At 35.7% G+C, this 61934-nt stretch overlaps 7 protein-coding genes across 9 annotated transcripts in view; 2 read left to right on the forward strand and 5 right to left on the reverse strand.

Moving 5' to 3' along the window:
* LOC110610660 (protein transport protein Sec24-like At3g07100) overlaps positions 1–12427 on the forward strand; it is a 15887-nt gene extending 3460 nt beyond the window's left edge. The window contains exons 2-14 of the mRNA XM_021750693.2: positions 2872–3971; positions 4078–4216; positions 5473–5663; positions 6402–6509; positions 6620–6823; positions 7658–7889; positions 8381–8530; positions 8701–8857; positions 9291–9418; positions 9504–9826; positions 9915–10103; positions 11014–11280; positions 12154–12427. Coding sequence (XP_021606385.2) covers positions 2922–3971; positions 4078–4216; positions 5473–5663; positions 6402–6509; positions 6620–6823; positions 7658–7889; positions 8381–8530; positions 8701–8857; positions 9291–9418; positions 9504–9826; positions 9915–10103; positions 11014–11247 — 3105 coding nt within the window. The 5' untranslated portion in view covers positions 2872–2921 and the 3' untranslated portion in view covers positions 11248–11280; positions 12154–12427. The remainder of the gene's footprint in view (positions 1–2871; positions 3972–4077; positions 4217–5472; positions 5664–6401; positions 6510–6619; positions 6824–7657; positions 7890–8380; positions 8531–8700; positions 8858–9290; positions 9419–9503; positions 9827–9914; positions 10104–11013; positions 11281–12153) is intronic.
* A 2476-nt stretch (positions 12428–14903) lies between these two features.
* On the forward strand, positions 14904–17024 carry LOC110612247 (vacuolar protein 8). The gene is made up of 2 exons (XM_021752978.2): positions 14904–15193; positions 15396–17024. Exons 1-2 carry the CDS (start codon positions 15190–15192, stop codon positions 16793–16795), a joined length of 1404 nt encoding a protein of 467 aa, XP_021608670.2. The 5' UTR covers positions 14904–15189; the 3' UTR covers positions 16796–17024.
* A 1366-nt stretch (positions 17025–18390) lies between these two features.
* LOC110612398 (heavy metal-associated isoprenylated plant protein 47) lies at positions 18391–19988 on the reverse strand. Of its 2 annotated transcripts, XM_021753171.2 has the most exons (3): positions 19123–19988; positions 18945–19023; positions 18391–18847 (listed from the first exon to the last, which is right to left on the reverse strand). In XM_021753171.2, the coding sequence occupies exons 1-3, from the start codon at positions 19126–19128 to the stop codon at positions 18549–18551; spliced, it is 384 nt and encodes a 127-aa protein (XP_021608863.1). In that variant the 5' UTR covers positions 19129–19988; the 3' UTR covers positions 18391–18548. The 2 variants fall into 2 exon arrangements, with proteins under 2 accessions (XP_021608863.1, XP_043810894.1); XM_043954959.1 differs by lacking the exon at positions 19123–19988 and having other exon boundaries at positions 18945–19116.
* Positions 19989–22599: 2611 nt separating this feature from the next.
* Positions 22600–33949, reverse strand: LOC110610976 (putative DUF21 domain-containing protein At3g13070, chloroplastic). Its single transcript, XM_021751059.2, has 14 exons — positions 32960–33949; positions 32059–32156; positions 31869–31962; positions 31218–31295; positions 30998–31101; positions 30418–30499; positions 28912–29051; positions 28756–28834; positions 28604–28667; positions 27733–27824; positions 26959–27024; positions 25083–25199; positions 23997–24176; positions 22600–23025 (listed from the first exon to the last, which is right to left on the reverse strand). The coding sequence occupies exons 1-14, from the start codon at positions 33539–33541 to the stop codon at positions 22777–22779; spliced, it is 2025 nt and encodes a 674-aa protein (XP_021606751.2). The 5' UTR covers positions 33542–33949; the 3' UTR covers positions 22600–22776.
* A 270-nt stretch (positions 33950–34219) lies between these two features.
* LOC110610978 (putative glycerol-3-phosphate transporter 5) lies at positions 34220–36667 on the reverse strand. Its single transcript, XM_021751062.2, has 2 exons — positions 35214–36667; positions 34220–34938 (listed from the first exon to the last, which is right to left on the reverse strand). Exons 1-2 carry the CDS (start codon positions 36178–36180, stop codon positions 34394–34396), a joined length of 1512 nt encoding a protein of 503 aa, XP_021606754.2. The 5' UTR covers positions 36181–36667; the 3' UTR covers positions 34220–34393.
* Positions 36668–37403: 736 nt separating this feature from the next.
* LOC110610975 (ABC transporter C family member 3) lies at positions 37404–43704 on the reverse strand. Of its 2 annotated transcripts, XM_021751058.2 has the most exons (10): positions 41120–43699; positions 40832–40918; positions 40091–40741; positions 39758–39922; positions 39170–39461; positions 38857–39071; positions 38472–38777; positions 38289–38352; positions 37842–38081; positions 37404–37759 (listed from the first exon to the last, which is right to left on the reverse strand). In XM_021751058.2, exons 1-10 carry the CDS (start codon positions 43508–43510, stop codon positions 37647–37649), a joined length of 4524 nt encoding a protein of 1507 aa, XP_021606750.2. In that variant the 5' UTR covers positions 43511–43699; the 3' UTR covers positions 37404–37646. The 2 variants fall into 2 exon arrangements, with proteins under 2 accessions (XP_021606750.2, XP_043810893.1); XM_043954958.1 differs by lacking the exon at positions 39758–39922 and having other exon boundaries at positions 41120–43704.
* Positions 43705–46929: 3225 nt separating this feature from the next.
* On the reverse strand, positions 46930–52881 carry LOC122723244 (ABC transporter C family member 3-like). Its single transcript, XM_043954960.1, has 10 exons — positions 50469–52881; positions 50187–50273; positions 49448–50098; positions 49127–49291; positions 48606–48897; positions 48289–48503; positions 47911–48216; positions 47755–47818; positions 47234–47473; positions 46930–47151 (listed from the first exon to the last, which is right to left on the reverse strand). The coding sequence occupies exons 1-10, from the start codon at positions 52842–52844 to the stop codon at positions 47012–47014; spliced, it is 4536 nt and encodes a 1511-aa protein (XP_043810895.1). The 5' UTR covers positions 52845–52881; the 3' UTR covers positions 46930–47011.
* Between the last annotated feature and the right edge of the window lie 9053 nt (positions 52882–61934).

Here is a 61934-nt window from a genome sequence, read left to right on the forward strand (position 1 = left end):
GTCTATTTTCGAGACCGGTCACCCACCTCATTGAGGTTTTCATTTCCTCAACCAATTTTGTAGTGCTGGCGGTCTATTTCCTAGACCAATCACCCACCTCACTGAGGTCTTATTTCTCAACCGGTTTTGTGACGCCGACAGTCTTATTTTTGAGACTGGTTACCTACCTCATTGAGGTCTTCATCTCCTCAACCAGTTTTGTAGTACCAGCGGTCTTATTTTCGAGACCGATCACCTACCTCCTTGAGATCTTTATCTCCTCAACCGGTTTTGTGGTGCCGACGGTCTTATTTTCGAGACCGATCACCTACCTTATTGAGCTTTTCGGGTTTTATGGCCGAGACTTCCAGGTTTATTAGCCTTGTTATTTCTTTTAAAATTTATCTGCAAATAAAAGCTTGCACAAAGTATATATAATAAGAATACTTATTGTTAACTTGAACAACAAGATATTTAGCTTCATATTTCAACTAAATTCAAAATATTAATTTTGTTCGATTATATCATCTCATATAATTCCAAAGAATCTAATAGATAATGTTTCTCATACATAAATCATTCTATAACTTTTAATTCTCATAGCAGCATACTTAAGCAAATAATAACCTTTTTAAAGAATTCATACCAATATTAATCACCGATGAAAGCTTTTTAAGCTGCTTTTAAAATACTATCATGCCCAAGCATATATTAAAAAAAAACTAATGTTTGAAGTTAGTCATGATGACAAAAATACTATGAACTAAAGAGATAATTGTGTAGTTTTTAGATGTTGTTAGCGATTCTTGGGTCTTTCACTATCTCTCTTTCCTTTGGTCCTTTTTTGCTGTTTGGCTATTAGCTTTTCTTGATTTGTTACGTGGATTTCAACGAGTTTTGTTTGGAAACTCTAGCGACAAGATAGTCTCTTTCATTCCCACAGACGGCGCCAACTTGATAATGCTGAGATTCGGCAGGACGCCAAAATAAGGACATCTAGGCAGATGTCTGATTCACTGGGTTGATAATCAATCTGTGATCGGTCCGTTGGATCTCTCCATGCTTTGCTTTAAGAAAGGGGTCCTGTAAGATGAAGACGATGGTCGGGGGTCCACCGGAGGAGTTTCCTGTGGAGATCCTCCGACGCTCCAAATCAGATTTGAAAACTTAGTGGAGTTAAGGGAAGTAAAACAGAGAAGAGAAGAGAATAGTGGTTCCGGGTTCTCTCTGTGTGATGGAGAGAGAGATAGGTTCCTTTTCAGAAAAAAGAGATATTTTTTTAGGGTTAGTTTGGTGTATAAATGCCTTTGAATAAAGTTGATACCCTTGGTGCCATGTCCCTTTCTGATAGGGCCAGGGATGCCTTTGTACAGCTGTGTCAAACACTACATTGATGATGGGCTATAGGATAATAAATGCGGAGTTGACCGGTTCGTACCCTCTACATGCACGCTTACGATCCCTGTACTGTATCATGGAGGCGACCAGCTCATAGGAGGTCGGCATCTTTACCCTGACTTCATTAGGTCGTGCCGGACTCATCCGATCTACATAGAAATGAGCTCCTTCTAGTTACAGAGGTCGGCTACGTTGATGTTTAAAGTCTTGTTGTAGTGCGGGTTTTTGAGGAGGTTGGTCTGTCCGTTCCGGATTTTGGTAAATTCAGGAGTATTGCTGGTCTGATTCTTTGTACTCAATAGGTTGGGCTTCTTACTGCCCAATCCGACCAGATGGAAAGGCTTTCAATTCACGTGTACATGTGCCACGATCTTGGAAGTTCTATTTTTTATACGTTATCAACCCTTAAAAATAAAGTTTCACTTATTCAGGAACCAGTAGGAAATAGGAATAAAAATTTGTTGGCGAGGGTATAGAATCTGGACTTAATGAAAGAGTTGAAAACTACATGCCCATGCTATTCATGAAAAACTGAGTTAATGAAAGAAAAAAAAATATTTATACTGGTAAAGTTATTTATATCTACTGATTATATCTTTAACACACGCTTTTATGCATTTATGCATTTCTTTTATGAGTACATTTGGAAATGTGTTCCCTTTAGAAGTGCTTATGCAATTTTTCACTTGAAGCGCACAAGACTGGCTCAGTAATGCCTCCTAGGCGACTAGTGTTGGAAGCATTTGAAATGCTTTGTCAATCTCAATAGTTTGAAAGGATGGAGTAGTATTTTATTTCTCGTCCTTCATTAATTAGAAGAAAAGATGTAATGGTCCATCTTTTTTTAGGTCCTTTAGAAACATTATGAAATAGAAGCAAATAACTCACATCAAACCACACATGACATGGGTTGGTTATTCTTATATAAGCTGCTGTAATGCGAGAACTCAAGGTTGCTGATAAAGCTTATATTGTAGCTAGTTCATGTGTGAAAAACATGAGTTAGGTCAAACTATGAAAATATGATTATTAGAATTACATCATCATATTGCTCAATGCATGTGGTGCAACTAGATGATTATAGCTTTGATAAAATTGGAACTGTAGTTTAGTTGGATTACCAATTAAAACTTCTGATTTAATGGGATAAAAAATATGATATAATTCTTTCCTTTTGATAGTGGAGAACTTCATCTTTGGAAATAATTATTTGTGAATCTTCCAGTTGAATTCTATCATGTGTGCTTGTATTGTAGCTGTTAGTCTCTGAAGGTAACTTTCTGAACTGTTTTGGGTTGTGCATGATATAGATGTTTGTCTTCTGGTTTAGTTAGATACTGTGAATAAATTAATTGCTTTACATTTTTATGTCTCTAAAGCATGTGGCTTATCCTTCATCTGTAATTTGTGAACAACTTGTTGGGCTGCATTTTTATGTTATTATTTTAATTTCCATTTTTGAATTGATGCAATTTTCCTTCCTTGCTTTGGCAGGTTATGGAAGCGTAGAGATACAACATTGACTAAGTTGTTTTGTTGAAGTCATGGGGACTGAAAACCCTGGTCGTCCAAATTTTCCTATGACACCTTCCTCTACACCATTTTCTGCTGTTCCTCCAACTACAACCCCTTTTTCGTCATCTGGTCCTGTTGGTTCTGAGACCCCTGGCTTTAGAGCTACTTCACCGATGGTTCCTCAACCTACGATACCTTCTATACTACCTGGACCTGCAAGTGGAACACAGACCTCTGGCTTTAGACCTGCTCCTCCAGCATCATATATGCCCTCCAATGTGGGACCTTTCCAGCGTTTCCCGACACCACAATTTCCTACTCCACCTCAAGCTTCCACTGCTGGAGCTCCACCTGTTGGGCAGCCACCATTGCAACCTCCTGCTGGTCAGGTATCATCTGCACTTTTATTTCGTCCGCAGGCACCACAAATGCCTTCAGTGCCAATGGGGTCGCCTCCCCCTTCAAATGTGAATGTTCCTCAATCTTCATCAGATTCATCATTTTTTCCTTCTAGGCCCAATTTTCAGCCATCTTTCCCCCCAGCAGATTCTTCTTTTCCTCCTGCTAGAGCCACTTTGCAGCCACCTTTACCTGGATATATAAAGCAGTCAACTGTAGTTACACAAGCCCCTCCTATACAATCCCCTTTTCAAGCTCAACAAGGAAGTTATGTACCTCCTGCATCGACACCTTCTCCCCCTTTTCCTTCTCACCAAGGAGGTTTTGGTCTACCTCCATCAGTAGCTGCCCCTTATGGCCTGCACTCAAGGGACCAAATCCAACAGTCAGGCTCCGTACCTCCTATAGGTAGCATCCAAGGCTTGTTGGAAGATTTCAGTTCATTGTCAGTTGGATCTATGCCAGGATCAATAGATCCAGGACTTGACCCAAAAGCATTGCCACGGCCGCTGGATGGTGATGTGGGTCCAACTCCATCACCTGAGGCATACTCTATGAATTGTAATCCTAGATATTTACGGCTTACCACTAGTGCTATACCAAATTCTCAGTCTTTGGTTTCAAGGTGGCATTTACCTCTTGGAGCAGTTGTTTGTCCTCTTGCAGAAGCTCCAGACGGGGTTAGTGTTTCAGCAATCAAAGTGAATTGACATTTCACATGCTGTAATTACCATTATTTGAGTAGTCTTTTCATTTTTATTGTTTCTGCTCTTCTTTTCTACTCAGGAGGAGGTGCCTGTGCTCAATTTTGTTTCAACTGGCATTATTCGTTGTAGAAGATGTCGTACATATGTGAATCCATATGTAACCTTTACAGATGCTGGAAGGAAGTGGCGTTGCAACATCTGCTCTTTACTTAATGATGGTAGATAAAAAATCTCTTTTGATAAATGTAGATGTAGGGTCCACAAAGAAAATCTGTTTGCAATTAGGAGCCTTCCATGTGAGGAACATCTTTATGAGGAACTTAATGATTTACTTGGCTGCATATTCATTGTAATTGATGAACTGTTCTGTTTACAATCAGGAAATTCATTGTAGAAGATGTCATACATATGTGAGTCCATATGTAACCTTTACAGATGCTGGAAGGAAGCGGCATCGCAACATCTTGTTTTTTCCTTAATGATGGTAGATAAAAAGTGTCCTTTGATAAATATGGGTGTAGGGTCCACAAATAAAATCTGTTTACCGTCAGGAGCCTTAAGTGTCTTCTGAGATTTTACTTATTGTTTTACATTGTTGAAAATTTAAGTCCATGTGAAAAAACATCTCTGTGATGAACTTAAATATTTACTTGTTTGCGTAATTGTAATTGATGACCTGGATCTACATCTTGGTCCTGAACATGCCATTTGAAGATCTTTGGCTTTATTCAGTAAAAGTGGCAGCTACTCATTTTCAACTTTCAAGTTGTCTGTTATTCAAGCTTACTAGCATACCTGCACCTAATAGCTTTTTGTAGGATGATGTTTAGGGTGTGGTTGGTGTGTATATGTGGCTATAATTTATGAGAGTAAATACTATAAATTCTTGACTGTGAAGACAGGAAAAAAAAATCCCTATCTCAGATTGTGATAGCTCAGTATGTGTGAGAATGCAATTTCGTAATTCTCTTTGCCTGGGCACTTCTCTCCTTTATGTGATGTGGATAACTTTACATTATGCATGTAAAAGAAAGGGGGAGTTTTTTTTTTTGGGTTGGGGCAGGGTGGGGTAGAGAATAATGTGATATTAAGAAGAGGGAAATTGAGATAGAAAAATGAGTCGGAATGTAATGCAGGATCATCAAACTATTCTGCAGTCAAATTGGTGAAGAAGTGGCTCCTTTCAACCCTTCTTTTGCTGCCAAGCAAAGTGCTAGAGACTGGCTGTAATAATTTTGGGAAACTTTTAAAAAGTAACCGTGGTCAATTATGTTTTCTTCTTTGGTCAACTACTGCATAGGTTATTTAGCTATGTGTTATTTGGTTTATCTTCTCTTGTAGATATCTTTAATACTGTTTGGGCATGAGTGTTCCTTTTCAAGTTTTATTTGTTCCCCATATGTTTGCTACATTTGTAGAATCTTTATTTAGTTACAAGCATAGTTGCTAATCTAAATTTAACTATCATTTTTAGTTCCTGGCGAGTATTTTGCCCATTTGGATGCCACTGGAAGAAGAGTTGATTTGGATCAGCGACCTGAGCTTACAAAGGGTAGTGTGGAGTTCGTTGCTCCAACTGAGTATATGGTGCGGCCTCCAATGCCACCATTATTTTTCTTTCTCATTGATGTTTCAATATCAGCTGCTAGAAGTGGCATGATTGAGGTAAGTTCTTTCAGCTAAGGAGTATTTCTACACCAAATCATCTAGCCTTCTGCTACTATCTAGCCTTGTGCTACTACAATGTACACGTGCCATAAAACATAGGTTAAAAATCATTCTGGAAATGTGATTCTTTTTTTTTCTGGTAAATGATTCTTGCATTCTCATGAGTACTTGGTTTCATGGTTATTGTACAATTTGCTGTTAATTTTATTGGTCATATGCAAGGGACAGAAATACACATGTTTTGTCTAGTGTTTTCAAGAATATGTATATTGTGTATTTAGTGTGATCATATTCTCGTTTTAAGTGGTTTCAATGGCTAGTTAGCCCAGCTTTAAATAAATATGCAAATATGTCCTTGTGTCTTGGCTTAAGTGAACACCATAGTTGGAATGACCATTAAAGATGATTGCTTGAGTCTTTTATTATATTCTTAAATCAAAAGGATTGCTAGGTCTTAAGACTCTTATGCATAGTTGGAATGATCATATTAAGTCAAAGTGGCATGTTTTATGGATGATTGCTTGATAGTCTTCTATTATATTCTTTTGTAGATTCTTCTAATTGATCAAATCAAAAGGATTTGCTAGGTCTTAAGACTCTTATTGTGTTGTTTTTAGTGGTTATTTAATTTATTCTTGCATGATTTATTACCAGATAGCACATATGTGTGCACATTTAGCTGAAGTTGTATGCACATCTTTATTCACAACTTATGCTGACCTTGAGTTCATGTAGGTTGTGGCCCAAACTATTAAGTCTTGTTTGGATGACCTACCTGGCTTCCCCAGAACACAGATTGGGTTTATTACTTATGACAGCACTATACATTTTTACAACATGAAGGCAAGTAATCTGTAATTATCTGGAAGTAGCACCCTGAGATGCTTCATGTATCTGTTCCCCATTTTAGTTAACAATTTAGCTGAAAAGGTTCCCTCTTTCTTTTGGTGCAGTCATCATTGACACAGCCTCAGATGATGGTGGTTTCAGATTTAGATGATATTTTTGTTCCATTGCCTGATGATCTCCTTGTTAATTTGTCTGAGTCAAGAAGTGTTGTGGAAGCATTTCTAGATAGTTTACCATCCATGTTTCAGGACAATATGAACGTGGAGTCTGCTTTTGGTCCAGCTTTCAAAGCAGCTTTCATTGTTATGGTGTGTTTCTCGTTTTTCAATTTTTTTTTTAACGTTTGCTGTATTTATTTGCTATTTATTTAAATATTGAAATACTGCAAATATAATGTCCTCAAGCAACCCATTGGATAATCTATGCGCCGTTCAGTCACAACATAAGATGGAAAGAGACAAAAATAATTGAATGATTATCGAACTTATATGAGTTTTTTTTCACAGTATTGAACTTTTGCTCGAGTAAAGTAGTTTCTTGAACAAGGAGTAGGGAACAAGCTGGTAAAGGTTTCAATGTTCTTAGGGTTTTATAAAAAATTACTTCTTCCATCCCATAAAGATAATCCTTTAGTTATTTTCACATGGATTAAGAAAATGTAGTTGATATAGTTAAAATAATAAACTCTATATTATATTTCCTAATATATCCTCTATTCATAATTTCATATTGCTTCATTACTAAAATATTTTTGGAACTAATAAATTTTACTTTTTCAATGCATATTAAATAGGGGTATTAGGAAGCTAATGAATAAATTATTACCTTAAAAGAGAAAGTGCTCTATAATTTAAGACAGATGAAAAAGGAAAACAAACCTATCTTTGCGGGTGGAAGGAGTATCTTTTAGTGGCTTTTTAGATACAACTGCAGTGTGCAGCTAGTTTGGAACTGGTTGAAATGAGCTTTTTTGATGTTCAACTCCTTTGTCGTTTTCTTTTCCTCAACAAGATATTCATATGCAGCATGCCAATGTTTTCCTTTGAGGGTAATGTAGTTGTTGCTTGCTATTCTTTTCTAAAGTAGTTTGGTGATCCATCTCCTTTTTACTAATTCCTTCTTGTTTCTCTCCCTTTCTGCAGAACCAACTTGGGGGGAAATTGTTGATTTTTCAGAATACAATGCCATCACTTGGTGTTGGCCACTTAAGGTTGCGTGGGGAGGATCTTCGTGTTTATGGAACAGATAAAGAACACGCTTTAAGAATACCAGAGGATCTGTTCTATAAGCAAATGGCGGCTGATTTAACCAAGTACCAGATAGGAGTTAATGTATATGCATTCAGTGATAAGTACACTGATATAGCTTCCCTAGGTACAAGCTTCACTTTAACTTGGACCATGTTCGCCTCATGTATTACTTCAACATGACTGAAATGAACTTCTTCCCATAGTTTCTTATCTTCCTTTTTTTCAATATTTTCTATAGAGAGTTTTGAGATATGCTTTTGGGAGTTGATATCTGGTGAATGTGGCCCATAATTAGTCTTTAGCAGGATGGTTTATGCGCCCTTCATGATCTCAGCATTGTCAAAATTGTCTTGATTTTATTATTCTCTGCTTTCTGATGCTGCTTGTAGAATATTAAACTGAAAAAATTTTGAAGTATGGTAGGGGCTTTCTGATTTTCCTTTATTTGAGGAGTCTTACACTGACCTTTTGACTGTGTAATGAAAGCGTGTTTGGAAGTAGAGATTCATATTCTTAATCTATGGCTAAGTTCTTGGTCATTTCTTCTTTTTGATGTTCTTAATTGTTTCTTTATTTGTAAACAACACTTTTCAAAACTTCTATCTCTCTTTGTAGGGACTCTGGCTAAATATACTGGAGGACAGGTTTATTATTATCCAAGTTTCCAGTCAGCTCATCATGGAGAAAAGTTGAGACATGAGCTGGCTAGGGATCTAACAAGGGAAACTGCCTGGGAAGCTGTCATGCGAATAAGATGTGGAAAAGGTCTGTCCATTTACATTTATGTACCGGAACATTATTTTGAACTGATGCATATCCATGTGAAAGCATCATTGTTGTGATTGGCTGCTCTTTTCTTTCTCCCTATTTTATCTCTCTTTTCTCCTCTGGATAGATAGCCAGCTGATTTTTTTTCTTGTGCTATGTATTTCCAGGGATTCGGTTTACATCTTATCATGGGAACTTCATGTTAAGGTCCACAGATTTACTAGCGCTTCCAGCTGTTGATTGTGATAAAGCATATGCGATGCAGTTATCACTGGAAGAGACATTGTTGACAAATCAGACAGTATACTTTCAAGTTGCTTTGCTGTATCCTTTGAGCAGAAATGTATAACAAAATTCCTACGTCTCTGCCACTTGCTTTTCATGTATGGCGTGCTTCTGATAGCTATTAGTTTGAACTCCTCCAAGCATAGGTCTCAATCTAAACGAACTACTAGTAGTTACTTTCAGCAACTTTTTTTTATTCCTGTTTTCCCATTTCTATGTCTCTTTTTTTCTCCTGTGAAGTTGGTAAAAAAATTGAGGTAACGTTTCTGTTGGATTGTTAGTGTCATCTAAATGATCAGGGGTTTCCTTCTATATTGTAATGGAGAGTCTCTTGAGAGAAAAGAGAGGATATTTCAACCTTGTTTCTTCAACTTTGTGTCAGTTTCTCTCAGTTTTGCCTTAGCCTAAATTGGTCGGCCAATTTATTTCGAGTTAAAGGATGCGTGATTAAAGTTTTTTTAACCATCAAAAGATACACTGCATCTTGCGGAGAGAGGCGTATCAGAGTACACACAGCAGCAGCTCCAGTGGTTGCAGATTTGGGGGAGATGTATCGCCATGCTGACACTGGTGCTATCGTTTCTTTGTTTTGTAGGTTAGGTAGGTCTAAACCCAATGCTTATATATGCCGATCCTGATCCTAAGACAAATTTGGCTTTTTCTAATGAACTGAAATAATTTGCAGCAATTGAAAAAACATTATCTCATAAGTTGGAAGATGCACGGAACTCTGTACAGCTAAGGATTGTGAAGGCTTTAAGAGAATACCGGAATCTCTATGCTGTGCAGCATCGTTTGGGAGGCCGGATGATATATCCCGAGTCTCTAAAGTTCTTACCTTTGTATGGATTAGCTCTTTGTAAATCAACACCTCTTCGAGGAGGGTATGCTGACGTTCAGCTTGATGAACGTTGTGCTGCCGGATTTACAATGATGGCATTACCTGTTAAAAAATTGTTGAAACTTTTATATCCTAGCTTGATTCGGGTAGACGACTATCTTCTGAAGGTAAAAAAAAAAAAAAAAATTTCCTCCTTCCCTCAGTGACTTAGTCTTTGTATAAAATTAATGACGCATCTCAATTTCATATGTGCAGCCTTTAGTCAAAGCTGATGAGTTCAAAAACATCATGAGAAGGTTACCATTGACAATGGAGAGCTTAGATTCTAGAGGACTTTATATATATGATGATGGTTTTCGTTTTGTTTTATGGTTTGGTAGAATGATTTCACCTGATATAGCTATGAGTCTACTTGGGCCAGATGCTGCAGCTGAGTTATCAAAGGTGTGTTATTTCCACAATATTTACTTTGAGCTTTGAAATTTGGCGGAATGCTACCAAGGAATGAAATTAGTCTTGTTGGATAAGAATGAAAGGAAAGCGAAAACAAATTTATTTAGTTACAAATTAAATATGATATCTACTGCTTATGCTTTAAAGTAAAGCATAAACTGGATAATTAATACTGTTTTATCCACCAGTTCACGCTTTTAAGAGGACATGGTATGGGCCTTGAGGTTTACATAATTTCCTTTACCTTCCTTTCATTCCCATTTAACATCTATATGTATGGCAAGACTTGATCCAAATGAAGCATTGCAGTGTTTCTCCTTTCTTTTCTCCTTTTCTCTCATCTATGAGGCATTACACTTTTAAGCTGAGTCGTCAGTCATCATCTCGTGTAAAGACACTGTCGTTGGTGTTATATTTAACATTTAAATAGTGTCATACGTGCTCAAATTATGTCTGGAAATGCTTGTCTCCAAGTGAGTCAACTTTAAAAGGTGAGCTAGAATGGAGTGTCTCTTATGTGGGTTTGTACTTTGTATCAATGAAGGTAAAGGTTGAAAGCTATCTGGTAAATATTGAAGGTGATGCTTATGTCACACATGTTGATGGTTGAAATTAACGAAAGTTCTGAAATTAAATCATTCACTGGAATTATTTATCACCCTGCATTTTTCTGAGGGACAAAAAGGAAAGGAAGAATTTAACTTTTGGTGCTAGCTGCCTTTTACTTGTACTTTCAAGTTAAATTTCATTTTCTTGGTTGCTAAAGATTTTATTTTTATTATTTTGCTTGAGATCCCTATGCATAGAATATTTTGTTATTACTATCTTTCTCAGTTGTTGACAGCTTTCCCTGCTGCATTTTATGAGGCTGTAGTTGACCTTATTGTGCTTAATTAATTAGGTTACACTCAGTGAGCGGGATACTGAAATGTCAAGGAAGTTAGTTGAGATGCTTAAGAAATTAAGGGAGAATGATCATTCATATTATCAACTATGCAATCTTGTAAGGCAAGGTGAGCAGCCCAGAGAGGGCTTCCTTGTCCTCACAAACCTTGTGGAGGATGCAATTGGGGGTACAAATGGCTATGTTGATTGGATGCTTCAAATACATCGGCAAGTCCAGCAAAATGCGTAGTGGACAGATACATTTTATGCCAATTTCAGTGAGGTTACTTTTACAAAAAAGACTCTTGACATATATCTTGCATCGTTACACATTTGTTTTAGATTGAGGTAATGAATGATATTCTACTGGTTATAGATGTGTTCTCATGTTAAACAGAGCCCTAAAGCAAAAGCTAATATTTACTTGTGGTTTTAACATTTTTGGTCTCATGTTAAACAGAGCCCTAATGTGGTTTCTGCTATGGATCATCCTTGCTCTGTAGTTTCGTTTGTGGAAATTTTATACTCTCTTTGAATCTGCTGTGTTCTTGTAACTTCTACTTAAACCTCTTTCTGGGTTTATACCTTTTTAATGGAAGATGTTAATTTTGTGGGTTGGTGTCTTTTCCTTTATTTTCTTGGAAGCAAGTGGTTATTGTTTCATTTCGTTTTGATTTTTCCAGCGATTCGATTGTTTCTGATGAGTATTATGTAGACCTTAGCGCCTTTGTTATGGCAGGTTAAGTGGTCAGAGTTTATGTCTAAGTTGGAAGAAACTCGGTCCTAATATAGTCATGTCCAGCAATTAAATTGTCTGCCCTGGTTTATTTATAAGTATTAGAAAACCTGGCTTATTTATAAGTATTAAAAAACCTGGTTTATAAGTATTAAAAAACTTTAAGTGCGCAGACCATTTGTTGCGATTTTGATTTTTCATGTCGTGTCTAACTGAGCTGAGAATGGTGTCGGAAGATCCATATAGCCGGTTTCAATTAAAGTTTCGTCGCCGTTTGATTTTTCACGTTATATGCCTTTTGAAGTTTTTTTGCTTGGTAGAATAGATTAGCTTCATTTGGATGGGATGCTACTATTAAATATGATACGAAAGATTATTTGCTATTAGTTTTTTTAGTTTTGGCAAATTTTCATTTTGCAGGATCTTAATAGGCTTGTGTGGGGCCCATTTGTAGAGTGATGGATATCACAAATAATCTGAACTTGCCAGGTTTTTCCTTCACATCGTGGGTGGCTGAGTTGAAGCTTGGGTTCTGAAACAACAATTTGTTTGACGCATTACAGGATTTAATAATTAGAGTGAGATGTATTTTAGCAATTGGTATGGTGCCGCAATTATCTGGGAAATCTGAACATGTCAAAATTTTGTATCTGATAGCTCAATAATTATCAGCGATTGTTATAGTTGTGCTATATTTTCCGTTCTTTTTTTCTTGGGCTATAAATTTGCACGTCCACCTCCACTAGACATTTGTTTGCGGCATTGCGTAGAGTGGGATTCATCTATTGCTTATAAAGTTGTTGCACGTTTGCACGTTGCTCCGTAGGGTAACAATATTTTCAGGGGGAAAAAAACAATGCTTGTCTGATCACCGATTCTGCGTGGATGCTAGACCTTTTCTTTAGGGTAAACAGATTATTGTTAAGATTTTCATCCATACTTTCAAATTGAATGATACTTCTTTATTATTCTTCGTCCAACATTGCTTCTGAAATTCTGTGTTGATCTTTTTAATTTGTGGGAGAGGGGTTAGGCAGTGTTGATGTTGATTCTAATTTAGGTTGTATTTAATATTACGAAATGGTTATTTTAATTCTATTCTTAATTGTAAAAAATAAAAGTTAATATAAATGATAATTGTATTTATATTTGGTTACCACTTTTGGATCTTCCTCTGATCACCATCATCGCAGCGAAGACGATTGCGAGTCTAGAGTTTCTCTTTTCACTATATTTGGTTGAAGTTTTTGGAGGGAAAATAGTGTTTGAAAGTAATATATTTATTTGGGAGGAACGTTTTTTAAGTAATATAATGCTTTTGCAGGGTTTTAAACTTTTACAACTTTATTTTTTAAACCCACTAAATTGAGACAGATTGGAGATTTTTAAATACAAGTTACTAGATCTTTTTGTTCCTTAAAACAAGAGAAATAGCCAAATTTAGCTTCTTCTTTTTTCCCCCGTTTTAATTCTTTTTCTGTCAGCCATCTCCACTAGTCTTATGCAAATAAACCAATAGATTAATCGAAAAGCAAAAAATCTTAAGCAAAAGTCATCATCACAGAAACCTTAAGCTTTTGAAGCTTGGGTCATGAGAAAGAGAGGAGCCATAACCTCAACCACTCTCTTCTTAATTTTACCTTTACAAATTTGAGACAAATTTCCTACCTTCCACAGGATCCGTGAAAGAGAGAACAAAAATTGAGGTTTTTCTTAAGTTAAAAAAATGGAGATTGGGGGTGTGTTTCTTACTCCTAAATAATGTCACCCTATAAGTTATTAGGATATATATACAGGGTAATTTCGATTCGATAATTTCGATTTTTTTTCATTTTGTCATCTGAATAAAACTTAAAGCATAAGAAGCTTTAGCAAATAGGAAATTTCTATAGCAAATAGAAAGAGATTTTTTCCATTTACCTCTTCTTCTTTTACAGGATTTCAGACTCTTGACTTTGCCATTATGTGGACTATCCTCTGTCTCTCGAAGTAAGGAATGGCCATCCATCTCTTGACCAGCTATGGGTTTCCTTTCCCATCATTGAGTTGAGCTGTAGATAGTTTTTAGTCGGCCTTTCTTGCAACCGGTTCTTAAAGTAAAAAATTTATTCTGAACTATTAATTTTAGTTTAATCTTTGTTATATTGGCTAGAGTAGTTTCTATTTACTCCATTGTAGTTTTTCTATTTTTACAATGGAAAGCACATATTTTCAATTTAGTTCCGACTGATTAGCGGCAGCGGAAATTACAGAAATTTTAGAATGCGCAAATGATACGCTAAAAAGTTATATTTCCTTCAATTCCTGCTAAAAAGTTATATTTCCTTCAACTCCTGCTGTCTACTAACCTTCTTTGTGTTGTTGAGCTAGCTGTAAGTTGGACTTTTACTTTTAGAAGCATGACCAATTTTAATTGTAGTTGCTTATTTTCTTTCCTCAAAGGTAATATCATTGATTAAAGAAGAGAGAAACCCACAACCAAACAGAGAAAGACTTTCCATTGCCTAATAGGGTAGAGAAAGTCTTCTATTGAGGCAGGCATACCACTAGAAAACCCAGAAAAATCAAAACTAAGTCTATGCAAAAGGAAAATTCTCTCCTTATAAAAAGAGAGAGAAGAGCGAACCTCTTACTAATTGCAGTTGCTCTTCACCCATTGAATTGAATTAAACTTGTATTTTCTAAATGAACTTTTCATTTAAAAAAATATTAAATTGAGGATATTTTAGTTGTAAAGGAGATACCAAGAGATGAGAAAAGAATAGAATAGAAATTTAATTACTCTTAAAAGAGAAAAGAAATGCAATTTTTCTCTTATTATATTTTTATAAATTAAAAAAGAGAACTTTAGAAGTATGAGAGTATTTAAGTATTTTAAATCAATTAATACTCATTTATCTTCATTATTGAAAGAGATAAATATTAAATTTGAGTAGTTGAAAAATGTAATTTCTCTCCCTTCCACTCCATTTCTCTTCTTATCTTTTTTTCTATTCAATGTCCAAATAAAAGAATTTTGATAAATTAATTTTATTTTTGCTCTATTTTTCTCATCCAAACAAAATAAAATAAAAATATTTAATGAGTTGATTTTGGATTGTAATGGTAAGCAAAATTAAATTGTGATCAAATTTTTACAGAGTAAATAACAATTTGTTTGAGAAAAATTTGTGTAAACTCAGATCTATGGTGGACTCCACACGCAGTAATACCATGGGACCTACATGCAAGAATTGCCCAAATTTATCCAAAAGAAAAAGAATAAAAACGATCCGTGCGCTCTAATTCTACACTTTCCTTCCTTCTGCTAGACCTTGGTGCCGTCTGCCGCCTACGATGTCCCATAGCGATAATCTTCTCTTTCCCAGTCGTATGATCTGAAGCTTTACGGAAATTATTTCTCTTCGAATCCCAAATATTAAATTTCCGTTTCCAGTTTATCTGCTGCTATCTCAAATGGGTATTATTCACTTTTCTTTCTTTGTCTTTCTTTTTTTCTCCCCTTCGACTTGAATGTAACCTCGTATATTCAATTTTCTCTCTCCTTTCTTTTATGCGTTGTTTGATCAATATATGGTTATATGAAATAAACCCATTAGAGATTCATGCCATTTTATTGATTCTAACCCTTGTTTTTGGATTATCTATAATGGACAATTCAGATAGAGGTAAAATTCAAGTTGATCTAAACACAAATTGGGAAGAGGGATTTTCTCAGTTTGAAAGTGTTATTGCTTCTGGGAATGAGTTTATGCAAGTACAAGCCACAATTAGATTAGCCCATCTCTCAAAACACGCACCAGAACATGTGTTAGCTCGATGCATACCGATTCTGGCTAAGCTTCTTCAGATTGACAATTCAAACAATTTAAATCACTCTGTTCAAGAAGCAGCAGCTTATTGTTTGAAGCGAATTGTTTGTCAAGGTAATGGTGTCTTGGCCGCAGAGATCGCCCAATCTGGTGCTACAAATTTAATCTTAAGCTTGTTGCCCCAGTCCAATGATAGGTTTCGAAGTGTTTTGATAAAATGTGTTTGGTGTCTTGTTAATTTTGGTGATGTAAATCGTTTGATTGTAGCTAGAAATGGTGGGCTGGAGATCGTTTTAGATATGTTAAATTCTTGTAGGGTTGGAAACAGGCTTTACTTGTTGGAGATTTTGAGTGCATTGGCATTGTTAAGAGAGGTTAGGAGGGTGCTTGTTAGATTAGGAGGGCTTAGATTTCTTGTTGAGGCAGTTAGGTTTGGCAGCACGATATCAAGAGAGAGAGCTTGTCAAGCAGTAGGATTACTTGGTGTTACGAGGCGTGCTAGGTCTATGCTTGTGGAATTGGGAGTAATTCAGGTGCTTGTGGAATTATTTCGAGATGGAGATGGGACAACGAAGCTTGTTGCAGGTAATTCTCTAGGTGTTGTATCAGCTCATATAGACTTCATAAGGCCTGTTGCTGAAGCCGGTGCTATACCTTTATATGCTGAGCTTCTTCAAGGACCTGACCCTGTTGGCAAAGAGATTGCTGAGGATGCATTCTGTATATTAGCTGTTGCTGAAGATAATGCAGCTTCTATTGCTGAACACTTGGTGAGAATCTTAAGAGAAGGTGATGATGAAGCAAAAGTTGCCGCTTCTGATGTTTTCTGGGATCTATCAAGTTGCAAGCACTCAGTTTCAATTGTTCAAAACTCAGGTGCAATTCCAATTTTGGTTGAGCTTTTGAGGGATGAGAATGGTGAAGTTAGAGAAAAGGTATCAGGAGCTATTGCTCAGTTGAGTTATAATGAGGCTGATCGAGCAGCACTTGCTGATGCTGGGGCAGTTCAAACTCTCATCGAATTACTGCACGATGAGTCAGAGGAGCTGAAGGATAATGCAGCTGAGGCTCTAGTGAATTTTGGTAAAGATCCCCAGCAGCATGACATAATATTTGCGGCAGTTGATATTCCTTCTTTCCAGAATATGCAGGATAGAATGGCTCGACTTCGTGTGTCCGATGAGCACATGGTTAGATCACTGAGACGGATGAGCATTAATCAACTTACTTCGAACCCTGTTCTTACCTAATATAGTTCCATGATATATATATATATATCCTCTGCTGCCTGTGAAATGCTTAATTTTTAGTCAAGCTGATGGTACTATTTTAGTATTTTATTGCCATTGGAGTTCTTGTTTGATAAGCTTCCATGTGTTTCATAGGCTTGTAAGTTGTAAAGCTTTTCACACATTGTGACAAAGTGAATATGTTCTTTTGCATATTGCTATCAATTGTTAAGAAACATTTTTCTTTTTCCTTTGGGTTCAAATGAATGTTAATCAATACATATTCTGAGCTTGATTCAACATAGGTATGCTGGTGGGCGGAAAAATTTAAGCTGTTAAAAATTGGTTTTCAATTTTTGTTTCTATGAAACTGTCTTGCAATTCTGATGGTTATTCTTTATATTAGGTTTCTGCATGAAATGGTTACTACAAGTTCCATGAGTAAACTACTTTGCTGAAAGCCTCTGTGATCTCTTAATCAGATGATGAAATCTTTAAAAGCAAGCAGACGGCCATTTAAACATGGTAGAGCAGGGCAATATGGCTGAGTTTAATTTGGATGGCCTGAATTCTCATCTTCAGGGAAAACAACTGTACAGTGAATTCAATTGCATGAAAATTATTCTATAATGGGATCCAATATAATAAATGGCGAGTAAAATTTGAATAAAATTTCTTCACAGTACAAGACGGAGAAGAAATAATGTCCAAAAGAAAAAGCCTTGTCTGAACTGTGACAGAAAACTATCAAATAACTGTGCTTCAATTCATCATTGCTGTCAACTGAACTGAACCTAAAGTACCAAATTGATTTATCTTCAGATATTAATTTTTCATTTAATATATAGAAATAATATAAGTTTGAATAGATTGATATAGCATTCACATAGTTGAATATTAAATTAAATTTCTTATTTTTTATTTTATTCTTCCATTTGTTTTTTAAAAAATATGTTTAGTTCTCATTATGAAAGATTAAGTAAATTAAAAAAAATATCTATATATTAACATTTAATTTTAAAATTTAAAAATATTAGGATTATTGTATGCAGTTGTAATAGTATATATAGATAACTGAGTTGTAAATTGAACAGCAATCAAATGATACAAGGAGTTCTTTCCTCTCTAAATTCTCTTTCTTTTCCTTCTGTTCTACCTTTCCTCTCTCCTTTCTTCTCTTTTCTATGTTTTTTCTTCTTGTCTACCTATGGCTCTGCTGCAACAAAATAATTACTCATGTTTGAAGTTTTATGATAATAATTGTTGCTCCATGAAAAATACTTTTCATAAAAATAAATTTTTAAAAATAAGTTAGTTTATATTATTAATTAAAAAATTCGATAGAAAATATTTTCTGACCCTTCATGCCTTTATTTAATTCTCTATTTTCTTATTTTAAGCCTTGTTTGTTTAACTTAATTAAATCTAAATGAGAAATTTGATTTCATGTCTTATTGTTACTTATTGCATAAAAATTTAGTTTACATTAAATTTGTTATACTAAACTAATCGATGAATTTAAATGTGAAAAAATTATTTAATAATATTTTGAAAATAGATAATCACTTATTAATTTCTACAGATATATATAAAAGAATACATGCACATGAACGTCATGATGAGTGTATATTCAATGAGAAGCCCGTTCCTATGGGAGAGAATAATTTTTTCACTAAAAGTCATAAATGCATGTAAAATTATTAATAAAATAAAATTTATCTTCTACCAGAAAACCTAGACCACAAGTAATATAGAGGGCAGGTAGGAACTCCAGTCACATGATGGTGCAAGTTCCTGGATTAGTATCATAAACCACACTGACTAATTCGCAACGAGGAGGTTGTTGACAGTAATGTGGAGTTGGCGTCTTATCTTCATCTTTCTTTTTATTATCACCTTCCTGCTTCTTCTCCTCAGCTTTCTTCTCCTCAGGCTTCACTTCTTCTACACTTTCTATGGCTGCGTAGTTTATCTTCTTCCGAAGTGCTCTGGTCAAGCACGCTGCGTCTACTCTTTCTCCGATCACCACCAACTTATCTTTGTCATCTCCCTCCAATGCCACAGAATTCACACCTAATTATATCACCATTAACAAAACAATTAAAGATTAATTAACTTAATTATAATTACAACATATGATCATTAATTAATTGCAAAAGAAATCTCTCACCGTCTGCAATGGCAGCTGTCTTCAAGGCCTTGCTTCGGCATTTATCGCAACAAGTTGTCACCTTGATCACTATCTTTTGCTGCAACATTGTCAGTAAATAATTAATGCTAAGTATGATTATTACAAGTGTTTAACTATAATTAACTAACTTTTAGTTTTTCTAGCCAGCTGTACTTACCTTCATAATTTTCTCGAGCACCAAACAAGATGTTGGTTTCGTAGATTAGCGAGTGATGTTGAGAGAATAAGAAGAAAGAATCAAGAAATGGGTATTTATAGATGAAGAGAGAGATTAAAGATTTGCATGAGAAGTAAACTTGCACATGACTCGAAATTACTATCTGTGCATGGAATTTTAAGGAATGATAAGTTGGAGATCCACATTTCATGGGTTCAACGCATACATTATCCTAATTTATTACAATAAAATCTTTTGCTTAATCTTTGTACTAAGTACCCATTTCCTACATTGTTTCAAGTCAATATTTATTTAAGTAAATGGTAATGATCTCCACTGTTATCACACCAAGTCAACTACCTATAATTAAGTTGGCCATTCACATTGGAGTCCTTGTTTAATCAGCCAGCTCGACTGTTAGCAATTTCTCTAAAGAAAAAGATGGGAAAATATTAAAAAAACAACCAACTACGCATCCATGAAATGTTACGTTACAAATTAACTAGCTTTGAAATTATTATTGCATTAGTTGGCTAATATGGTTGAATACATGCATGTCTCTCTCTATCAAATGCATATTTGTTATGCTAAATTATTAGATGATCAAATTTTGAGAAAAAAGTTGAAATATACTACAAGAAAAATTTGACACGGTTTGAATTTGAATTGATTTAATAATTAACTATAAATTGGTAAGAAAATACCAATTTGAATATTTAGTTAATATGTAGTGGTATTACATTATGGCCCATCTTGAAATTGATACTAATTGGATAATTGTAAGGTGATAGAATAAAATAAAACTTTTATGACCCATCTTGATTTTCATTGTCAAAAGTTGTTAGAGAAATATCAACTTTTTTTTTTAAAAAAATTATTTTTAAATCTCTATAGTTAGTCAACTAACTACCTAATACCTCTATTTTTAAAAATAAAATAAATAATCATTGTCTTTTCAATTTACTAACTATTTAATTCTTTGCGGGCAGAATTATAAAAACTAAATAATGATATTTTTAAAATTACATATATTAATTAGAAAAGTCATTTTAATGACTTAAACAAACAAAAGGATTAAATGGGTAATAATTTGAAAAAAAATAAACACTTAATATGTTTTCAAAAAGAAAAAGAATAAATAAATAGTTTCACTAAATTATAAAAATTAAATAATAATTTTCTTTTTAAAGGCAAAGGCTATAACAATGAAAGGTGCTGGCATCCAATTAGGGGTAGAATAATCTGTAGCATCCAATCTGTCACGGCATGACCACGTCATTACGACCTTGTAACTTCCATTCTTGGTTTAGTTAATTTGTAATGAGCTCCACGATATGACCCATTTATTCAATATATATGCAAATTTGAAGAGTAGTCACTTGTACTGTATATTATTAATTTAGACTGTATATTGGAGCTACACCCTGAAAAATAAATTATTTACGTATAATAAAATTGATATTTTTAAAATTTCTCATAGCTTTGACTGCTATGCTGTCTTGAAGCTTGCTTGCTTGCTTGTTCAAAGTAAAATTTAAAATTTAAGCATATGATATGAAATATGTTGAATGTGAAGTACAAATAATGAAGGTTGCAGAATGAAGCAGAAGCTTTGAAAGGGAAATGAATATATGGTAGAAACTACAAGAATGAACAGTAACAAACGTGAATCTTTATCAGATGATAATTCTAAGACACGTGACAAACGAGTCCCACTTTTCAGTACTTCTCTGTCCATCTCACTTCACGTAATAATGTGGGCCTTCCTTTGATGTTCATCATCCTTCATTTGGCTGTTTCCCTCACCATCTGCAGTTTCAAATTACCAAAAAAAAAAAAAATTCCTTTATTCTTGATTTGGGTGCCCAAAAATCCAACTTAAATCAAAATTTGCCTCCATCTGATGCTTTTCTTCAACCATTTTTGAACATTATAAAAGCAAAAAGGCCACCAAAGTCTTGCTAAGATCCACAAGAGTATAGACAACTCTGTTCATGCCCTCCTGCTTTTCCTCTTCTTTTCCATTTATTTATTCATGGTGAGTAATGAAGACAACCCACATTGTTACTCAAAGAGCTTTGTGAAAATCGATCTACTTAAACTAACAGCCTAATGAATTTGATATTTGGAGGGAAAATTTTAAAATAATAAAAAAGAAAGAAAGGCATTATGCTTCAAAAACCTAGGGATCAATAATTTGGGGGAATGTTTGTCTGTCTGTTAAAGGCTGTATCTTTTGGAAAGAAACTAAAGCCACTATGTACTTTATTTTACTAAGTCTGAGAGAGTTAGGTGAAGACATTCCTAGATGTAGGGTAGGGTGCCCTTTTTAAGCACGCGCCTAATGGGTAAGTTCAAAATCAAAGTAAGAGATAGTGGAGGCCATTTGCCATTTGCCATTTGCCATCCACAAGAATCCAACTACAAGAGCCACCCCTGTATCCAATATCTCTCACCATGCCACTTCCATCCAACAAGTCAGGACAAATCAGAAAACAGGCAACGCTTTTGCCACTCTTTGCTCAGGAGCCCCTTCAGTGGGTTGGTTCACTTTCACTTTCTCTCCTTCCTATGGAATGATTGATTCAATCAATCCAAAAAAGAAAGAAATGAAAATGAACATCAATATCAAAAGTTATTCCCTGTTGCAACCCTTGTCCTTTTCTCCACATCCTGAATCTCTAATTTCTTATTGCACTTCAACTGAATGTTCAAACTATAAATAATAAAAACATCCCACCAAATGAGGCACATCTTCTCCAAAGCTATAGCAAGCTCATGGAGACAAGCCGACAGAGCATTACCTATCCTTTTATTCCTCTTTAGCAAGCCTTCCAAGAGCTAGCTTCCACTCTTATTTGGATTTTCTTTCCTGCCTTTTTATCCTTAAGAGGTCTTTTGGCCTCTCCTCAAATACACCAACCCAGCTTCTTAGGTTACCCACAGTGCCTGCCACACAACCTTTCCTTCTTGGACTTAGTGACTCAGCTGCCGATTCCACTTTTGCCTTTTACATCATTCAGAATCTATACTGAATGCATCACATATACACGTACTATATATAGGAATACAGAAATTCATGGCCTCATCAAAACAGCACTCCTATCATTCTCATTAACGGATAACACCAGTTCTTCCATCAATGGGTAGGCAAAACTGCGACCCCGCTATCATGCATTCCTCCATTGCCCTTCTGCAGGAGAGGTTTAGACAGCTGGAGAGAGCAAAGGAGATGAGGCAGCAGAGGGAGCTGTTAAGACTCTTCTCTGAAGCAGAGCAGGTGAAATCAGCCAAAGGTTATGAGCCATCCAGGCTTTTTTTTCACTCCGAGTTAATCTCTTCCTCGCCAGGGCAACCACTCCAAGCCTCTATCTATCTCCATTCAAATACGGAGAACAATCATACAAACCTCCGCATCAACGAGACTCCAGATTGGGTGAATATATGGTCCAAAAATACTGTCACACACATTACAAATAACTTTGATGACTCAGACGTTGATACCTCACTTCATCTGTGAAAAAATTTTACAATGTTAGTATCTCCCGTATTCTTGTTCCTTTATTCTGTTTCTCAAGTCCTTTTACTGCTTTCATGGAGCTGTAAAAATTGAGAGAGAGAGAGAGAGAGAGAGAGAGAGATAGATAGATGTAACTACTGTCTACCATGACTCTCATTGTCATCTTCATATTCAGCAATTACATTGGAATCAGAAAGACCATGCTCTGGTCTATTTTGGAACGAATCCTCATCATACTCGGTACCATCAGAATCTTCATCACTGCTCCATTTCCTCTTCATGATTCTCGGAACCAAGCGAGTTACTTCTTTGGCCTGGCCGTCATCATTGTTTTTTCGTTCAAATCGGACAGCACTTACTTTTCTGGCATTTCCAGCTAATATCTGCACCAAGACAAATTAATCACAGATATTAATTGCAATTCTGTAAGAGCTAACCACTATATAGCCTTTGCTAGACCCTGTGATCTGTTACATCCACAAAAGAGATGAACAAGAAGTCAATAAATTAAGTAATTCATAACATTAGGACCCCAGAAAATTTTTATTCATCGTTAATATCATTAAGACACTTCCTACTAATTTATTTCGATGAATGCATGCCTCACCAATCTGCTGGAGTATACCAAATGTAAAAGTAAGACTCAACAAAGCAATTTAACATGGGGAAGCAATGTTTTCTTGTCCAAGAAAAGGTTTGACATCACCATGTATCAGCTCAGCTCAAGTGCTCAACTCAATTACAATATAGTTAGCTGCATAAAATCCTTTTTATCCCTTCTTTCTTTTCAGGATCTAACTTTCTAAGATCTCTTATGGTGTAATGAAGCAGCGCCAACATTGCTATGAATAGGCAAACAGTTGAAATGTTGTCTGTACAAGTTAGTTGGATGTTATTGTATGGTAATGACTAGCAGCCTTCTACTGTTGGTTTTATTCAACAAACTTGCATGAAATTGTACGATAAGATGTCATTTAAGCAACCATTAATTCCATCATATTCACCCAACACCAAATGCCTTTTTTTTTTGGCTGACAATGGTAGTCTCATAAAGCAATAGTCTTATTATGTCTTGGCCGAACAACCCTTCCCAGTCCTCATAACAGGCTTGTGCAAATTATGGGCCAGCCCCAAGTCAGGCCTGAAGTTTGGACCTTGTCTCAGTCCTGACCAACCTATTCAGGCCTATTTCTTAGAGATGAGATGGAATGAGCTTAGAAGAAAAACTGCAGAAGCAAAAGTTACTGGACACACAGACACACAACTCACACCTTCATGCATAAATACAAACAATTTTGTGACGTATGTTAAGCTTTCAGAATAAGCAAAACGAGAAAGACAAATCAATATATACCTCCAGTTTATATACATGATGTTTTTCATTCTGATCCTGTCGTTCAGACTTCGCTTCAGCTTGCTCATCATCATCCTCTTGATTTTCCTTCTCAAGGATCACTTTGATGCTCTCACCAGTCCTTGGGATGTATCCAAATGCCTCACACACAAAACCTGACACAGTTTCATACTGATGACCCTGTCAATTGGAGAAGAAAGGAAATGCCAATGAGAAAACAGATATAAGAATTAATAATCAATATGAATGAGTAGTGGAAGTAACAAATCCATATAATTTAATTGCCCAATGAGTGGCCAAAGGTCATAGTGTAATAATGTTTTAAAATAAACATAATCGAGCTCTAATTTTGGGGCACCACGAATATAGCAAACTCTGCCACCTCCCCAAACTGCAAATAGCCAAATATTGCAGGCTAAGGCCCTCCCTGATGATTAATTTCCTACCATTATATGTTTTTGCACCGAGAACAAAAATGGTCAGTGTTAGTTATTTAAAATCTAATAAGATCATGTATTTTCACACTCAAAGTTTTTTTTTTACTTTTAATTCTTTTTGAACTGACACAAGTAATGTATAATCCTCATCCTGTTTGAATGAGAATATTCACTAGTTGAGTTGAAAGTGTATAAAATATTCAACCACTCAGTAAGCAAAGTTCAGTTTCTTTTTCCAGTTGAAGATTAGCATCTTTAAGAATTTTGGATAACCCTCTCGATTTGAGTATCAACAAAGAAAAACATCAAAAATATTTGAAAATCCCTAGGTAAAGCAGGTTAGACAACACAATTTGAGTAACATTTACCAGTAGTTGGCAAAAAAATTGAAAGCCTTGGAAAGCTTCTTGCACATTATTTTGCGAGTAAAATGAACAAATAAGTAGCAGAAAGAGGAGCATCTAAAGAGATTTTATCATATGCACAAGTAGAAGAATTGGCCTACAATAATTAAACAGTGCCAGAATAGTCCAGGATTCATGTTAACTGATCAACATACCAGGCAAGTATTATCTATTTTGGTGCTCCAGTAGCATACGCATAGAATTGTTCAATGTTCATTCTCAAAACCAACAATGAATAAACATACCTCTGGCATTTTGATATTTAGGTCTTCAGAGAGTTGATCAATAGATGTATTAGCATCGATATCATATATTCCCTCTGCTCGCATTACAATATAGCCAGTTTTCTTCTGTATCTCCTCCTATGATACGGAAACAATATCACCAAAATTAAACTTGTGTACTCATATGCTGGTATTAAATAAAACTGCAAAAACTTACTATATTTTCAGAACCAGAAAATTTTAACACCCTATAACAACCTCCATAGGTCCTTGATGACTCTTGTTCCATCAACTAGATCAACTAGAGTTTATTGACAACAATCTATAGGAAGAGTAATAGTATTTCTAATGTTTCTGTTCATGTTAGTGGTCACCAAGTTGTCAAACCCATATAGCAAAAACTATTATCCTCTTTTTGGGCAACAGTAATCATCTGCAAGTATACACAAATGGATAACAACATAAATATACAGAAACAACCACAAGACATTCTTTAGTAAGGATTGCAGCTTGCAACATGACATCTAAAGAACAAGATTAGCAAGACATCTTGCAGCTGCTATCTTTATCTCATCTTTGTCTACTCAACTCTGCAGCTTGCAGTTGATTTTCTTTTCCTTTACAACTAAACCAGAGAAATAAAATAGCTTCACTACCATTCCATCAGGAAGGGGAGTGTTATAGGTTATAGGAAGTAAATATGTTAATATAGGAAGTAAATATTGATAGATAGGTCAGTTGCTTAATTATAGGGATCATATAATTATAGGCTTGATTTGCCTTCATGTTTAGATACCGTCTCTCATGTATAAATAGGTTGTAATCTCTATTGTGAAACAACAACAAAATATTATATTTCTACATGGTATCAGAGTTTTGTTCATTTGGGTTACCCATAAAGGGTAATATTTGGAGACTTAGGGCTCCTATGTTTATTTGGGTTACCAATAAAGGGTAACATTTGGAGATTTTAGGGCTCTGTTCATTTGGGTTACCCATAGAGAGTAACATTTGGAGACTTAAAACTCTGTTCATTTAAACTACCAAGAAAGGTAACATTTGGAGATTTAAGGTTCTGTTAATTTGGGTTATCCATAAAGGGTAACATTTAGAGATTTAGGACTTTGTTTATTTGGGTTAAACATAAAAGGTAACATTTGGAGACTTAGGACTATGTTCATTGGGCACTGTTCATCGGGTACTATTCACCGGGTACTGTTCATCGGTTACTGTTCACGGATTCGAAATTTTATTCATAGTAAGGTGATTAGTCTTATTAATCACTCTAAATTTGTTAAAGAATTAATGGAGAATTTGAAATTTCTATATTCTGGCAAAGGGAATATTTCCCATATTTATGATGTGTGTAAGGCGTTTTACCGAGCTGAGAAAATGTGGTCTCCCGTTCTAGTGCTAAACCTGAATGTTGAGTCATGGCAAAAGCTGTTTGTGAAGTTTTGTGGTATGTCAACTATTGGAAGAAGTTGGGTTCACAAATTCGGTGTCTGCTAAGTTATATGGGACTCGAGTTCATTATATATGTAACAAGTTGGACATAATTAACATTTATGCTCCAACTTGAGGGGGAGTGTTATAGGTTATAGGAAGTAAATATGTTAATATAGAAAATAAATATTGATAGATAGGTCAGTTGCTTAATTATAGGGATCGTATAATTATAGGTTTGGTTTTCCTCCATATTTAGATACCGTCTCTCATGTATAAATAAGTTGTAATCTCTATTGTGAAACAACAACAAAATATTATATTTCTACAGGGAGAAAAATGGTTAGATGTTCCAAACAAATCTACACAACCATGAGAATAAAATAAGAAAATAAAAATCCACAAATCCACATGAGCTTATAATGATGCATAAATTAACTTTCAGCATTACTTTTGAATCATTTTCATCGAAGATTTCACCAACAATCTCCTCAACAACATCTTCCAGGGTTACTATCTGCTTTGTCCACAGAAATGAGAGAACAAATATTAGATAACATGAATATAAAACATCACAAGCATAATTGGGTATTTACATTGCACTCATACTTCTGTATAGAGAAAATAATAATAGAAGTTCAGAGAGTTCAGCTGACTGTTCAATTACATGGTGACAGTAATCTGTCTTGTCTGTGTCAATGTTAAACCTAAATCTCCTAGAAATCTTGTGTTAAAACACATTATATTAGTGTCAGGTACCTCAGACTGACTAGATTAGTGATCAACAATTGCCTATAGATATAGATTTTTGCATGCCCCTTTTCAGTATTCAGTTGGGCCTTATGACATCATATTTTTCATCTGATAAGTGAAAAGTTCATTGCTTTTGGATGTACTTAAAATCATTAAAGTTCTGTTAAATGAAGGTATTACATAACCTCCTAAACAATGAAGATTTTGATATTTGAAAATTCTTGTTTCTTCCATGTTTTTGCTTCATTTAGTTGCAGTGTTACTTAGCATGGAGCTAATTTCCATAGTATCTTCTCCATTGCAAGATTCTTCATGACTAATATCTTAACTTCCACTTTTGAATAATAAGAATTTAAACAAACTTTTAAATCACCAAGTAAAGAATCTAATAATGACACAGGCTATATGTCAACCATGAACTTCACTATGATGAAACATCTAATGTTAATGATCAGCTAAGGTTTGAACATACTCCAATAGTTCCACCATATTCATTAAGAACAACAGCCATGTGAACCTTCCTGATGCGGAACTCCCTAAGAAGATTCCAGACTGACATTGAATCTGCAAGGACACTAATTGTACTCACTACAACTTCCATGACAAAATCAATGAAATCAATAAAAATCATTCACCTAAAATTCAAAACAAAAGAGAGCTTTCAGTGGAATTACAGCATTGTCAACATCTTGAAGCACTTTATCAAGAAATAAGGTCCATCCTTGACAGTTTTCCTTACATCTTTAATTCAGGGTACTCCATAAAGCAGACAATAACTTTATTTTACTGATTAACTCGACAACAATCAATGAAATTTATCAAAATTTGAAAGAAAATTCACATTATAGCACTATCATCTCAGACAACTCTCTGTCTGAACTTAGTGAATGAAATTTTTACATAGCTAAAGTTCAATTGGCCAGTCCAAGACCAAGTTATATTATTTTTAACTTAAAATTTTCAATCTCAATTTTTATAACATCTGACAATGTTGAATCCAGATTCCAGACTGCCAAGCATTCCTTTAGTAATGGCCATCCAATAGCAAGTCAAAACCAATATCAGAGAGAAACATGTAGAAATGAACCTAACAAATGAGACAACTTTTCTAAGCAACAGATGCATAACAAGAGCTTTATTGACTTTGGATTCACCATGATATTGCTGAGACAAGGCTGTCTTTTAGCTGCCAATGATCGGGCAACAAGAGATAGACAGCGCCTGCACAACTACCCAAATGTTCTCCTAATTGAAGTAATAAAATAAAGTCCAATCCTAGAACAGATTTCTAAGAGGAAATTCTCAAACAAAATCAACCACAGGTTACAGAATGAGAAGATTACCAGGCACAAAATAAGCAGGTTTGTGAGCCATGTCTCCTACAGTTGTACTTTCTAGAAGCTCACCCTTCACAATTAGACAGATTGCAACAATACAATCAATAAACAAAGTGAAAGAGTATTCAAAGAGAGGAATAGGAGTAGAAATTGCTGACTTTCCGAACATAATCTAGCAGATCCATTGCATACGCAATACCCATGATATTGTCCACTCGCTGCTCAAAAACAGGAACCCTATAAAAATGTCAAAAAAAATTCTTAGCAGGTTGCTAAAAGAAATGGTTGGCATGAACTATTGTAGATTAATTTACCTTGAATACTGATGGGTCACCCACAACTCATGAAAATCAACAAGAGTCGCACTGGCATCAATTGCGACTACATCAACAAGAGGTGTCATGACCTCTCTAACATGTGTATCCTTGATCTCTAGCACATTTTCAATCATGTCCTGTTAAAGACAGGGAGACATTAGGGCACCTTAACCAAAATATGTAGAATAGGAATGCATTCCAATATTTTAAAGAGTCCCATAGAGAGGCTTAAATTGAATGATATGCAAAGGCAAGCCCATCAAGACCACAGATTATAGCAAAATGTGAAGCCCTGGAAGCTTTGAATGGAAACATCAACATTAGGAAACATCAATGCAATATAGAAAACCTCATGTCTGAGATCCATCTTTCAATAAAAGTTAGCTTGCTTCAGATTATCTCAGGGTAACTTATATTCATTAAAGTTCACTAGCAAACACAGGGACAGATACTATTAATAATTTAACATCATAAACTTTTCATGATTTCTCCTATGCCAAAGATTATATGTTGATGCTAGTTATTATTCTTGCATACCTGGAAACAAGTTCCTCACAATAAATCAATAATTTCTCCTCTTTTTCTTGCACAACAAACCAACACTGTTATCTTGTACATTTGTCATTACTTTTCACTGCATCCAAAAAGTTATTTGTTGATACATGTTATTATCCTTTCATGCTAGATTGCAAGTTCTTGTAAGTTCCTCATAACAAATTAATAATCTCTCTCTCTCTCTCTCTCTCTCTCTCTCTCTCTCACACACACACACACACACACACACACACACACACACACAAAGGGATTGATAATGTTAACTCATATATTTTTCATTATTTCCCACTATATAGAAAATGTCATTTGCTAACAACAGTTACTCCTTTCATTCACTTTTATCTATCACTTTTTTAGAAGTTATTTTGTCCCAAAAAATCGGTTTGAGAAAATTAAGTATTAATTCATTTCTTCTGATTTTGCTCTTATATCTACTAAACACAATAATTGCTTTTACACTTTTCTAAAATCTATATCATTATTTAACTTTCTCTCTCCCTTAATTATCCCACTTTTCTATTGGTAACTTAACAGAGAGAGCATTAATGAGATTGGAGTAATTAGGTTAAATAAAGAGCAATTCAGTCAAATTAAGGCATATTTTGTTACAATTTATATGATTCAATTATTTTCTCAAACAGTGTAAAAAAACTTAAACGATTAATAAAGGTAGATGGATGGAGCATTTAAACCTTTCATGCCTACATGGAGCGTTAAACCTTTCATGCCTATTGTCTAGTCGCAAATTACTCCTTTCTCCACACAAACACACACACACAAAATCTTTGAGCATTCTTCACATTCGGAGAAAATATTGTGTCAGAGAAGCAGATAAATGCATGAAAGATGATAGTCTGTCAGTAGCATGCTGAAAATGCATCAAGTTGAAAATTTTTCAGGAAACAAATAATAATTTTGATAAAAACCATAACAAGATTATTCTATTACTTGTTCTTCTTCCTCTATTGCCCCACTCAATTCTGCTCCACGCAACATCAACTTCAACTCGTCTTCTGTAACATATGGTTCACTACCAAAAAAGAAAATGAAAAAGAAGTGAAGAAATGGGGAAATACTAGTTCAAGAGCATAAACGAAATGACTTCAGAACCTTCTATTGACACAAGTATTAGCAACAGATCCATGTGCTAAACATAAAGGGGAAAAAGAAAAAAGAAGCAAAATATGGAAGAAGGATGCATGTATAGAAAATTTCATACTTCAAATAATATCTTGAATCACAATTGTAAAATGCTATTGCAATTTTAATCTAATGAACAAAATAATAGTGTGTGCAACAATAATTTCAACCATAAAACTTTTGCATGTCAGTTCTTAACATATTAGCATATCCTATATTGCCTAATATTCTTCTGCAAAAAGTCAGAGAACACGGTATAAGGTTCTTGAACTAGACAGCCATAATTCGGATAATAAATACAAATATTCTGGGAAAGGAAAAATAAATCTGCTTCCATGTCAAAACATGCAAGCTACAAGAAAGATTCAAGAAGTTTAGGATTGGTCACCTTCTTCCTTTTAAACCAAGTAACTTCAGCATTCCCATTGACAAGTAGGTGACAACTCGTCCCACAGGATACAACACCAGGGAAAGCCATGCCACTGGCCTAACCTAAAGGCATTACAAAAAGAAATTGGTAAGTTGCAGTACAGAAGAGCTACAAACCACAAGCCTAAACCTAAATTAATACATTAGTGAACAAATATACTAATCACACGTGCACTTACCACAAACCTAGCAACCTCAGTGGCATTGTGAACAGCTATACTTTTTGGAGTGATCTCAGTGAGGAGTAATACTGCAACCTAGATTCATTGAGGAATAACAAAGAGAGAACTGGTTAAAGACGAGACAAATATCCCTTTGGGACCCAAAGAGCTCAAGGATACGCTAGACACACACCTCTAAGCTCTTTGTCATCTCATTTATAAGGACCTTAAAAAACCGCATCACCATATTTTCGTTCTAGTGTAATCTTATATAATTATACATAAAGAGTAACATGCTGAAGGGCCATAAACACAAAACCCATAGAAGTAAGATTGACTGCTACACAGTGAAGTCCTATGTTCACCTAGAATAGGATTTTAATTATCTTACTTGAGGAACTTTAAAATTCCTTTCCTTCGCCTTCATCTCTAATGCATCACCTCATAAATGAAAAACAAACTTCATAAACAATCAAACAGAGATATATTTTCCAATTTTGTCGTTCATTTGACTGTTTCTGAGAGAAGCTCACTGAATATGTCACTCCTGTGACCATGAACCCATGGCTCAGCAGCTTAGACAACAAGAAGATCTATTCATCCTTTGGCATTTCTGTCTAGGTCAGCACAAGTTAACACACATACATGTAAAGGAAGTTTTTAACGTACAGTCATTACTCCAGTAGCTGCACTAACACCAGCTTCGCCAAATATTGCTGTGGCTGCATCTGTGACTAATGCAGTTGCCCCAATATTGACCACACTAAATACAGAAACAGAATATACAATAAGAAAAAGCTCCTGAACTCAAGCAGAAACATGGAATCAACTATGCTATAAATGATTTGAAGGTCAGTACGTCGTGCCAATAAGAATAGTTGTCAGAAACCGAGTAACATCACTGCGGAGCATTTTGAAGACACCATCATCAGGCTCTTTTTCAGCCAGCTCTCGGACCTGATAGATTTATGTTTGTAGACAAGTAAATCAAAGAAAAATCATCACAGAGGCGAAAAGAAAGAGGTAACCACATGCAAACATTGAACATAGTTGAATTTATAAAACACAATAAGTTATTTAGTAATCAAAATATATCATAACCTGGAATATATAATGCTGAAAAGAGATGTATATTACAGCTTAAAGTTCAATAAGTGTTCCTGTATTTATTGCACAAAAAATGATGCTACTTATGAAATTTTAATGCTGCCTACCCAATTTTAGCGTGTTGGACTTTAAATCTAATGAATCATCATTTTGCATTCAGCATACAATGTTCTGAGGCATGTCATCATTCAAAGTCAAGATTAATATTAAAAGAAAATTACATACTTCAACATCAATGCTCTAAGACCCTTGATCCCTTAATATGAGTACATTAAATAACATCAGGTTACACACCTGCACATCACTACATGTCATGCCGAAATAAGTTCATATAAAGTGTTATTTTTACCAACTATATCACAATGATGGGCAATTTTCATTTCCCTTCTTTTGTAAAAATGATGGAACAAACCCCAGACTTCAGAAAAATACCATCAATACTACTGCATTATATCGATCAAATATAGCCTTAGCGCAATATCACAATGACGCACCATGAACTCAAGAAACAAGAATTCTCCTGATTTCTTTTTCTAGATTTTCAACATGCATGAGTAAAGCGTGTACTCATCATGCACAAGACCAATTCAAGTCCACAAACAAACACTCACAAAATGTAAAATCCATCTGATCTTGGAGCTAGAAATCCATACCTTCCATGGCCACAACGTAGTTATAGATGTCTCAGCCATAGAAAAAAATGCTGACAAACCCAGAAGAGCAGCCAATATCAAACCCTGCTCCTTGAAAACCGTAAGAAGCTGAGAGAGCTTAGGCCAAGCACTCCTCAATAACAAAATGCTTTGCCCAATAACGCTATACCCAGCATTCACCACACCTTCAGCTGCAAAAACTCTTTTGCACTCGAATACCAAAACCCCACACACCATTGCACCCAAAACGAGGCCGCATTTGACCAACAATCTTATTAATTCTAAATTCACAACCGTAGCCGCATTTTGTTTAATACCCAGATCAGCATTAACTTTGCTTGGAGATTTTGAATGAGTTATAGCATCAGAAAAGCTGGTTGTAGGAGAAGCTGAAACACAAGGTGGTCTAGAACTGCACGGATAAGCATAATTTGATGGAATACGTGAAGAAAATTGATAGTTCTTCTGAGAAACCTTGACTGGTATGTTTGACACCCGATTGTAACGCAGAAGACGAGAGGATTTTGATCCATAAACGAACTGGGACCTCCCCAAAATTGAGGAGTCGCATGCAATTGCCATTAGTAAACCTCACCCAAAACCCAGAATTTCACTATAAGAAAAAATTACGAAAATTCTAGCCAAAAATTGGATGAGGTAATCCCAGTGTTATTGTTGGCACTACAACTGAAATGACAAAACTGGCAAATTAAACCGCAAATTGGGGTATAGATTTTGGTAAGTATACTATGTGAAGAGTGAAAACTGTTTTTGGTGAGAAAGCAAACGACAGTAACGAAAATGAAAAGAGGGTTTTAAGGGGTCAGAGATGGAGAGAGATATTTTATTTTCATACTGATGAAAAGAAGATGCTACGGAGGTGGCGATGGTTGCTGGCGAGTTTGAAGCCTTTGGCTGCGTCAAAGAGTTGGTGAGGTGGAGGAGATTCTGCAGAACAGCAAGTGGCAATGCATGTGAAATTACTCAATGTGCCCTTCTCTCTCCAAGTATATATATACATACAAAATGTAATTTAAAAACCAAAAAAAAAAATCTTAATATAATTAAAAATAAAAATAATCACCTTTAATTTCTTATTGACACTATTTAATATACTAATGATAAATTTTTTTAGAACTAAAAATGTATTTAAAACCGTGAAAAAACAATAAAAAATAAAATCTGAGAAAATTTCAATAATCACTTAGATAATATATTAGCAGCTTGAGATATTTAGCTAAAAGTAAGAAAATAAGAAAATGATATTAAGAATCTTTAATGAATTAGTTTCGTGTAAGTGTACAAAGAAATGAGTAAAGAATAAGTTTCATAATCACTAGAAAAACATCTTCATCTATGGAGATTTCCTATTTTACATAATTTTCTCAAGAAACACAATAACAACAAAAATATATTCCTTGAGAAGACAATCCATCACTGTGGAGTTGTGCTGTTTGCAACCCATTTTCCCTCATTCAGCTTTCTTTTAATTTCAGTTTTTGCAACTCGTATCAGGAATAAGCTTGCAAAGAAAATTGAAACAATGAGCATTAGGAAGACGCTGTTCCATCCTCTTGTTGAAAAATACCCTGCCAGAAGTGGACCAACAGCCGCCCCAACAGAACCAGTGCCATCTATAATTGCTGTAACAGTAGCCAAGGCCCGGGAATTTCCCCTGATCAAGTCCTGGGTACCAAGATCAGCCGCAACAGCAGTGGTGATCAATGCGTAAGGGCCATTCACAAGCAAACCAGAAAGCATCATCAAAGTAATGTTCATAGTCATGGACAGGCTCCCATAAACTCGGTACAAAATAAGGGCTGGAATTGATAATAACAAGAATACAATTGACGTTACTGCACGAGCTTCAATCACATCAGATATGTAACCAGCAGAAATTCCACCAAAGACTCCTCCAATGTCAAATATAGTAGAGAGAATACCAGCAGTTTTGTCTGATAAATGCACACCTGCAACAGCTGTAATTCCAACACAAACTTGCAATTAATCATTAATATCTAACATCTGAATTCAGGAACTTTAAGCAAGTTCAAACATGAAATATAATGCTTAAGCCATAAGCAGACTTTAAGAATTTCAAAACGTATCAAATTCAGAATATCTTCAATTTTCTATTTGTCCTAGTTTCATTCAGCACTTGTATGCAAATTCATGTAGATACCAGGAACTGAACCTATATCAATTGCTGAACAATGATTCATAAACAGGTAGAAGTAGAAGCAGAAGCAATTACCAGTGTGCCTAATGTAGAACGGCAGCCAATATAAAAAAGTATAAGCCACTAGCTTCGAAAAGAAGAGGCAGAAAGCAAAGGGTGCCACTCCAGGTAGTCTCCAAGCTGCCAAGAATCCAATGGCAGCCACAGATTCTGAATTTTCCATCCCAAGAAGCTTTGCTTGTTCTGATTCCGCTCTCTCTAAGGTCTCCCCTCCTTCCATTTCCACAGCCATTTCAATCTCCATCCCTGGAAGCTCAAATCCAATATCTTCAGGACTAACAACAAGAAACAAAAACACCAAAATCCCAACTAAAATCACCAAAATCCCAGGCACTGCAAATGACCAGCCCCATCCAAACTCCAAAACACCAGAAGCCACAACTGACCCAATAATGTTTCCTACTGAAGTATGTGAATTCCAAAACCCCATTATCAATCCTCTCTTTGCTTTCCCAAACCAATTCCCAACAACCGCCACTACACAAGGCCACCCTATAGACTGAAACAATCCACACAAAATCTGCACACCCACAAAAAATCCTAAAGAATGTATATCAAACCAATACCCTAATCCAAAAATGATGGTGAAAAGCCCACTACCTACCATTCCAAAAACAAGAAACAATCTCAAATCAATCCTATCACCAACATGTCCCGCAAAATACATCCCAATGGAATAGGCTAATAGAAACGCAAGATCAATCTCCCCAAGACGATGAGTTCCCTCCGGACCATTGAATGGAGGCCAACCAGTATCCATGGAGCTTGAATTGGGTTGAATTATCGAAGAATTTAATTCAACAGTTGGTCCGAGAACACTCTTGACGATACTGGGCGGCTTTCGAGAGGCATGGAAGGAGGCGTATGCCAAGAAGGTGATGACTAGGACGAAGATTTGGTAGAAAATCAGGGTTCTGGCCGGGGGTTTAAGGAATGGGAAAAGGGTAAGAGCTGGAGGTAAACTTGGGGTTTTGGATTGCATTTGTTATTAATCTTGTTCTAGTTCATACAAATTAAACCCCTGTTTAAAAAAGAAACTAGAAAGAAAAAAAAAAAAAACACTTCTGAATTTTACAGAAATTGTGATTAGACGGAAGGAAGATGGTGGATCTGAGTTAAAATTCCTTTTTTTTTTTTTCTCCAGAGATTGAGAAGAACAAAAAGGTTGAGTTTTTTCCGAACAATGGGGATGTCTGAAACTAGCTGTTTGATCTAAACGATCAGATCCCAGATTTTCATGTCCTACGACCGAGGTTCCATTTTTTCGATTATGCCCTTGGAAATATTTTTCCGCTATTTCATTCTTAGTTTTCAAAGGAGGCCCAGTTTGGGAATTGAGGAAGCGTAGATTTAAGACTCGTTGAGAAATTGTCAACCATTCTCCATATTCAGAATGAGCAGTGTTGGGGTCCGTTGGAAATTAATAATTAATAAATGTTTAGTAAATTATGTTTAATAATTATTATTGATATATAAAATGATTAATAAAGATATATATTAATTTATTATATTATATATAACAATTTAAAAAATTAAAATATAAATATTTTTATAAATGTGTATAATTTTTATTATATAATAATAAATATTATATCTAATTTAATTATTACTTATAGTATTTTTAATTTATGTATTATAATTTTAAATAATTTATTAATATAAAAAATTTTAATTTTAAAAATTTATAATTAATAATGATAAAAATATATAATCTAAATAAAAAATAAAATTAAAATTATTATCAATTAATAGTAAATAGTTCTAAAATTAGAATAATTCAAAATGCAACGAATAGGTATTATATAAGCCGTCTATTAATTAGTCGTTGGTTTTTTAAAATTTTATCAAATATTTATTTTAATTATTTAAATATCTATAGCCATATTATTAGTACATTAATATATCAATTTTTATAACTTTCAAACAATATATATCAATTGCATATATTTAATAAAATTACATTTATATTAAGTAATTAATAATTTTTTATAAATAATATTAACGTGCTAACGGTAAAATAGATATTATTATATTAGTTTCTTGATTTGTGTAACACGTGGCTCAGGCCTTTGACCGATTTTACAGGATATGGATCTTAAATTTATATCAGAAAGCGCTGATAATCACGATATTTCGTCTAAACTGCTACTTCAATTATCAATTTAAATTATATTTAGGGATTTAACATTCTTTTACCAGCAGAAATTTCAAAGAAAAATTAACTGAAATTAACTAACCAAAATACATTTAAGCTTTGAGCCAAGGCATAAATTCCAACAAAATTTATCCTAATTTTACTAAAGCATGACTGTAATAACCTTCAGCTGGCTAGTTGGTAACCTTAACTACGCCCTGGTGCTATGATTATGCGAGTTAATTTTCGTGGCCATCAACAAATTTTATTTCTGATGAACTGGGGTTTGTGAAGCTTGAACATTGAATCCAATTCTACTTCTCAAAACTGGATTTTGATCTCGACGAGTACTCTGCCACGAGTTGTGCAAATGACGACGAACTGTTTTCTAATAACCTAGTTGGAGTGTCATATTCCTCAATAAGCCCTGCACCATGAATATAAATCATCAACAACATTTTGATAAAATCAGAATTTGCTACTACTGCAAAACAAAGTAACATGCTCACCATGACTCAGAAGCAGAACCATGTCGCTATCGAGAACAGAAGTTATTCGATGTGCTATGGTTAAGACAGTACAATCAGAGAAGTGTTCCCTTAACGTTTGCTGAATCAAATTATCAGTAGCAGTATCAACTGAGGCAGTTGCTTCATCCAGTACCAAAACCTTGCTCTTCTTTAGTAGTACACGCCCGAGACACACCAGTTGCCTCTGACCCATACTCCAGTTCTCCCCATTCTCAGCAACTGCACCGCCACGATGATCATCCACAACATAAATTCTATGCCAATAAAATTTCAAAGATATGCACACTAGTTTTTAATGTAAGAAAAATACCGTCCTTTGTCTTTCTTACACAACGAACAGTAAGGGAGACTTCAATGCATATGACTACACAAACTAACTAATCTCATTAAAATTCAATTACTTGCATGAAAGTAATGAGAACAAACCTGTGGAGTCCAGTTTTTTATCCTTCTTCCTAACTTCCTCTCCAAGCTGGCACTTATCAAGCGCCTGAAACCGTCAAATATATATATATGTTAGCATGGGCCCTTCTTAGTTCATCAATTCTAGGAGACTGGGTATTAGATAGAAGAAGCCTTCTTCCACTAGAAACAATATAAACAACCCACCTCCCAAATTTGTTCATCTGTGTACTCTTCAAGAGGGTCCAGGTTACTCCGTACAGTCCCCTCAAACATGGTAGGATCCTGAGGAATAATGCTTAGCCTTGACCGCAGGTCGTGGACACCAATTGTAGAGATATTTATGCCATCAATTAAAATCTGACCAGCTGCAGGTTCAACAATTCGGAAAAGTGTTTGTATGAGAGTAGATTTACCGCTGCCTGTTCTACCAACTATACCAGTTTTCTTCCCTCCAGGGAAAGTGCATGTGAGACCTTGCAACACAAGTGGCATGTGAGGGGCATACCGGACCTACATCAGGTCATTTCAAATAATTAATCACATGGAATGAAAGAATCAAACATTAGTTGAACAAACCATGAAAACCTACCTGAAGATTACCAATATCAACTTCTCCATGTGATGGCCAATAACTGTTGGGCCGATTTTCTTCTACTACAAGAGGAGGTTCACTTGGAATAGACATATATTGAAGTATTCTCTCTACTGATATGATCTTATTCTCCATATTGCAAATACTCCATATCACCCAAGCTTGTAACATGTTTAAGTTGAGTCCATATGACACAGCTAATCCAGCAATGGCTTTAAAAGGGAAAAGCAGAAGAGATGTTATACAGGCTTGCCAATTTGTTGACAAAAAGGGAAGTGACAAATAAATATATAATTCAGGAACTACTAACCTGGATCGATTCCTTTTGGGAAAGAGGTTAAGAAAAACAAAGAGAAGGCAAATGTAACAGCAGAGAACATATCCAAGCGGATGCAAAGCCACTCCATTGCACCAGCAATATTAAACTTGGGCCGAGAATATGAATCCATCAGTTCCATATTTGTTTCTTGGAATCTGAATTGTTGATCGAAGCTCCTTATAGTTGTTGACCCTGAAATTGTCTCAGCAAAATGTTGGATAACTGGAGCTTTGCACACTCCAACCAAACGCGAAAGTTCTCTTGCAGAAGGGATATAATATTGCTGCACAACAACAAAATATTGTTAGAAAGCCTCAGTTTCTGTATAACATAATATCCTTGACAAATTTAAAGTGATGCCACATTTCTGATAGAATACTTGTGAAATTTAAGTAGTTATTTTATTTATTTATTTTTGTTGAGTTTTGCATCTTAATTAAGAAAGGGAAAAGCCAGATAACCCAAAAAATGTTGAAACAAAAAGCCCCTAGGGGAGTAAATCATCATCACAAGATATCATGTGGACAGTGAAGCATTGTTTCGCATATACTATCTGTCTGGGGAGACCTCAATGATTACCTGGTACCAGATGCTGGCAGCAATCACAGGTATAAAAACGATAAAAACTTGCCATGCCACCTGAGACATCACTGCAATGATTCCCAAAAGTTGGATCATTGCGATGGCAACAGACCCAACTTGATAAGGAATTTGCATGTCAACTGCACTTTGGTCTGTAGAAGCCTAATACCACAGAAACAAATCCATTAAGTGAACAAATTTCCACTGACTTCCATAATAACTAAGGCAGATAAGTCTTTAAGGAAAATACTAAATGATGCAAACAGACGCTGGCATTAAAAATACTTTAGCTGACCAAATTGTAGAGCATGCAGAAGGAAATTTACTTACTCTATTCAGGATTCGACCACTGGGAGTGGAATCAAAGAAGGACATGGGTGCACGGAAAATGCAGAAATGCATTCTATTGAAGAGTATAGTTGCAGTCTTGTACCCTACTGTTACAAGAAGTGTGGATCTGGCCAGGATGCAAAAAGAACTTCCAACAGCCAAAGCTACATAGACAACTATTAGTGTGTATCCACTAACAACAGGTTTCACATCCTTTGACACTGGCGTTGCCCAAGCCATCCAATAATTGCTACCAATTTGAAGGATCTGAAAGAGAATCTGTGCCAGCAAAATGAAGGGCACTAGAGCTCCTCCATATGCTGTTGTAAGATACTTCCAATATACTGGAAACCCAACTCTACCTTTTTCTCTCTCTTCTTCTTGAACAATCTGTCCTTTTGGCTCAGCTATGTCATCAGCTTTACCATTTTGTAGATCTTTGTTTTCTTCTTTCTGGGGAACCCCATTGGTACTTTCCACGCCATTATTGTCCTTGCTGATGCTTTCATTTCCAGAACCTGGCCCTGCCTGTTTCGAATCAAGTGCTGATAGAGCTGTCTTATGTGCACCAACAAGTTCCATAAAATCAGACCCTGAATTCAGAATATCATTATAATTTCCAGCCTGGGTAATCCTTCCGTCCTTCATGACCTATCCAAAAGTTATAAGGTGAACTCAATGAATCAACTAGTTGAGATGACAAGTCCCAAAAGCATTGAAGAAAGAGATGTGATTACTCACCAATATTAGATCAGCCGGAGGTAAGAATTCAACTTGATGAGTAACATAAATAACAGTTTTCGAACTCATTAGGCCAAGCAAAACTTCCTGTATTGTAATGATAGAACAAATATATTTTATTAGAAGAACCATTCTATTTTATGCACATAAAGACAACATTAAAGGAAAAATAAAATGGCAGACTAGCAGAAACCAACAAATTTTTTTATTTTATTGGAAGTGCATAACCGAACAACAAAATAGCCTGCAAATATGTCCAAGGGAATTAGGAAACAAAAATTTCCTTACCTTAAATAAATGAGATCCAGTATGTGCATCGACAGCACTAAAAGGATCATCAAATAGATAGATATCAGCATCTTGGTAGAGAGCCCGTGCAATCTGTATTCTTTGTTTCTGGCCACCACTCAGATTGATACCCCTCTCACCTATAACTGTTTGGTCACCAAAAGAGAGGATTTCCAGGTCCTTCTTCAAGGAACAAGCCTCCAGTATCCTTTCATACCTTTCTCTGTCCATCTTCTCACCAAATAATATGTTCTCCTCAATCTTGCCACTCTGTATCCAAGGTGACTGCGCAACATAAGCCTTTTTACCACACAACCTGACTGTCCCAGAGATCTTGGGGACCTCTCCCAAAATGCAAGAAAGTAAACTTGATTTGCCCGAACCAACAGTACCACATACAGCAACCCTCATTCCATGGAATACTTTAAAATTGATATCTTTTAATGTTGGGTTAGGAGAAGACAAATCCCAAGAGAAATTCCCATCAATTATCTCAATTGCAGTGTCAGAACTGCCTCTTGGAAACTTCTCTACAAGATCAGACTGTAAATCATCAAGACGGAGGAAAGATGCAATTCTATCAAGGGAAACCTTGGTCTGAACTATCATTGAAATTGTGTCAGGAAGATTATAGATAGGCTCTTGAAGAATCCTGAACGTGGCAAGTGCTGATAAGATCTTTCCAGACTCAAGTGGAATTCCCATAAGCATACAAGTACCAAAAGTAGCCACAGACACAAAAGTAGGAGCTCCCCAGAAGACAAAACTGACAATTGAAGAAGTGTAAACAAATTTCTTCAACCATCCCGCCTCAGTCTTCCGCAGCTCTTCAATTTTAGACAAAAACTTCATTTCCCAAGCCTGAAGCTTGAGGATTTTCATATTCCTCAAAATCTCAGATGTTGCCTTCATTCTTCTATCTTTACATTTCATCAGCTCTTCCTGAAAGTTCTCCTGTAATCTTCCCAATGGATAGTTCAGTAACATGACAATAACAGTTGCAACCAAAGCAGCAACAGATGCAAGCCCAAGATTTTTATACAATATGAACAAGGCCAAGGCAACTTGGATAATGACTAGCCATGGATCATGCATATACCAGCTAAAGTCACCAATCCGCTCTGCATCAACGGTCATAAAATTGATGATCTCCCCACTAGTGTGGCCCTGCTTTGACTGGCATGAAAGGGTCAAACCTTTGTTGTAGATCATTGCCACAAGTACCGCACGCATTCTAATTCCAATTTGTTGCAACCTAAAGAACCAGTGCCTCTGTGAGAGGCACTCCACAATTTTTGCAACCAAAAAGGCTGAAGCTAGAAGATATCCCTGATTTTTGAACTGTCCTCGCCCACTAAGACATTGAACAAATGCATCTATAAGGTATGGACCAACATAAGAAGCTGCCGTGTATAACACCGCCAAAAATGCTGTCCCAAGAATTTCCTTCCATGCTGAGAAGAACAAGGCCTTCACGAGCTTAAACGTGGTAACTCCATGAGAAGCACCACTATCTGACTCAAGCTTATTTCTGAAAACAGGAAATGCCCCAACTACACTATCGCCACTATGGAGTTGAGGAACATCCTCAAGGTCTAAAGTTTTCTTATTGCCAAGAGCAATTAGAGAACCAACCCAAGAGAAGGTAAGGATACTGAAGAGACCAGCATTTGAGTAAGGAGTTACAGTGTCACCCCCTCTAGACTTAGTTGACTCTGAATTATTACTCGACTCTCCATTCAATAAGGGCTCTTCGAGAAGGGTGTTTTTACCCTTAATTTTCAAGAACCCCGCATAACAGAGAAACAAACCAGCTAACACAGAGACTGCATCCGATGCTAAATACTGAACTTGTAAGGACACGTGTTTTCCATAAAGAACAAGGTCCACAACAATACAGTAACAAGAAAGAGAGAAATAGAAGCCCCACCAAACTCTCAATAGAAAGGGGAACGTAGCGTTAGCAGAATCAAAAAATTGGTTGTGCAAGTAAACAGAAAGTGCACCCCAAGAGATTGTTCTAAGAACTAAATCCAAAAGGGTTACGAGTTCATCACTAGACCAACCATCTTTATACCAATAGAAGTAGCTGAATAAACACCAGACAAAACTAAACACCGAAACACCCAAACAACAGAACACAGTCTGTTTGTAACACAAAACTCTCTCATTCTCATTGAACCCATCTTTAGAACCTTCGCTATCACCCACCCAAAGTTTCTTCCAGACAAACAAAACGACTAACACAAGTAACAAACCTAAGTGTAACGAACCAGAAAATCCGCGTAGGAAAATGGGTTTTAAGAGAAAATCAGTACCTGAATACATTAGTGAAGGTGAGTGTGAAAGAAAAGCTAGCATATCACGCCTCAAAGAATCAGCAAGTTCCATACTTGAGAGGTTTTTCAAGGTTTTAGCGAAATGGGTGTCCGGCAGAGTAGTTGGTTTTTCTTTCTCCAACGTCAATGAAATATGAAAATTTTAATCTTATCGCGGTTGCTATATATAATATCGAGGTACTGTATGCTTGCGACAGTATTCTTCCGCCCCAAGATTAAAAAGAAAGAGCAAAATTAAAAAAGAAGGTCAAATATGCAACACTTGAGGCGATGAAACGTGGAGAGCAAGACGTTGCAGGAGTGACGGAGATTCAGAGAGCGAAGGGAAGAACGAGGCAAGAAAGCGACAACAAGAAACTTGCGCCTTTTCTACGAAGGCGTAAAAAACTTTCTAGGAAAAGCGAAGTGGGAAAATGGGAAATCCCGTTTTATTTCTGTTTGCCCTTTTTATTTTTATTTTTTATATTTTTATTTTATATCTCACAATTCCCAATGATACAGCAGCCAACAAAGACCTAATCACTTCACCACTGATGGAATGTTTAGTAAGATCTTTTTTATGGTATAAAAAAAACTAATATTTTTTTAATAATTAATTAAAAAATTATTATTAATTAAAATTTTTAATTGAATTAATTTTTTATTTAAATCAAACTTTATTCTATCAAGGTTTATCTATATATTTAGATAAATTTTATAATTTATTAATATATTTTTAAATTCTTAATTCTATTTAAAGTTAAACTCTAATTAATTTTATCTTAGTTTTTTAAAAAATGATATTACACTTTGAAATAAAATTTTATTAAAAAAATTATTTAAATTAAAAAGTTAGTTTACAATTTTTAAAGATTTTAAATCATTTTTTATAAAAGCTATTTGAATATAACTTCACAAATTTTAATTAACAATCATATTTTTTATAAAATATTAATTTAACAAATATAATAATAATAAATAAATAATTTATAATAATACAATAATAACTTTTAACTATAATACATAAAAGAGAAAATGGAAAATATGAGAATTTTTTAAAATATATATAATAATATTATAATTTTAGTAATAAAATGTCATCACAATCCAATAAAATTCAATTTTTTCCATTTATATCTATATATGAGCCAAGATCAATTTGGAAAATCCCAATATAATTTAAATCGGTAAGTGATTTAATTAATAAAAAAACATTTTCTATCTAAAATATCTTTTAGAAAATAATTTGTTCAAGAAAATTATTTATTTTCTTTAAAAATAACTTAATTTTTTTTGCATGAAAAATAATTTAATTTCTAAAATTTTATGTTGCTAATAAAACATTCATTTTATTAAAATATATTATACTATTATAATAATTTATATTTTATTTGTGTAACTATTTTATTATAATATTATAATAATTTAATTGCTTAAATTTGAATTGATTTATTTAATATATAATTGACTAATAACTAATTTAACAGAATTACAATGGAATAAAAAATTCAAAAATAAATTATTCAATTTACCATAATATTATAAAGCTGACGCAGTAATGGTGACATTCACAGCCACTCTCAGAAACAAGAGGCTGTGCTGTGGCCCACGCTTATCTCAATTCCTTTTCCCCGCCGGTGTTTCAGAACATGGTCTTCTGTTTGCAAATTGTTCCACTGCATTTATCATGAAAATGACCTAAAATTTCTTTATTATTAGTAACGGACTTTAGCAGGATTGGTATGGACTACCGTCTCTCTAAGAGTTTAATTTTTTAAATAAATATAAATTTATTTTTAATAAACTGTTATATTTAATAAAATATGAAAATATTTATATTTATAATAATCAATTGAATTTTATTTGTAAAAAATATAGTTTTCAAGATGGGCTCCACACCATTCGGAAACATATTTTTAGTGAGAGACCATAATGTAAGGACCACTGGTCAACCAACAAAATTTCATTTAATTTATGAAAATGGGCAAAAATTCCACACCCACACTCATAAAGTCAAGACTGAAACAGCAGGCCAATAGAATTATTTGATTTTCTTGGTTGACAAGAAATGGAATCATTTAATTTAAAATTGACTTTTTTAAATTGAATAATAGATTACACAGGATCTCTCTGTCCATACTATTCATTATTAATAAAAATTATTTGTTATTTATAAGTATTTTTAAATAGAATTCATGATAAGATTATTAAAGTTTAATATATTAATTATTTTTCTTTTAAGTTATTATGTATGGCTGCAAACAAATTGGGAATATGTAATAAAATCTAAGTTTGGTTAAAGATATGTTTGCTTAATTTGTAATAAATAATGTGTTTGGTATACATGAATTAAAGCTTATTCATTACTATTTTTTTAATGGATGTAAAGAAATAGTTTTCAGAAAAGAGGTTAAAAACTAATTCAATAAAAAATTATTAAATAAATCAAAATAAATTAAACCATCCAATCATGTCAATCAAAACAAGAAGCTAGACCATTCACTACATAAGACAACAGAATAATTAAGTAAAAGACAGAACCGCCAACCGCCATAGCAAGCATGGCAAACGGCAAAAAATAAAAAAACAGAGACATGTAAAATAGAGAAATAGAGGGAAATATGTAATTGGTGAGTTATCCACCGATTAGAATATTCGGGAAGGACAATTATTCTAACAAAAAACTCTGTTTAAAAAAGGTGGTTACTCTAAAAAAAAATTCCCCTGCCCTTATCTTAAATAAGAGGATGAAATGAGTACCCCTCAAAAACAAGAAAAACAAGCAAAAGAAAAAACAATAAAGAAGAAATCGGTAAAATCAAATCCAAAAATCCAAAGTTTCTCTTTCGCTTGTTATTTCACCTTGCTTTTTTTCCTCGGCATTAAGAGAAAATTCTCTTTGTTTAAGTGTATGTTGGTAGTCTTTCTTTCTTTCACTTAAACTTTTTTTTTTTTTTTCGTAAATAGAAAAGATGATTCGACTTTCATATCTATTAATAATTTGATATAGATGTAAGGTTTTTTATTTAGTTAAATAGTGAAATTCTTAATAAAAATAATTTTATTATTATGTTAATAGTATTTTTTTCTTATTATTTTATTTTTTTATTTTAAAAAAAATCACCCGCTAATAGAAGCTCTTATTAATTCTACTCCAGTCTAAAATAGTTCTATTCTCGAGTACTATTCATCTTTTTTAGAGTCAACTTATTAAAAAAATATACTTAAAATCTTAAATATTTATTTTTTGAAACGGAGAATTAGAGAAATAGAATATAGACAGACCTGTCAGATGCACTATCTTAAATATTATTAAAATTTATATAATTATTAAGAAAACCAATTCTTAACTAGATTTTTAATATTAAAAAAATTAAATGAGTAAATTGAACACTTTATAAGAGTAATGTTTTTTTAAAAAAAAAATATGAGGTGCCAGTCACTGCATAAACCAGCAAAGAACAGTGCTAACATTCTTTTGGCAACAAAAAATTGGAAGAAAAAGAAATCAAATTAACCAGCTAAATTGTGGTTTACACCATCAATATAAAGCTTATTTCAGTTAAATTGTGGTTTATAAAGCTTTATAATTCAATGTAGTGAACTTCTCAATGCTGGAGTTTGATCTTGCAGAGTACTCTGCTACAAGTTGTGCAAACGATGATGTCTTGTTTTCTAACAACCTAGTTGGATTGTCATATTCTTCAATAAGCCCTGCACCATGATTATGAATCATCAAGAACATTGTACATTAACAAAATTTGCTACCATGCTAAACAAACAAACCTGTGCTTACCATGACCCAGAAGCAGAACCATGTCGCTGTCGAGGACAGAAGTTATTCGATGTGCTATGGTTATGACAGTACAGTTAGAGAAGTGTTGCCTAATTGTATGCTGAATCAAATTATCAGTTGCAGTATCTACTGAGGCAGTAGCTTCGTCGAGTACCAATACCTTGCTCTTCTTCAGTAGCACACGCCCAAGACAAACCATCTGCCTCTGTCCCATGCTCCAGTTCTCTCCATTCTCAGTAACTGCAGCACCAGGATGATCATTTATGACGTAAACTCCAGAAATTTTTAGATGGACTGGGTCATATACCCAGAGACATTGAAGTGGATTTCATTTTTTTTTTTTTTCCAAGGAACAAATAAAACCCTTTTATTTGTACAGTGACTTGGTCCACGATGGACCGGGTCCCAAGTATTTTCGACGATGATATAGCAAGCAATAATGGTGGATATCACCGCAAAAGGCCAAACAACCAAAACCAAACTCTAATTCAATTACGTACTTGAAATTTATAAAAACAAACCTGTGGAATCTAGCTTTTTCTCCTTCTTCCTAACTTCATCTCCAAGCTGGCACTTATCAAGAGCCTGAAACCATTGAAGTATACATGTCAGCACATGCCATTCTTAAAGTTGACAGTTAAAGAACTCCTCTGGTGGAAATAACAGAAATAACCAACCTCCCAAATTTGTTCATCCGTGTACTCTTCAAGTGGGTCCAGGTTACTCCGTACAGTCCCTTCAAACATGGTAGGATCTTGAGGAATAATGCTTAATCTTGATCTCAAGTCATGCACACCAATTAATGAGATATTTATGCCATCAATCACAATCTGACCAGCTGCAGGATCAACAATTCGGAAAAGTGTTTGTATGAGAGTTGATTTACCACTGCCTGTTCTCCCAACAATACCAGTTTTCTTCCCTCCAGGGAATGTGCATGTGAGGCCTCGCAACACAAGTGGCATATGAGGAGCATACCGGACCTAAATCAGGTTCTATGATTAAAAACATTTAATAAAAGAATCAATCATCCATTGAACAAAGTGAAAAATTACCTGCAGATTATCAATATCAATTTCTCCATGTGATGGCCAAGAATGGTCTGGTTGATTTTCTTCAATTACAAGAGGAGGCTCACTAGGAATAGACATGTACTGCAGAATTCTCTCTACTGATATGATCTTGTTCTCCATATTGCAAATGTTCCATATCAATTCAACCAGTAACGAGTTTAGGTTGAGCCCATAAATTACAGCTAAACCAGCAATGGCTTTGAAAGGGAAAAGCAGAAGAAAGAGGTGTTACTCAGACTCACCAACTTATTGTTAAAGAGATGAGTGACAAATAAATATGCAAGCCAGGAACTACTAACCTGGATCAATTCCCCTTGGAAAAGAGATTAAGAAAAACAAAGAGAAGGCAAATACAATAGAAGAAAGCATATCCAAGCGGAAACAAAGCCATTCAATTGCACCAGCATAATGAAATCTGAGCCGAGAATATGCATCCAACAGTTTCATATTTGTTTCTTGGAATCTTGATTGTTTGTCAAAACTCCTTATAGTTATTGACCCTGAAATTGTTTCTGCAAAATGTTGGATAACTGGAGCTTTGCACACTCCGGTCATCCGAGAAAGTTCTCTTGCACAAGGGATGTAATATTGCTGAAAATGAAAAAAATTGTTAGAAATCCTCAGTTTCTGAACAGAATAGTATTCATTATCATGAAAAAATGAAAGTGAAGCTATATATAATCACATGCTATATAAATGTTATTTAGTACTTACAAAAGTTCATCTTAAGGAAGAACTGGAACACACACATAACAAAGAAGTTGGTATAAGAAGCAACTTCAAATACAAAACAAGTGTTTGGAGATATCAGGAGGATTACCTGGTACCAGATACAGGCAGCGATTAAAGGGATAAATAGGATAAAAAGTTGCCAAGCTACTTGAGACATCACTGCTATGGTTCCCAAAAGTTTGATCATTGAAAAGGCAACTGCCCCAACTTGAGATGGAATTCCCATGTCGACTGCTCTTTGGTCTGCAGAAGCCTAACATAGCAGATGAAACATCCATTAAGTTGTCACAAAATTTCCACTTTCATTCACAGGAACAAAGACAAGGAAAAGTAAAGGAAAATATAAAAACGAATGCAATGTAAATATTAAGCCACCTAATTGAGAGTGCATACAAGAAAATTAGCTTACTCTACTTAGGATTCGTCCACTGGGAGTTGAATCAAAGAAGGACATGGGCGCGCGGAAAATGCAAGAATGCATTTTATTGAAGAGCAGAGTTGCTGTTTTGAACCCAGATGTTGCAAGAAGAGTGACTCTGGCCAGGATGCAAAAATAACTTCCAACAGCCAAAGCTACATAGACAACTATTATTGTGTACCCACTAACAACTGGTTTCACATTCTTTGACACTGGAGTTGCCCAAGTCATCCAGTAATTGCTTCCAATCAGAAGGATCTGAAAGAGAAACTGTGCCAGCAAAATAAAGGGCACAAGAGCCCCTCCATATGCTGTTGTAAGATATTTCCAGTAGAGTGGAAACCCAACCCTACCTTTTTCCCTCTCTTCTTCTTGAACAAGCTGTCCTAATGGCTCAGATATCTCGTCAGCTTTACCTTTTTGTAGATCCTTGGTTTCTTCTTTCGGAGGAACCCCACTGGTACTTTCCATGACATCATCGTCTTTTCTGAGGCTTTCATTTCCAAAAGCTGGCCCTGCCGGTTTTGAATCTAGTGCTGATAAAGCTGTGTTATGCGCACCAACTAGTTCCATAAAATCAGAACCTGAATTGAGAATGTCGTTATACTTTCCAGCCTGAGTAATCCTTCCATCTTTCATTACCTAACCAGAAGTTACAAATTGACTCCAGTGATTTAGTTGACAAAATAAATCCCAAAAAGCATTAAAGAAAAGAGAGGTGATTACTCACCAATACTAGATCTGCAGCAGGTAAGAACTCAACTTGATGAGTAACATAAATAACAGTTTTGGAGCTCAATAGGCCAAGCAAAACTTCCTGTCATGCGATTATCAAATATGCTTCATCAGAAGAGCTGTTACTATAAATAAAATGAACAGCAGACCAAAAAGTAAAATGACAGAACAGCACAAACTAACATGCAACTATTTTCTGAGATTGGAAGTGCATAAATTGAAAAACAAACCATAGCCTGAATTATGTCCAATGGAATTAGGAGCCTTGGTTATTTACCTTAAATAAATGAGATCCAGTATGTGCATCCACAGCACTAAAAGGATCATCAAAGAGATAGATATCAGCATCTTGGTAGAGAGCTCGTGCAATCTGTATTCTTTGTTTCTGTCCGCCGCTCAGATTGATACCCCTCTCACCTATAACTGTTTGGTCACCAAATGAGAGGATTTCCAGGTCCTTCTTCAGGGAACAAGTCTCCAGTATCCTCTCATACTTTTGTCTGTCCATCTCCTCACCAAATAATATGTTCTCCTCAATCTTGCCACTCTGTATCCAAGGTGACTGGGCAACATAAACCTTTTTCCCGCACAACCTAAGTGTTCCTGAGATCTTGGGTACTTCCCCCAAAATGCAAGAAAGTAAGCTCGACTTGCCTGAACCAACAGTACCACATACAGCAACTTTCATTCCATGGAATACTTTGACATTGATATCATTTAATGTTGGGTTAGGAGAAGACAAATCCCAAGAGAAATTCCCATCAACTATCTCGATTGCCGTGGCAGAACTACCCCTTGGAAACTTCTCTGCCGCATCAGACTGCAAGTCATCAAGACGGATGAAAGATGCTATTCTATCAAGGGAAACCTTGGTCTGAACTATAACAGAAATTGTGTCGGGAAGATTATAAATTGGCTGTTGAAGAATCCTGAATGTTGCAAGTGCTGATAAGATTTTTCCCGACTCGAGTGGGATTCCCATAAGCATACAGGCACCAAAAGTGGCCACACCCACAAAAGTTGGAGCACACTGGAAGACAAAACTAACAATTGACGAAGTGTAAACAAATTTCTTCAACCATCCTGCTTCAGTTTTCCGTAGCTCTTCAATCCTAGACAAAAACTTCATCTCCCAAGCTTGAAGCTTGAGGATTCTCATATTCCTCACAATCTCAGATGTTGCTTTCATTCTTTTATCCTTACATTTCATCAAGTTGTCCTGAAAGTTCTCTTGTAGTCTCCCCAATGGACAGTTTAACAACATAACAATTACAGTAGCAACAAAAGCAGCAAGAGACGCAAGCCCAAGATTTCTATACAATATGAACAAGGCCAAAGCAACTTGGACAATGAGCAGCCAAAGATCATGCATGCGCCAACAAAATTCAACAATCTGCTCTGTATCAACAGTCATAAGATTGATAATCTCCCCACTAGTGCGGCCCTGCTTTTCCTGGCATGAAAGGGTCAAGCCTTTGTTGTAGATCACTGTCGCAAGTACTGCACGCATCTTAAAACCAGTTTGCCGGGTCCTAAAGAACCAGTGCTGCTGTGAGAGGCACTCTATAAGTTTTCCTACCAGAAAGGCGGAAGCTAAAAGATATCCCTGATTTTTTAACTGTCCTCTCCCATTGAGACATTGAACAAATGCGTCTGTAAGGTATGGACCAACATAAGTAGCTGATGTGTAGAACACCGCTAACAAAGCTGTCCACACAATTTCCTTCCATGCTGAGAAGAACAAGATCTTGACAAGCTTAAATGTGGTAACTCTATTAGACTGGAGCTTATTTATGAAAAAGGGGGCTACCGAAACCACGCTATCGCCACTATAAAGTTGAGGAACATCCTCAAGGTCTAATGTTTTCTTATTGCCAAGAGCAATTAGAGTACCAATCCAAGAGAAGGTCAGGATACTGAAGAAACCAGCATTTGAGTAAGGGGTTACAGAGTCACTCGCTCTAGACTTAGTTGACTCCGAATCATTGCTTGCATCACCATTCAAGAGGGGTTCTTTGTTAAGGGTATTTTCATCCTCAACTTTCAAGAAACCCACATAACACAGAAACAAACCAGCGAACACAGAAACTGCATCCGATGCTAAATACTGAACTTGTGAGGAAACAAGTTTTATATAAAGAACAATATCCACAAGAAGACAATAACAAGAAACTGAGAAATAAAAGCCCCACCAACCTCTCAAAAGAAATGAGAACTTTGTATTAATTGAATGAGAAAATTGGGTATACAAATAAACAGAAAGTGTACCCCAAGAGAGTGTTCTAAGAGCTAAATCCAAAAGGGTTGCTAGTTCATCACCGGACCAACCATTTCTATACCAATAGAAGTAGCTCAACAATCCCCAGACAAGACTAAACACCGAAACACCGAAACAGCAAACCAGAGTCTGTTTATAAAACAAGACTCTCTTATTCTTATTAAATCGATCTTTAGAACCTTCACTATCACCCACCCAAAGTTTCTTCCAGACAAACGAGACGATCAACACCAGTAACAAGGCTAAGTGTAATGAACCAGAAAACCCGCGTAGGAAAATGGGTTTGAAGAGGAAATCAGTTCCTGAATACATTAGTGAGGAAGAGTTGGAAAGAAAAGCTAATATACCCTGCCTCAGAGAATCAGCAAGTTCCATTGTTATAAGGTTTTTCTCCAGGTTTTGAAATGGTTGTTCAGACTGTCAGAGAAGTTTGTTTTAAAGTTATTGGTATTAACTCAGGGAGTAATAAGGACGAATCCACCCCTCAGGAGAGATAAGGATGCTGTGTTTAGGCTTGAGTACGGGAGTGATAAGGTGTAATTTGTAAATAATGTTATTTGGATGAGTCTTTGTGGTTGAGATTCTTTGGGTGATCCGTTCTCTTTCAAGTGAGGTTTTTCATTATTTTTCTCCACTTTTCTAGCAAACTTAGTTATTAATCTTTTATTTAAGCTGAATGTATACTGATATTCTTTGTGTTATGAAGTCTTCACATTAATAAAGAATACTTCTTCTTCACTTTGTTATTTTGGTATCAGAGCATAACGATCTGCTCGCCATGGCTTCTACTCTAAATGTAGCCAATTTTGTAACCCTCAAACTCAAGCAATCAAACTATCCCTTGTGGAGAGAACAACTTTTGAGCTTAGCAGAAAGTCAAGAATTGTCAGATCACCTGACTACTGGCTTCCCTGAAGATCAAAAATTCGTTACCCCTCCCAACCCAATCCCAGAAAATTATCAACCACAACACTCAGACGTCTTCAAAGCATGGCAAAAGTCTGATAGATTACTTCGTGGGTGGATTTATGGCACCCTGAGCGAGGAATCACTCGGACTTGTCATCGGGCTAGAAACAGTTCGAGCTGTTTGGAATGCATTGAAGGATGCATATGCCCAAAATTCTCAAGAGAGGGAGTTTACTCTCAGACAGCAATTGACCTATTTTCGCAAAGAGGAAAATCGGTCCATCCCTGATCATCTGCGCTTATTTAAAGAACTCTGCGATAGTTTAGCCGCAATCGGAAAAAAAGTACCGGACGAAGAAAAAGTCTTTTGTCTCCTCACAAGTCTGGGACCCCAGTACGAGACGTTTACTACGACGATGCTTAAACCACCGCGACCCAGTTTTAATGAACTGGTCTCTCAACTCAAGAACTTAGACCAGCGTCGACAGTGGTTCTCCACACAAAGCGAAACGGGTCTCGAACAAATCTCCCATGTCGCTTTTTATGGAAATCAAAGAAATTCCTCCAGTAAGTCTTCAAATCGGCAACCCAGGTTTAATTCCCAAGGGCGTGGTTTCCAAGCCCAGCAAACACAAAACTCTTTTTCAAACAAGGATTCATATTCTTCCCAACGACGACCTCCCCCGACAGGTCGTAGACGGATGACACAAGCAGAACGAGAGCAATACAAGAACGAAATATGCCAATACTGCAACAGAGAAGGTCATGTCGCGAAGATCTGCTGGTGGATTCCACAAGAAAAACAAAGCACACCTGCCCAAGCACTTTCGGCACTCACATTGGATACAGACGTCATAGATACAGATTGGGTTGCAGACTCAGGGGCGTCAAACCATATGACAGGTAACAAAGGTTTATTACATAAATTAACAGACTATTATGGACCAGATTCCATAACCATCGGCGATGGAACATTCCTCTCCATCGATGGTGTTGGAAAGACGTCTATAGAACAGAAACAAAAATTACCACTTTCAAATGTACTCTCTGTTCCAGCTCTTCAAAAAATTTACTTTCTGTAAGTCAATTAACAGACGATTATGATGTGAATTGTGAATTTTCTAACGTTTCGGTTTCTGTTAAGGATCGACAGACGGGACAGGTACTGCTACAAGGGCCACGAAAAAATAACCTTTATATCTTGTCAGGAAACCCAAAAGCATATTTCTCCAAACGGTTTAGGGCTGGAACGGCGGACATATGGCATCAACGATTGGGACATCCACAATCTTCAGCGATTTCAATTTTGTTTAATAAGAACCTTATAGATGTCACAGGTTCCTTGCATTCTAGATTATTATGTGATAGCTGTCAGTTAGGCAAGTTGAGCAAATTTTCTTTTAGTTTGTCTTCCAATAAAAGTACCACTGTGTTTGAGAAAATCCATTGTGATTTATGGGGACCAGCCCCTGTTTTATCTTTTGCTAAGTTTAAATATTATGCTTGCTTGGTTGACGATTACTCTAAATACACTTGGCTAATACCACTAAAGAAAAAATCCGATTTTTTTGTTGCTTATAAAGCCTTTGAACAGTTTGTCCTACGACAATTTGGGAAGACAATCAAAGTATTTCATTCTGATGGTGGAGGTGAGTTTTTAAATAATGCATTGTCATCACATTTTCTTGCACAAGGTATAAAACACCAAGTGTCGTGTCCTCATACACCTGAGCAAACAGGTGCTGTCGAACGACGACACCGGTTTATTCGTGAATTAGGGATGACGATGATGTATCACAGTCATGTACCATTGTCTATGTGGGTAGATGCCTTTCAAACAGCAGTTTTTTTAATGAACAGGTTGCCTACTACTGTGCTAGGAAATGAAACACCATTTTTTAAATTGTTTGGCAATGATTTTGACTATAGCTCCCTACGTGTTTTTGGATCCAAGTGTTTTCCATATATATGGGACACAAGACGACATAAATTCGATCCCAAGTCTTGTTTATGTGTCTTTATAGGATATAGTGAAAAACACAAAGGTTACAAATGTTTCAACCCCAAAACTAAGAAAGTTATAATATCTCGACATGTGAGCTTTGATGAAAATGTGTTTCCTTATAAATCTGCATCTCCAAATAAACTGTTTGTTGATAAACTTATGACTTCTTGGTTACCAGCTACTGGGATTACTGATTCTCCAATTAGTTCTGATGAAAGTGCAGGTTCAACAGTGTTCCCACTGTCAATTCCAGCAACACGTGACAATCGGAGAATAGAACCTGTTGACTCTATGCCAGCAGATCAGCAGGGTACTGCAACTGACACTGCACAACAAACTGTGTCTGCACCAACTACAGAACAAAATACCGAACATGATCCAACAAGTGACGATTCACAAGCAGCTCATCATTCACATTCTGATGCTGGTTCAAATGACGGACTGCCTCCAGAACAAATAGAACAGGAGCAGCAGTCTCCATCTCCGTTGTGTGGGTCCAATAGAGTTGCAGACACAGGCCAAAATACCTTAGCAGCAGAGGAAAACATTGGTGGACACACTGCTGTAACTACATCAGACTCGGCATCTCTGTCACCTTCAGCTACTGCACGAGTTTCTGGTACCTCAGTGAGTAATAGTGTTGACAGCAGTCTACAACCAGTTCAAACGGATCACAGTGAGATGCTTCCTGACGTTCGTTCAGCACCATTGGCTTACGAACCAGCAGAACGGATACAGGCCGAAGCATTGCAGCCTCGTCACCCGATGGTCACCAGATCACAGGCTGGAATAGTGAAGCCAAACCCGAGGTATGCGTTACATGTGTCTATTTCACCCGATATACCTACAGAGCCAAAAACTGTTAAGAGTGCACTTGCACATCCAGGCTGGAAACAGGCTATGTTAGATGAGTATCAAGCTTTACAGACAAACCACACTTGGGAACTAGTTCCCCGACCATCGCATGTGAATATAATAGGGTGTAAATGGGTTTTTAAAACAAAATTACAATCTGATGGCCATTTGGATAGATTGAAAGCTAGACTAGTGGCCAAGGGGTTTCATCAACTCGATGGAATTGATTACATCGAAACCTACTCCCCTGTTATTAAACCTGGAACTATTCGCTTAGTTATTTCTGTTGCTCTAGTGAAAAATTGGCCAATTCGACAATTAGACGTAAAAAATGCGTTTTTGCATGGGTTTATAACCGAGGATTTATATATGGATCAACCACCTGGACTGAAAGATCCAAAATATCCTGATTATGTCTGCAAGTTAAAACGTGCCTTGTATGGTCTAAAGCAGGCTCCGAGAGCTTGGTTTAATAGGTTGAGCTTGTTTTTAATTGATTATGGTTTTACTTGTAGTTTAGCTGATCCATCCTTGTTTGTTATGCATACAATCTCTGGAATATTGGTATTGTTAATTTACGTGGATGATATGTTGCTAACAGGATCTTCAACACCACTAGTTCAGAATTTTTTGCAGGTCTTAAGCAAAGAGTTTTCAATGAAAGACCTAGGACCATTGCATCATTTTCTAGGCATTCAGATTCAACCAACAGACACCGGGTTACATTTGAATCAAACCCGTTATGCCTATTCGATTTTGGAAAGAGCTCAGATGGTGGATTGCAAACCGCAGCCCACACCACTAGTTCAGCGAAATGATGTTGTTACTGACTCGACACCTGTCCCAGATCCTACCTTCTTTCGTGGGCTTGTGGGTTCGTTACAGTATTTGACACTAACCCGACCGGATTTGTCGTTTAGTGTCAACTATGTCTCTCAATTCATGCACAGTCCCACATTGTCTCACTTAAGAATTGTCCGCCGTATATTACGATATCTCAAAGGCACGATTCATTTTGGCTTATTATTTAAAAAAGATACCTCACTTGTTCTTAGTGCCTTTTCAGATGCAGACTGGGCGGGCTGTCCAACCACACGGCGGTCAACTACAGGCTATCGTACGTTTCTTGGTAGCAATATCCTTTCCTGGTGTGCCAAGAAACAACACACAGTTGCGCGTTCGAGCACTGAGGCCGAGTATCGTTCCATGGCACACACAGCAGCCGAGCTTACATGGCTTGGATATCTTTTACAGGATTTACAAATTTATCCAAGGCAGCCACCAGTCTTATATGGCGATAATATTAGTGCACTACATTTGACAGTCAATCCAGTATTACATTCACGCAGTAAACATGTAGCTCTTGACTATCACTATGTTAGAGAGCGTGTTGCTCAAGGAGTTTTGATCACAAGATATATTCCCTCAGCCTATCAAGTAGCTGATATATTTACAAAGTCAATGACAAAGGCTCGCCTAGCACAATTTCGACGCAAACTATGTCTTCACCCTGGACAAAGTTTGAGGGGGGATATTAACTCAGGGAGTAATAAGGACGAATCCACCCCTCAGGAGAGATAAGGATGCTGTGTTTAGGCTTGAGTACGGGAGTGATAAGGTGTAATTTGTAAATAATGTTATTTGGATGAGTCTTTGTGGTTGAGATTCTTTGGGTGATCCGTTCTCTTTCAAGTGAGGTTTTTCATTATTTTTCTCCACTTTTCTAGCAAACTTAGTTATTAATCTTTTATTTAAGCTGAATGTATACTGATATTCTTTGTGTTATGAAGTCTTCACATTAATAAAGAATACTTCTTCTTCACTTTGTTATTTATTGGAACATCGAATATTTGAACTATCGCGGATGCTACCTCTGGCGGCTTTTTTGTTTTGGAAGATATTTTAAAAATTTGCCCCCTAACGTTCTAAGAAAGTTCAAATAAAATAAGTTAACCTTTTTCTTATTAAATAGTCCATTTTTTAGAAATAAAAATAAAATATTATTTTTCAGATTTTTAATAAAGAAATATTAATATCATATTTTAAATATTTAAAATTTGTTAGAAAATATTTTTTTTGTCTTCATATAATATTTTTTAAAATAATAAATCATTTAGAATTTTAAAGAATGAAATTAATTTTTTTAATTAAAATTATAAAATATTTTTTTTCATCCTAAAATAAATGTGTTTTATTATAATTATATTTAAAAAAAATTTAACCAAATTAAATTTTAAAAAAAATTAATCTCATTCAATAAAATAAGTATAATAATTTTGATTTTTAATATTTATAAATTTAATTTAATAATAAATGATAAATTTAGTGATACTTGCCTTCGAGTAAATATGAAAATTCTCCATTTTACTTTATTAATTTCTATTTCAAAAAATAATTTAATTTTTAATTTAAATATCCTGTTAATTTTATAATTTAAATAGAATAAATTAATCATTAATTTTGATTTGGTAAGATTTTATTATTATTATTTTTGTAATTTTTGGGTGGTGAGATGAAAGAGAAAGAGAGATGGTAGGTAGGAAAAATTAAAAATTACTTTTCAGTCATTTAATAAAATATTTAGGTCACATTATTATTATTATTATTATTAAAAATAATGTTAACATGGAATTGTCGCATGCATCAGTAATTTGACACTCTCTTCCGCTGAATTTGGCTATTTTTCTGATCTAGAATGGCTAGATATCAATAGTTAGCTGTTTCTATTATAATCATCTTGGATTAAAAGAATTATGTAGAACTAGTGGATCTGTGAGGAAAGGGCTACCGTCTGAGACAAGGTGGAGCTGTCCTAAATACTAGCGAACCATAATATCCAAAGGTCCGGTTTTGATTTAACAATTGTATTCGATTCGGTTGCAATGATCAACTGGATTCAACTGTCTGCTCAGAAAAAGAATCCTATATTGGCAAAATACAGCAAATCGAAATTGTATATAATAGTTAGGACGAAACTACTAAATAATTTGAATTAATTATTTTGAGTAAAATAAAAAATAAATCTAAAAATTATTTGGATCAGCTTAAATTGCATTCACTCACCTTCACTCAGCAGGTCTCCGATCTAGTCCATCGTGTAGCTACCTGCAGATTATTTCTGATTGGTATTGATACTTGAGCAACTCGCCATTCCTGATGGGATTCCGCATCAATTCCTCCATTGTATGTTTGGCAGAGAACCAAATATTTGCGAGTGAATCCTGACGAGCTTGCCAAATTACTTTGTTTCTAGCATTCTATATAGCTCAGCAAATTGCTATTGCATAAGCTTACATCATTACCATTAAATAATCCAAACACTACCTGCAGCTATTCCATAAAATTAACAGATTAAGAAACATTCCAAACCTGATGTCCAAAGCTACATTGCATTAAGACATGGAAGATAGAGTCATCATGTGAGGAACAAAGAGGACATATAGCTGGTATAGGCATATGCCGTTACGTAACTTCTCTCTTGTTGAGGAGAGGTTGGCAAAGTATCAAGGACATTTTTTTGGAAGGTAAAGAGTGGAAAGTTGGCAAAAGGGACTCTATTTTGTTTGAGAAGGACAGGTGAATTCCTAGATCTTTTTCAAATGGTCCTAGGATTTTAAATAAAAGGTTGATTCCAATGCATGTAACTCTAAAAAATTAATTAATAAAAAAAATAAAGAATCATTCAATTTTCTTGTCAACCAAGCACAAATAAAATAATATAATTTACCCATAATGTTCTGGGCTTGCTTTCCGTGGAATTTTCCTGCATTTGGGGACAAATTTTGCAATCCAGCCTTCCCACCTGGATAATTAAATTAAGTTCAATTTGTTTAACTGAAAATAATTAAAATAAAAAATAAGTGGAAAATGATAAAAAAGAGTGTAATACCCGGCTAGACTCCGATATCGGAATTCCTACCGTCCGGTGGAATCTCGGATGTCGGAGACCTCTAGAAGGGTAAAACCATGTTTTCATAAAATGTTTTGATGTATTTTATGGTTTTTAATGAAAATAAATCCAAGTTTTTAGTGGAGAGGGCTTTGGAGACTTTGCCAGGTTCGGCCGCCGAAAGTCATGTTCGGCCGCCGAACGTGGAGAGGTTTTGGGAGCGCTTTAGGCCTCCGAAAGCCTTGTTTGAATCAGCCAAGGTTCGGCCGCCGAACCTCATGTTCGGCCGCCGAACTTGCATGCGTTGTGGGGGCACGTTAGGCCGCCGAAAGGTGATAAGGACAGCCCTATAAAAGGACCCCATGGCCGAAACGGACAAGCTTTTCTTCCCGTTTTCGGCCAAGGTGAGTTCTCCACCGCCCCTCCTCTGTTTTGAGCTTCTCCCTTCGAGTTTTCATGTTTTTCTTATGAGTTTTCATCTTGTTTTGAAGATTTTCGAGTTTAAAGCGAGTTTTGAAACTTTGAGGTTCAAGAACTCAAATCTCTTCCATCTTCGAGCTAGGGTCGTTTTCCTCTCGATCTTCAAGAGGTAAGGGCCGATCTTGAGCTCACTATATGTTTTTAACAAGTTTTAAGTTGATTCTTGAAGTAGAAATGCATGTGTAGGGTTTTATGAGTTTTTGGGTTCATGTTGGTTTATGGACAATGTATGTTGGTTTTGTGTGGTTTGATGTGTTGTAGATGAGGTTTAGGATAGTTTGAAGCCCCTAGGAGCTAATGTATGTATATTTGCATGATTTGAATGAGTTGTATGCATGTTGAAGTGAAAATGGGAGGCTTTTGTGCAAGAGGAACCAGTTTCTGCCCTTTTGGCAGAAACCAGGTTCGGCAGCCGAAGGACTTTCGGCCGCCGAACCTGCCTGGGAGGCATGCCTTTCAGCTGCCGAAGCTTCCCCCCGAAAAGAGACCTTCGTCTCTGTCTGGGACTTTCGGCCGCCGAAGGTGCCGCCGAACCTGCCTGGGTTTCGGCTCTGGAGGGACTTTCGGCCGCCGAAGGTGCCGCCGAACCTGCCCTGTTCAGCCTTCCTTTGCATGTTTTGCATGATTGTTTCATGATATTCTAGGGGATTTTTGGGGGATGTTTTTAGAGTTATGTTCTAGTTGTTTGGTCCCTCATTTGAGTCCACCGAGGAACCGAGGACCCCAGCAGTGAGTTCAGCTGCTTCTGAGTCAGTAGAGCTTCAGCCAGAGGTGAGTAGAATAAACCTTTACGATTTAAAGCAAATAAATTATAAAGTTTTGAGCATGTTCATGCATCATGAATGTCATGTGATGAATTAGGTTGTTTGCATTAGAATTCACGAATATGTTGCATTGCATTTATGATGTTGATGTGGATTGGTTATTGAATGATCCTTTAGTCCTCATATGGTATGATGATGTTACAGCATGATATGGTATAGAAGTCCAGGTTGTACCCATTCTACGTCCCTGGCACAGTTGGACTGTATGATATGTTATGTTAAGAGGAAGACCGGTTGTACCCATTCTACGTCCCGGCACAGTTGGATTATGTAGAGTATTATTGGTGACAATACCATCCGAGATGTGATTTGTTGTGATGTGTTGTATTACATGATGGCATGAGAATTTAAATGTTTTTCATTATTCTGCTCACTAGGCTCTAGTAGCTCACACCTTTCCCTAATCCTCCAGAATTGCAGGTACGGGCTAGACAGAGAAGTCAAGAAGAGTAAAGTCTTGTGTTTGTAATAGATAGAAAGTGGATATGATAAATTGTAAGATGA

Source organism: Manihot esculenta, chromosome 3 (genome assembly GCF_001659605.2).
Source record: "Manihot esculenta cultivar AM560-2 chromosome 3, M.esculenta_v8, whole genome shotgun sequence".
Taxonomy (NCBI): Eukaryota; Viridiplantae; Streptophyta; class Magnoliopsida; order Malpighiales; family Euphorbiaceae; genus Manihot; species Manihot esculenta.

Bases quoted from the DNA above. Each gene is read 5' to 3' on its own strand.
- LOC110612398 (XM_043954959.1), bottom strand. From the start codon at position 19,032: ATGTTGCAGCAAAAGATAGTGATCAAGGTGACAACTTGTTGCGATAAA. The intron at 18,848-18,944 runs GTGAGAGATTTC...TGATATAATTAG, and splicing joins GACAGCTGCCATTGCAGACG to GTGTGAATTCTGTGGCATTG.
- LOC110610975 (XM_021751058.2), bottom strand. From the start codon at position 43,510: ATGGAACTTGCTGATTCTTTGAGGCGTGATATGCTAGCTTTTCTTTCA. The intron at 39,923-40,090 runs GTAAGTAAATTT...CTGTGGTATTAG, and splicing joins GTGGTCGAATCCTGAATAGA to GCTTCTACAGACCAAAGTGC. The intron at 37,760-37,841 runs GTGAGCATGTTA...TTCATGGTGCAG, and splicing joins GGTTCTGCTTCTGAGTCATG to GGCTTATTGAGGAATATGAC.
- LOC110610978 (XM_021751062.2), bottom strand. From the start codon at position 36,180: ATGCAATCCAAAACCCCAAGTTTACCTCCAGCTCTTACCCTTTTCCCA. The intron at 34,939-35,213 runs GTAATTGCTTCT...TTGGAATTACAG, and splicing joins GTTCTACATTAGGCACACTG to CTGTTGCAGGTGTGCATTTA.
- LOC122723244 (XM_043954960.1), bottom strand. From the start codon at position 52,844: ATGGAACTTGCTGATTCTCTGAGGCAGGGTATATTAGCTTTTCTTTCC. The intron at 48,898-49,126 runs GTAATCCTCCTG...TTTCATTTTCAG, and splicing joins CTGCCTGTATCTGGTACCAG to CAATATTACATCCCTTGTGC. The intron at 47,474-47,754 runs GTTTGTTTTTAT...CTGGTGCTGCAG, and splicing joins GAAAAAGCTAGATTCCACAG to TTACTGAGAATGGAGAGAAC.
- LOC110610976 (XM_021751059.2), bottom strand. From the start codon at position 33,541: ATGGCAATTGCATGCGACTCCTCAATTTTGGGGAGGTCCCAGTTCGTT. The intron at 29,052-30,417 runs GTAATAGAATAA...TGTCTTTAACAG, and splicing joins CAATAGAGGAAGAAGAACAA to GACATGATTGAAAATGTGCT. The intron at 23,026-23,996 runs GTATATATTGAT...GTCTTGGTGCAG, and splicing joins ATCATGTATATAAACTGGAG to ATATTAGCTGGAAATGCCAG.